The 72,089-nt window shown below is 41.7% G+C and overlaps 1 protein-coding gene and 1 pseudogene across 3 annotated transcripts in view; both read right to left on the bottom strand.

Annotated features, from left to right (window-relative positions):
• Positions 1-35,691: 35,691 nt before the first annotated feature.
• On the bottom strand, positions 35,692-60,630 carry paxip1 (PAX interacting (with transcription-activation domain) protein 1). 2 transcript variants are annotated; one of them, XM_084480632.1, is made up of 24 exons: positions 60,463-60,630; positions 59,613-59,747; positions 59,025-59,068; positions 58,848-58,911; positions 58,415-58,525; positions 58,098-58,173; positions 57,484-58,002; positions 55,789-55,904; positions 52,405-52,695; positions 51,795-52,305; positions 51,606-51,700; positions 50,770-50,865; positions 50,528-50,665; positions 50,059-50,180; positions 47,900-48,084; positions 47,563-47,606; positions 44,133-44,194; positions 43,927-44,029; positions 43,437-43,605; positions 42,838-42,938; positions 42,119-42,253; positions 38,217-38,292; positions 36,132-36,191; positions 35,692-36,027 (listed from the first exon to the last, which is right to left on the bottom strand). In XM_084480632.1, the coding sequence occupies exons 1-24, from the start codon at positions 60,541-60,543 to the stop codon at positions 36,011-36,013; spliced, it is 3,351 nt and encodes a 1,116-aa protein (XP_084336758.1). In that variant the 5' UTR covers positions 60,544-60,630; the 3' UTR covers positions 35,692-36,010. The 2 variants fall into 2 exon arrangements, with proteins under 2 accessions (XP_084336758.1, XP_084336757.1); XM_084480631.1 differs by having other exon boundaries at positions 51,795-52,695.
• A 10,843-nt stretch (positions 60,631-71,473) lies between these two features.
• The window catches only part of LOC311360708, a 1,170-nt pseudogene continuing 554 nt past the window's right edge, over positions 71,474-72,089 (bottom strand). The window contains exon 3 of the transcript in view: positions 71,474-71,821. The product of the transcript in view is annotated as an uncharacterized misc_RNA (transcript). The remainder of the gene's footprint in view (positions 71,822-72,089) is intronic.

Raw genomic sequence — 72,089 nt, 5'->3', positions numbered from 1 at the left:
GTGTGTGTGTGTGTGTGTCAGTGTGAGTGCTTGAATGCACACTGACTTCAAAGAATAGATGTGTGTCACTGCACTTTTTATTTGTCCAGGATGTCATAAAGTATGCGTGACATATTGGACCAAGAACATTTCAACCGCAAGTTGTTTTTGTTTTGAAGGCTTGACTGGCTCTGGCTAATTGTTGCCCTGCTAATCTGTGTAGCCATTGGTCCGTTCACCGTGGCTCAGCTCCCTACACACTCCGTCCGTCTGTCTCTTGAGTTTACATTCATCATCAAATAAGAATGTTTTTGTTTGCCTCGTGATTAGACTAGTTACCAAACAGAACACTCCCTCAAATAGGGGCTGTCTTTCTAATATTCTTTAAAAAGACATTGACTTTCTTATTTTCCTTCCAGGTTGTCTTTATATTGTCACACATTGTGATTCATCTGTATTGTGATTCATCTGTAAGTATTCCTCAGACACCTGTTGTTTAGGCCATTGCCAACAACAATGTTTCACACACATTTACACTTGAAGCTCCAGAAACAGGTTTTAAGCAGGAAAAACGTCCACATGATGAGCAGAAGTTTATAGTTTTTTAAACAAGGCTATCAGGAGTTGTGTGTTATCATATGACATGTATCACCATGCAGAACACATTTGAGAAAACATTATGATCCATATTCACAACAAACCCATGCATGTCAAGCAAGCACTCAGTCTTTATGAAATGATGATGAAATGATTTACTAAGATAGACTGAATATATGTGTTGTTAAGATAGGGACAAATCCACCTTTGAAACAATTGACAAATGTTGACCACATCCATTGCCGATAGTTATAGTATATTATTATATATATATATATATAATATATATATTATTATATAATATAATAGTATATTATTCCTCCAGGGTGTGGATGAATGGGCAGGACCTCTCACCGCTACCAGCCCAGCGCTAAGCCTGCCAATCAATTTGTTTAGCTCCCCGGGCTGGCTCAGTGATTGGTGGACCCTGCACTCAGTCCCCTCCAACAAAGCGGTCCATATGCCCTCCCTGCAGGACACTGGCCCTGATGTGGGGCCCGTCCATTTAGACACACAGTTGAAGGAATTTTGAGCTAATGTGATGAAAAGGCTGGTTAACCATCCTCCAACTCTCCCCTGCTCCATAACGCACAGGAACGCACGCATCTTTCATTTTCAATAAAACAGTATGTATATAGCGTGTGTATATTATATTATTATTATATTCATTACAATAACTATTGATTACAATACTAACATTTATTATTATAATTGACCTTAAAGTTGTTATGCTTATGCTTATGTGCTTTTATGTTGCATGTATTTCATACAAATGATCAACAGACATTTACATTTACAACAGTAACTGATAAATAAACTGATAGTTTATTGGCAGACTAATTCATTGATCTTTAAGTAAGTAAAAGTAAGTAAAGCAGCCCTTGGTTTTGAAGGATGTTGCGTCCCTCTGTGGAGCATGTGTTGCCCTTGGCTTTTTTCCCGATGACCAAGTATTTTGGGGTCAACCAACAAAACACTTTAAAAAATAGTTTTTAATCTCCTACCCCAAATAGACTCTGTTATGGGTAGCCTAATCTGCCAGTCTGATTGATCTGCATAATCCAAATATGGAATTAAATCCCCCTCCCCAATTGGTCCTCTGCCAGCCAGTCGTAGCAGTGAGACCGCAGCCCCGTCCCCCTGACCCCTCCCACCTCCCCGGAGTCTGCCCTCGGGGCCACACAATATGGCCCTGTTTTTAATTAGACCGCAGTCTCTGTCTGCGCGCGCAGACGCGCACACACACACACACACACACACACACACACACACACACACACACACACACTTGGGCAGAGGTTTTCTTTACCCTGTTTTTGAAGCAGCTTAATCCCTTCTCATAGACCTATTTATCTCCCAAGCCCCATGTAGCACACTCACGTTTACCGCCCACCAAAGAAGCGGAGAGAGGGAGGAGAGGGAAAGCTCTTCAATCTTGGCAGATAAATAGTTCAATCCATGGATAGTTGAGGAATGACTAGGGCCAAAGGAGATGAAACGTCAATTTATTATTGTATACGTATAATAATAATAACAACCATCAATATAGTAAAAATATTAAAATGATAAAATATATATATAATTATAATAATTCGTTATTATAACTAATTATTAACTATTATTATTATTATTAGTATGTTTCCAGCGTGAGAGGAATAATGTTCAAGGCTGTCCATATATGTTCCAGACCACAAGGCACAGGGCTGAGAGCACTGGGAACAATGGGCCATCTGTAGCGACAACGGTTATGACCATTATGGGGGTGGGGTTACAGAAGGAGCGAAAATCATTCGTGTCATCCGTTTCATAAAAAAAAACATAGGAGTATACATCTAATAAGATTAAATATTACACTCGAGCTCTGACGTTTCTGAAGTGAGTTTTACTCCAGTCGTTGTGAATGGTAAAGCATTAGCGGTAAGTGTGTGTGGTGTTATTGTCAGCTCTCTGTCTCCCTCTGCTGGCTGAAATTCACCCCTGCAACACGACGCACACGCACCAAAAATAAATTCACACCGATTTCTGCTGCGTATCAATTTTGGTTTTAGAAATAAAACCAAATGTAAATGAAGTAATCTATATCATTTTTATACATACATGTGTGGGATGAGTCTCTTTGGATGACGTTGCAGTGTGTCAGCTCTATACCATGAAGGTATATCACCATACTGTCAGAGCATTTAACCTTTAATGAACAAAACACAGTCCTGACCCATACAGTTCACTACGTTGTAGAGAACGAGGTCGAAAACAATCCTCCCTGTGATCAAATATTTCCCTAAAATGACCTTTCATTGAAACCAATATGACCTTTCAGCCTTATGTTTAGATGGGACAGAGTCCACTCACTGCTGAATATAAGCAGGAACAAGCAAAGGAAGAAGCAGGACAAACTATTGGCGTAATGCAACAACAAATTCCTGATTCCATATTTTGCATTAGAAAAGCTAATTCATGCGTCTTTATTCGCCTCGGTTTGATATCTGCTGTGACGAGCTGTGTGCACAGCCCCATCCACAGGTGGGAGTGGTGCTTTGACAAACAGAAGTCTGCACTGACCAAATCACTGAAGAAATGCACAAAGTTGCACAGGACGGTTCTCATGAAGCAATGCATAGGAGAGTAGAGTGTCTGGTTTGTGAGTGTTGATTGAAGACGATCAATAACTGGAATCCTTGAGACAAAAGAACAGCAGCTGGTTGCACCAGCTGAGCGTAAGTTCCATCTTAGCTTAGTTCCACCGTAAATTGGCCATACGGCGGAGTTTAGGAGCTACTAATTGTTACACTGTTGGACTACACCACATACGTCCAACGTAGGCTTGAGTTATATCCTAAAACTTACACCTCCTACTTAAAGAAAGTGTAAAGTCCGCCGTTTAAACAGTTGGCATGGATTTTCATTTCGATCGGTTACAAAACTTACTTCAAAACTTACTTTGTGATCAAGTGGCCTGGGTCTAAACATGACAGTTACATTCTTCGGCAATCCAGGCTTTGGGGGGAATTCGAGACAGGCACTTATCCAGGGAGACTCCCGGGGGACTCGGGCTATCCACTCAGGCCGTGGCTGATGACTCCGTACCTCAACCCAGCCAATAACCACGAAGAGCGCTACAACTCAGCGCACATAAAAACCAGGAATGCGGTGGAGAGGTGTATTGGAGTTCTTAAAGCGCTGGGCGTGTCTGCATAGAGGTAATGCCTCTCATGGTCACAGGCTAAACCATTTCTTTAATTTCCTAGACAGTCACCTGCTTTAAGTAAAAAAAAAAAGATGCCAAGATTAAACCAGCCTTAGAGTTAATGTTACATACAGCTACTACCTTTGGTCTTTAGTAGCGCACCAGCGCCACCTACTGATCAAAAATTATGAAGTTGGAAAATGTCTCTAGTGCAAAGTAGTTATTTACCAACTAGTTTCTAAAGGACATGCATGTATATTGTGATTTTGGTTATTGACAGGCATAATAATGGAACCAGATGGAGCTGCGGTTGTAGCTGGTGCCTGTGTGGTGCTGCATAACATGGCAATGGCATGGAATGTACCTCTGGTGGAAAACACTGATGCTGATGATGATGGTGGTGGTGACCTGCATGTTCCTCTGAGCTTTCGTGTAGTTCTGGGCATAACATAACAATTAGTGATATAACAAAAAGAAAGATTACAGCTCAGTAAGAGTTGTATAGCCATGTGCTTTCAACTCTTCTTTAGTTTAGTTTTAGAATTTCCAAATTGAACTTGAATTTTTCTACATCTATTTTTTCCTTTTCAGCTCTTGTCTTCAAAATCTCTTCCTTTACCTTTTCAATTTCAACTCTTAAGAGTTCATATCTTAGACTGTCACTGTCTTCTCTTCCCTCTCTGGGTCGCTTTAGGCGTTTAGATGGAGGTGGCAGAAGTTGGCTGCTTGTTATGGCAGACTCAGGTGTTCGTGACTGTACTGGCTGGTGAGATGGGCCCTGTGTGGTTGCGTCAAATTGTGTTGGTCCAAGTGAAGGGGGGCAGTCTTCCAGAGGTGGGGTTGATGTTTCCTCCACTGACACGCCACTCTCCACTCCTCCACCTCCTTCAACACCAATGAGACAGGGAGAATCTTCCCCTAGGACGTCCAGGACCAGTGAAGAATATGGCCCTATGTATGTTGCTTTGGCCCACCCCCAGTCGAAACAGACTTGGGAAAGTCGTCTGTTGCTTGCATTTTCAAGTCACTCCACTTCTTCCTGACATCTTTAATCATCAGTAATCATCTGTTATCTCCTCCCATGTTTGTTGTTTTCTTTTGTTGGTTGTAAAGGTGTTCAATTTGGACTCCAGCACAGATTTGTTTTCTTTATATTTTGTTATCAAAATGATGACCTCATCATGAGTGAAATTTTTCTTTCTGGGTCTGCAATCGGACATGGCCAGGCCTGAAATACATAACACCACCATGTTATATACACACCAGAGTAGGCTATATAGCATATGTTTTCTGCCCTAAAAGTGCAGAGTGGCAAAAGGCAAAGTGCAGCAACTAACTAGGCTACTATTATACAATATTAACTGGTGTCCTCAAATGATTAGGTAAAACCATGGCACATTTGTCATGTCTGCTTCTATTGAAATAAGCAAATACAAATTATTATGAATGATTACAACACTGACTGAACCACAAGCTGTCTTAATGTGGAATAGACCTAGGGTATGTGTAGAAGGGGGTGGGGGCTATTTCAGCTGAAGGCCTTGTCACTGGTGAAGAAACAGCGCTGAAAAGTCTAGGCTATCTTTCCTAAGGATGTATTACAATTTGTTGAATTTATTATCATTTATTTAAATTCTAAATGTTTTATCTGTTGCCTATCCTAAAGGTGATTATCGAGCCACACAAAATATGACACTGACAGCCTACAGTCACTCCCATCAACTTATAACAAATGAGGCTATCAGCTCCGCCTATTTTTGGTTTACGTTGACCTCTATGATTTGCAAGCAAACAATCCTTGAATTTCATTGTGCTATCAATAAAATCAACGTGATATTTTATTTTGATCATGTGATATTGTAAACAAGAGGATTTGACAGCTAGGCTGTCTGAAATCTCAGAGCGGTAACCTTGCAAGCGGCTGCTCTTTCCTGCATCCCTATGCTAGCGAACTTCAGTGGGTTACGTTAGCTGTATCTGAAGGAACTATGATACCTTTTCACTTTAAATGGAGTAACTTCAGTTGGCTGGTATGCGAAAAGATGAAGAAATGGGTTAGAGGTAGGCTAAATTCCTTTATTTGCTAGCTTGGACAGTTAGCCGACAACTCCATATTCAACCATCAAACTACACCGAGTATGTTGTTACTGCACTTTACCTTCACACACCTTAATATTGTTCATATTATTAATATAACAAACTTACCGGTAACGCTAGCCTACTTTGTTTGTATTCTTCCTTGGTAGCTAGCGCTTGCAAAGAGCTCTTGGTTTATTGTAGAAATTCTGTTAATTCCGTTATTTCACTAAAACATTGTTGCTAGACAACACAATTCAGGCTCCAAAGTAAATTGGAAACAATACGTATTACAGTCTACAAAAACAGCCACAACACAACACATGAATAACAGTGAGCTACTCTTTATTGTAAGACATCAAGTTGTTTTAGTTACAAGTTTAACGTTGGCCATTCATGTAAACTATGGCCAAGCAGTGACAGGGGCTAGTATTGAAGTTTAAAAGTCGAAATGAGCCATTTCTCCTTCCACTTCTAACGCTGGACGATTTTCTCAACTCACATGGGCTGCCGGTGCAAGACGAATTCAGCATTTCCTGTTTACGTTGTGTGCTACACTTGATTGGCTTGAAACTATGCAAACGTCATTAAATGCAACAACAGTTTAGTAAGGGATGGTTTACGCCTTACTAATAAAGTTATGTCTTAAGTTATGGTGGTGCAACTGAAATTGAGAACGGCGTTAGTTTGAAACTATCTACGGCGAACGTTAGGTAAAGACAGACTTTACACTCCAACTTAAGAATGACCTTACGTTCTGCTGGTGCAACCGGCTGCAGGAGTGAGAGGAATGACACAACTGAAAGAGCTTAAATAGACCTGAGCCCCGCTGAACCATTGCCTGAGGATCCCGCCCCTCTCTGCCCATAAGTCCTACCAATGGGAAGCACTATAATATATGAGCTTGTACAGTCAGTGTCCAGGACAACTCTCCTTTAGCGTATACGGTAAGTGATGCCAGCCAGTTGGATGTTTTTATACGTCCATGGTTGGTACACATGCAAAGATTTTACACAGAATTTTTTTTAGAGTTAATTATCCAGTGTAGAGTCAAAGTGTCAAAATTCAGAGTTGAAATGACACTGTAAATAGTTGGTTTAACCATTATGGAGTAAATTATGTAAGAGAGTCAGGCCGTTTCTCAATTTGCGTTCTCGTGTGTACTCGTGTACTTGCGTTCTCGTGAAACGTCATCAGTGGTAGCCCAAGTACTGTTCCAATTCCAAGTACGCGAGTACTGTCATAAAACCCGGAAGTGTTCTCGATGCGTTCTCGATGAGGCCGTTCTACCGAGGAAGCAATGGTGGACTTGGGACCGTTAAATATGCCAGGATGCATTTTGCATTCCCATGTTTTAAAATATTAGTATGTAAGCTATAATAATAGGCTATATATAGGAACATTTTACATATATAACAAAAATGTAGGCCTATTCAAAATATTGACGTACTATTTTAAAATGAAAGAGGCTGGGGTTTTGTTTTATATAATTTGTCTATATTGTATACGTCGCTGATAGAGGAAACCGCAACGGCAACGAAAATCCCGGTCGGATCCATCCGATCATGTGTGTGTGTGTGTGTGTGTTTTTCTATTCTAATCTGTGTAATTTCTCGCTCATTCGTTATTATTATTATTCGTTATAATAGCCTACGCTCCAACTACATAGGCAGTTAGGCACGCGCATCTGTACCCTACATATAAAAAGTCATGTGTATATAAATACACACGACAAGCATATCTTTTCATTTATATTCATTCAAAATATTAACATACTATTTTAAAATGAAAGAGGCTGGGGCTTAGTTTTATATAATTTGTTAATATTGTTCAGTAGTATATGCCTACATGAGGCCGTAAAGCACAGTTAACAGAGCTGAGGTGGTGACGTCATCGAGTCCGCTGCAGGTGCGTACTCACATCCTCGGAAGTCTGTACTTCGAAGTCCGGACTTTCCAAGTACGTACTTCCAAGTCCGCGAGTACGTAGTCCGCGTACTTGGCATTGAGAAACGGCTTCAGTGTCATTAGGCAGTGTTGGGACTCAACACTCAGTGTCATGAGACCACGCCTCTCCTAACATTTTCTCAGCAAGACGAGGACGCCATCTTTCTTTTTCTTGGAGGTTACCACGAGCTAAGTCAAGCTCCTCATTCTAACTTTAAAAATATGTCCAAATAATTATTTTCTCTCTCACAATATGGTGACTGAAGACTTCACATTTGTATTTAACTAGAAAGCATGTTAGCAATGATAGTGATTAGTTCCGTACAAAGTTAGATGGCTTGCTCGGTTATAGCTATACCAGCAAATATCTTCTCTGTATTGAAATAGTCAGTGGTCTTAAAGTAAAGTTTTTAAATGTGCTTGGAATTTGAAAACTGTGCTGGAAAATGCTGGATATTCTCTTTATTGACCAGTCTTGTAATAAAAAAAATTAAAAAATCTCCGCCGTCTCGTATGCACAAGTGTTGCTCCCCGTGTTTTCTTTGCTGGCATATGTGCTTCACCTGGCAAGCGCTTCAGGAATTATCCAGAACCACGTCGCTGCTCACATGGACCTATCGCTCCAGATACTACCATGCCAGGTTGCAGTTTCAATGCCAACTGCCATTCTGCTGTTGGTGTTATGGCGCATAACACGCAACACAATAAGGCAAGCTTGCATTTGGTGAAAAGAATAGACTGCGTCGGGTTCTCTGACGTCTCTGGTATTTCCACAACAAGACCCGTAGTGGGGGTTTCCTCTAAGAGTGATATACTTAATGTAGGCCTATTTTCCTTCATAATTACTGTCTGTTCGACTGCCGTAAATGAATTTAGAAGTCCCGTATGGAAGACAATGGCCGTTTCTCAATACCAAGTACGCGGACTACGTTCTCACGGACTTGGAAGTACGTACTTGGCAAGTCCGGACTTTCAAGTACGGACTTCCGAGAACGCGAGTACGCACCTGCAATTGGAACAGCAGCGGACTCGATGATGCATTCTGGGATATTTAACGGTCCCAAGTCCACACGAGTCACCTCCGATGCATCCTCGGTAGAACGGCCTCATCGAGAACGCATCGAGAACACTTCCGGGTTTTACGACAGTACTCGCGTTCTCGCGTACTTGGAATTGGAACAGTGCTTGGGCTACCACTGATGACGTTTATCGAGAACGCAAGTACACGAGAACACACGAGAACGCGAATTGAGAAACGGCCAATCTGTTTTCTGTTGTGTTGACGCCATTATGCAGTACCGTGTTACGCCTCTAGACACATCATAGAATAACTGTATTTATGAACAAAAGAAGTTCTCCCTTCTAACCTGAAGTAAATAGTGGGGATTAATAGTTAATAATAGTTATTAATTAATAATAATTAATAGTGGAAAACGCAATACTTAAAAAGGGACAGAACAGTGGGAAACTCAAAACATGTGTTTCCAGTGTATGAGTTCAGCTTTGTGAACATGCATATGCATAATAATTCAAACTTCAAATTGGTAAATAAAAAAAACAGAATATGGATGAGGCATTCTGATATGTTCTGTTTTTATTTAGCCTAAAATGTGCAGTGATCCAGAATGATCACATTGTTTGTTTTATATGCACTACATTTCTTAATATGAACTTAAATCTTCAATGCACTTTCTTTTGTCTTTCCAGTGTCACCAGAGGGATATCTTGGCAATTATCCTGCTGCAAATTGCCCTGATAGTAACTCTTTTGGTGTTGTGGCTTTGCTGGTGTCATTCCTAGCTTTGGTGAGATTTGCAATTAATCATTATTATTATTATTATTAGTTGTAGACATATCATCATAGTGCATGACCCTTAGTATTATGTTGTTGTTTTTTTCAGACAATGTTAATCAATGGTAATGTAAAAGTAAAGTTCGGAGAAAATCAGAAATATATCAAAGTTATCGAGAGTGATGGGACCTGTGACTATACCAGCAGTTCCACCAAGCAGGTGAAACATGCTTTGAAATAGAGTAATGAATATTGATTTTGCAACTTGACAACATGCACTAACTTGGCAACCTGTTACTCTTGCAGTGATGGATAAATTTGGCCTGCCTCCTGATGATGAAATAATTTACAAAGATTCCTCTGGAACAAAAGTGGACCCAGACATTTTTTCTGAACTGTTGAAAAGGGGGGAAGATTTGTTGAAGGCATATGTGAATGATGGTAAATTATTGTAATGATATTATTATTGAGTCATATTTGGTTGATTACAGAGCTCCAATAGTCATTGTTCTGCTTATAGGTGATTCTAACAAAACTCTTTTTTCTTGCCTTGTTTTAAAAGGTCTTGAGGATCTTGATGTGTCGGTGTCCTCTGAAGCATCATACCCCTCAGATGCCTCCACAGTGAATGACACTCCATGTCCAAGCAAGAAAATTAGAATGGAAGACCAAAGTCACAGAGAAGCAGCCAAAAAGGTAATTTGTTTTAGTAAATGTTAAATTACCAAAATCACATTGAGTGTTCATTGTTGAAGTTAGATTGAAACTGGTTATACAATTATTTTATGTGGTAATGTGTTTCGCATAGATGGTCAATGAAGTTCTTCAAAGAAAGCCAGGGGGAGAGAAGATTATTGAGTATCATAAAACGCAGACACTGTGCGATGTAACCAGAAGACAGCTTGTGAATATCTTGGTTGCCGACATGTTGGAGGTGCATGGGTATGTTTCAAGAGCTTTTGACGGTTAAAATGCCTGTATGATGTCCCAGTACCTAATTTCAACGTCTTATACACCCTTCCAAAGCTGTATGAGTAAAGTACACCCAAGGCATTGTGGCCTTATTCCCATATCTCAAGGACCCGAATTCATGTTTCATGACCATTTCAGTGCATTTTGTATCAAGGAGAGACCTAGTCCATTTGTTATTGTAAGCGTTGATAGTTTGTTTTACTATAAAGCTTTTGATAAGCAATATGCTTACAATTCTGATGGAAACATGTATTTGATCCCTCACTGTCACCTTTTCTAATTCTGTGCTATATTGGAACCTTCATTTTCCAATAAATAATATGATGGTTGACAGTTAAACTTGTATGTTGTGTCTTTTTAGAGCTAACTAACAATTATTTCCATTAAACATTGTTGTGTTAATTATTATTGAATAATTACAAGCTTTTGGTCTAAAGCATGACACTATTTAGAGTTAAATGAACACTAAATTAGATTTAAAGTTTAACTCTGCACAATAGTGCAATGAGTTAAACCAACACTTGCTGTTCTTTTCTAACTCTGAACAGATTCATTTTTAACACTATGTCAGAGTTACTATATTAACACTCGATTAATTTAACACTGACAAAATAAACCAGGACACCAGGATAGAGTTAAAATTGACTCGCACAGATTCAATTTAACACTATGGATTTTGCTGTGTATATACTTTATTGTAGGATCATATATTAATCTAATCAAGTTATTTTTTACATTTACAACATCCTACACATTTTGTTTTATGCAAACAATTTAAATAAAAAACAAAAACTACAGAAAAAAGAGAAAACAAAACAATAATAATAAATATATATATATATATATATATATATGTACAGCCACATGCATAGGTCTACATAACATACATATACATATACTCATCAAAAACACCTAAAGTATATATACGAGTTAAACTCTTCCAGCTCTTCACAAATATCTTCAAAATTATTTAATTACAATCTATGTATGTAAACCATTTATTCCACCGTTTCAAATGCTCGATTTCTAATTCTGTAAATTATTCTTTACATTTCTAAAATATTATTTACATTTGACTTACAGTTTTTAAAAGATGGTGGAGTAGGGTTTAACCAGTTCCTCGTTATCTGTTTCATCGCTGCGATCCTAAACAAGTATTTATCTCTTTCTGATATGAGTTCAGCCGGTGATACACCTAAAATGAAGCATTTTGGTTCAGGTGCCTGGTTAATTTGGAAAATTTTCATAATAGAATTTGTTATCAGTTGCCAGTGTCTTTAGTGATGGGCAAAAGTAGAAAACACGTGAATGGCCTGCATTATTTTCCCCACAGTTTCTCCAACAATCTGATGAATTTGATGTCTTAAATTTTGATTGTATTTTTAGTGTAATGAAGAATCTTGTGTATATTTTCCATGTGTACTCCCCCCAAAACCCAGAATTTGTTGTTTTATGTATTGTTTTATAAGTCTTCTTCTTTTAACTGTCCCCCTAATTCTAAGTTCCACTTCAATGCAACCGTGTCTTGTGTTTCATTGTTTTCTTGTAGTATTTTATATATTTTGGAAAGTTTATTCTTGATGTCAATATTATAGTTTTTAATCACAAATCGTATTAAGGGATGCTGCTCTTGAATGCCCTCTTTTTTTTGGAAGGTTTTTATATAGTTTCTAATTTGTAAATATTTATAGAAATTTGACTGGGCTAAATCATATTTGTTTAAAATGTCTTCAAAGGAATTTACTTGGACCAGGACCAGACTTTTAAGACACTGTCCATTTTGTTTCGTTTGAATTCTGGATCCTATGCAATTTCTCCAAGATAAAATAAATCCTTATTTATTTCATGTTTTTTTTTACAAATTTGTTTCCAATTACATAAAGTATTGTTAATCCATCTATTTTTTCCTTTCAGTTGTGTCATATCTTTCCTATCAACGAATGGTTAATGTCTTTATTGAAGATGGAGTTTGTTCCTTTTCTATCGTAAGCCACTTCGCTTTAATATTATTATTAGTCCATTTCATTATGTTATTTATTTGTGTGGCATGAAAGTAAGTCTGGAGGTCTGGAAGTGCTAGTCCACTATGTTCTTTAGATTTTATTAATGTTTTGAATTTAACCCTTTTCCTTTTGCTATTCCAGATAAACTTAGTTATTATGCCATTCCATCTTTTAAAACTTTGGGAAGGAATTGATGTTGGCAGGTTCTGGAAAAGGAAAATTAATTGTGGGAGTACCATCATTTTAATTGTATCTATTCGACTAAAAAGAGAGTCCGGTATAGTTTTCCACCTGTTCAGATCCTGTTCGATTTTGTTCTCTAGATTCTGATAATTAATTTTGTGAACTTTACTTAAATCTTTATGGATTATTATTTCTAAATATTTCAGTTTATCTTGGTTCCACTTAAATCTGAGGTTTCCTTTAGAATAATCTGTCAGTTGTTTACCTATGCATATATATATAATTTTGTATCCTGAATGGTCACTGTATTCTTTTATTGTTTCCATTAATTTTGGGAGTGAGTGTGAGAGTAAGATATAAATTAACGTCATCTGCATATAATGCTAATTTATGACATTCTTGCCCTATAGTTAGTCCCTTTATTTTGTCTTGTTGCTTGATTGCCTCATCAAGAGGTTCCATACACATAGCAAAGATCAGTGCTGACATTGGGTCCCCTTGTCTGGTTCCCTTATGAATATGAAAGCATCTTGATAGGGTACAATTGACTCTCACTTGAGCAACTGGGTTTTTGTACACTAATTCTAACCATGAAATAAAAGTGGCGTGAAATCCAAATGCTTTTGCTGTTGTGAAAATATATGGCCACAGTACCCTATCAAAAGCTTTTTCCGCATCCAGTGTTAATAAAAGTAAATCCTTTTTTCATAAATTCATTTTTTGGGAAAAGTAAATTATGTTAAGAGTATGTCTTACATTATCAGATAGATTACAGATCAAACCAGATTGGTCACTATCGATTAAGTCTAGCAGGATGTCCTTAAGTCTATTTGCTATGATAGAGGGTAATATTTTTTGGACTTGGACTTGGAGTTTAATAATGATATTGGTCTGTAAGAGGAGGATGTATCCATTTTTTCTTTTCCATATTTATAAATAACTGTGATTACAGATGAGATTCCATGTTGATGCCCACATACCTGATTCTAAGGCAAATTTCTAGGCTTTTAGTAATAGAGGTACCAATAATTCTCTTCTTTATAAAATTCATTGGTGTACCCATTGTCTCCTGGAGCCTTATCTGTTTTTAATTTGTTGTGATATTTCCTCTTCTGATATTCTTTTTATGAGATTAGTGTTTTGCAATGATGAATGAATGAATGAAAACTTTATTGAACAACAATTAACAAAAGTGTTCAAAAGGATAAAAAAACACAATAAAGCCCAAAGGCTTGTTTCCATTGTGGTCCTTTAGATGGAAGGGGAGAAACAACACATGGACTAAAGCATGGAGGACAAACACACAGCACAATGGACTAAAACATTGAGGAACAAAGGGGAATAAAATAAAACAAGGGATAAGTTCCCAAGACACACAAACAGACAGTACAACATTCCTACAAGGTACAAGGAATTCCTATTCCTCTTTTGATTTGGTTTATGAGTTGGATAACCCTTTTTTTATTGAAGATTTAAAATGAAAGTAGGAGGAGCTCAACAGTTTAATGTTTAAAGGTAAGCCATTCCACAAGACAGCTGCCGAGTATAGGAAAGAGTACTTTCCCATACAGCTCTTAAAACGGCAGGGCCTGAAATCAGTGGAACTCCCCCTGGTGGAATAATTGTGTGTGTCACTAATTTTTGAGAAGTAATTTCTTAGGTACTTGGGTGCCAGGTTATTTCTTATTTTGTAGACTAAACACAGTTTAAGTTGGGAAACTCTCTCCTCCACTCTGAGCCACCTAAGACTGGAGAAGTGGTCAGGAAGAAGATGTGTTCTGGGATGGAGTTTGAGGACCACTCTGATCAGTTTATTTTGACAGATCTGTAGCTTGTCTTTTAGGCTTTTAGTAGTGCCAGTGTACCAAGATGTACAGGCATAGTCAAGATGGCATTGAACTAGGGCATCGGCCAGGGTTTTCAAGGTGCTACTATCTAAGAGGCTGGATATTCTTGCCAGGAACTTAGTCCTTTGGCTCACCTTTGAGATGACTCTTTGGGCCATATATTCCCCTGATAGTTTGTTGTCTAATATACAGCCTAAGTAAGTGACAACTTCCTTGGCCGTAACCTCAACATCACCTACTACTACCCTAAAACCCAAAGACTTTTAGTTTGTCTCTGGACCCAAAAAGAATCGACTCTGTTTTGCCAAGGTGGAGAGACAGCTTGTTATCTGTCAGCCAAGAACTGAGGTTAAGAAGTTCTACACTGAGCAGCCTTTCTACCTCTGATTTCTCTTTATGAGAGACTAAAATGGCAGAGTCGTCTGCAAATAAAAACAGATTGCAGTCTATGGCTGACGGCATATCATTTACATATAGCAAAAAGAAGAGAGGACCTAAAATACTCCCCTGGGGAACTCCACATGTTAATTTAAGTGGTGAGGACCTTCCACATCCACCACCTGTTCTCTTCCAACCAGGTATGACCTCACCCACTGGAGAGATGTACCAGAAAAACCCAGGGCTTTAAGTTTGTTCAAGAGGATATCAGACTGAACTGTGTCAAATGCCATTTGAAGGTCTATTAACACCATGCCACAAAAGTTCCCTGTAAGGGGTATCGAGCGCAATGAGACCCAATGTCCTTGAGAAATGTCTTTATTTGACTCCAAGACGCTTAACAAAAACTCCAAACTAAATAACACGTTGGAGATTTAACCAAAACTTGCAACACACTCCAAAGTAATATAATGTTTGTTGAGACTTTTTGCGTCCTCTGGTCTGGATTACCTTCCTTTCTGGTTCCTCCCCCCTACTGAAACACAAAGCAGACACATAAATACACATTCCCTGATTGGACCTGATCGCGGGCACCTGTTCGCAATCAGGTCCAATCCCCCCAGCCGATCCGGTGTGTTCCCAACCGTCCTCTACCTCCCCCCGCAGGCCAGACGTCGCATGTCCCACTCCACATATCCCCCACCGCCCGACACAGGCCGGGGTTACATCCGGCCGCCAACTTACTCCCCCCCCCGGAACGGGAGAGGAAGTCCGCCATGGCCATCTGCGTCCCAGGCCTGTGCACGACCCGAAAGTTGAAGGGCTGCAACGCGAGATACCACCGGGTGATCCTCTCGTTGGCGTCCTTCATGCAGTGGAGCCACTGGAGGGGGGCGTGGTCGGAGTAGAGGGTGAACGCGCACCCCAGCAGGTAGTAGCGAAGGGCGCCGACCGCCCATCGGATTGCGAGACACTCCTTCTCCACGGTGCTGTACCGACCCTCCCGGTCCGATAGCTTCCTGTTCAGGTACAGCACCGGCCGGTCGACCCCCTCCACCTGCTGGGTCAGGACTGCGCCCAACCCCCTATCCGACGCGTCCGTCTGCAGGGAAAACGGGAGATCAAAATTAGGAGCACATAGGACCGATTTCCCGGGCTGCTGGAGATAGCGGAATCTGCCAGTAGACCTTCGTGCAGTCCAGAGTTGTATAAAAGGTGGCCATGCCAAGCCGGTCCACAAGCTCGTCGATCCGAGGCATTGGGTAGGCGTCAAACTTCGACACCGCATTCACCGCATTTCGACACCACCCTCCGGTAGTCTACACAGAACCGGACAGACCCGTCCGGCTTCCCCACCAGCACGACGGGACTGCACCAGTCACTGTGCGACTCCTCGACCACGCCCAACTCCAACATGGTTGCTAATTCGCGCCGCACCACATCTTGTTTGTGGACGGGCAGCCTGTAGGGGCGTGTCCGCACCGTTAACCTGGGCTGCGTCTTGATGTTGTGAGTAATTAGCGAGGTGCGACCGGGCAGGGGCGAAAAGACGTTGGGGAACCGGAGTTGCAGATCGGCCACGTCCCGTGCCTGACCCCCTGAAAGACCCTCGCCCTGACCGACCGGGGGGGTGGGGTCTGGGCTAGGGACGTCCGGCCCGAGCTCTTCTCTCTCCGGTACCATCGACGCAAATGTGACAGGGACCACATCGTTCCACCTCTTTAGGAGGTTGATGTGGTAGATCTGTTTGTTTTCGCCCCTGTCCGAACGCACTACCTCGTAATCCACGTCCCCGACCCGCGGTGTGACCACAAAGGGCCCTTGCCACTTCGCAAGTAATTTGGTGCTAGAGGTGGGCAACAGCACAAGGACCTTATCCCCAGGGGTGAGATCGCACAATCTAGTCCCTCTGTCGTACAGGCGTCTCTGACTCTCCTGGGCGCGGTGCAAGTGCTCACGTGACAATACCCCTAGTGAGTGAAGCTTTGCACGCAAGTCCATGACGTACTGGATTTCGTTTTTGCTGTCACTGGACCCCTCCTCCCAGTTTTCTTTAATGAGGTCCAAGACGGCCCTGGGCTTACGCCCGTAAAGCAACTCAAATGGGGAAAACCCTGTGGAAGCCTGGGGCACTTCCCGCACTGCAAACAACAGAGGGTCTAGCCATTGATGCCAATTCCAAGCATCCTCGTGTACAAATTTACGGATCATGGACTTTAACGTCCGGTTAAACCTCTCACACAAGCCGTCTGTGGCTGGGTGATAGACGCTTGTGCGGATGGCCTTGACCTTCAACAACCCGTAAAGTTCCCTAATCGTGCGTGACATGAAATTGGTGCCCTGGTCAGTGAGAATCTCCTTTGGGATTCCCAGCCGCGATATGACATGAAACAACGCCTGCGCAACACTCTTCGCGGAGATGATGCGCAACGGAATTGCTTCCGGATATTGGGTTGCGTAGTCCATCAGGACTAACACAAATCGATACCTGTGTGCGGAACGTTCTAATGGCCCGATAATGTCCATGCCGACCCGATCGAAAGGAGCTTCCACCAGGGGAAGGGGCCGTAAGGGAGCCCTGGGGACGGCCGGGGGATTCACCAATTGGCACTCGGGGCAGGATGCACACCACCTGCGCACCTCCGCCCGAATCCCCGGCCAATAGAACCGGGCCATTATCCGGTTAAGTGTTTTCTCGTACCCTAAATGGCCCGCCAATGGGTTATAATGCGCCGCCAACCATTTCCCGACGGCTCCTGGGTACCAGCAACTGCGTGATCACCTCTTCACTCTGGGTGTCACGACTCACCCGATAAAGCCTATCCCTAACCACTATAAAGTGTGGGTAAGTCAGTGCTGCGTCTGGCCGGACCTTACTTCCATCAATAGCTATCACCTGGTCGTAGGCTGAGCTCAGTGTGGCGTCACGAGACTGCTCGAGGGGGAAATCCTCCACCGGTGGGAAGGTCGGCGCTGGGACCTCGGGTTGGGGTTCCCCCGCCTCCCCCGATCCCTGAGCAGCGTCGGTCGCCCCCGCCTCGGCGCAGAACACCGCACACGACTTACATGTCCCTACCGGTCGTGACTGCACCCCCATAGTCCCCCTAACAGCCTGTGGAAACCCTCCCCAATCCAACCCAAGAATCAGGGGATTGCGTGAGGCTCGAGCTAACCGCCGCCTTAACACTATGCTTTTCCCCCCCCCCAATGAATTTCGATAGGGACCAAAGGATACTCGTGCACATCCCCGTGTATACACCTCACCAAAACGCTCGACGCCTCCACCAATGCCTCGGACCGCACCAGACGCTGGTGGATCATGGTCTGCATGCAGCCTGAGTCCAACAGCGCCTGGTGCGTGCCCCGCTGTATCCTCACCGGGATACGGTACGCCTCACCGGGACCGTGGGGAGGAGACGGGGCACCAGTGACGCGGACGACCTGACCCACCTCCATCATGGGGCATTCCGGCCGGAAGTGGCCAGGCCGCCCGCACCGCCAGCAGCCCTCCCCTGCCGTCTGAGCGCCCGTCTGTGGAGTGGGGGGGGGAAGTGACTCATGTGCCCCGCTCTGGACCGCCCCCCCCCCCCCCATCTCGCCCTTGGTGCCGGTGTTGGTCGGTCCCGCCTCGGGGCTGCCGACCCGTGGGCCTGCTACCGGCGGCCGCTGGCTCGCTACTGGTGGCGGCAGGTGGCTCTCCGCCAAGGCAACCGCAGCGGAGAGGCTCTCGGGCCTGTGGTACCGGACCCAGGCGGATGTCCTCGCCGGCAGCCCCTCTATGAACCGTTCGAGGACCACCTGATCCACCACCTCCTCCGCCGTGTTCTGGTCCGGGACCAGCCACCTCCTGGCCTGGTCCTGTAGTTGCTGCGCATAGACGAAGGGCCGGTCCCCCTCGCCGAAGGCCAGCACCCGGAACCGCCGCCGATGTTCCTCCGGGTGCAGGCCCAGCCGATCCCGGATGGCTCGGGTGATGGCCTCGTAGTCCCGCTGGGCCCCGACCGGCAGACTGTGGGCGGCCAGCTGCGCCTCACCCGTCAGGAGCGGCAGGAGATGGTGCACCCATTCCTGGCGAGGCCATCCCGAGACCTTGGCCACCCCCTGGAAGGTCCCCAGAAAGGCCTCGGCGTCGTCCGTCTCCCCCATCTTCGGGATGTGGATGTGGGGAGTGGCCGGCCGGGGTCCCTCGCCGCGTCCCCCGGAGGTGAGGAGCTCCCGGAGCAGGGCCCGATCCTCGGCCAGAGACTGGGCCAGCTCTGTGAGCACCTCGTTTTGGGCGAGGTGCAGCTGGCTCTGTTGTTCTGACATCTGGGCCAGGTGTCAGAGTACATTTCCCAACGGGGACTGGTCCATTCTGTTCTCGCTCGCCCCACATTGGGCTCCACTGTAAGGGGTATCGAGCGCAATGAGACCCAATGTCCTTGAGAAATGTCTTTATTTGACTCCAAGACGCTTAACAAAAACTCTAAACTAAATAACACGTCGGAGATTTAACCAAAACTTGCAACACACTCCAAAGTAATATAATGTTTGTTGAGACTTTTTGCGTCCTCTGGTCTGGATCACCTTCCTTTCTGGTTCCTCCCCCCTACTGAAACACAAAGCAGACACATAAATACACATTCCCTGATTGGACCTGATCGCGGGCACCTGTTCGCAATCAGGTCCAATCCCCCCAGCCGATCCGGTGTGTTCCCAACCGTCCTCTACCTCCCCCCGCAGGCCAGACATCGCACGTCCCACTACACATTTCCCTTATCCACCTCTTTTCTGATGAAGTCTGTAAGATAAAGCAGACAGGTATCAGTGGAATGGGCTTTTCTAAATCCTGATTGGAAGTCAAATAAGATGTTCTGCTCTGCTAAATAACTAGTCTATTTGCTCATAAATGATTCTTTCAATAATTTTTGAAATTGAACACAGGATAGATATGGGGCGGAAATTACCAGGATCAGATTTGAGCCCCTTTTTATATAAAGGTATAACTCTTGCCACCTTAAATGTATTGGGGAAATGGCTATTTTTAATGGATAAATTTATAAGATGGGTTATGACAGGAGTGATTTTTTCAGCAGCATCCCTGAGAAATTTAGCTGGGATGTTGTCGAAACTGGTGGCCTTGGAAGGATTCAGGCCTTTGAGTTTTGTTAGTACCAACTCCTCTGTTACTTGTTTGAAATAAAAAGTGTTTGGCTGGACTCCCTTTTCTTCATAAAACTTGTGCACCGTCTGTGGATCACTAAAAACACCAGAAGTAGAGGGAAGCTTCTGCACCAGGTTACTTGCAATTGTTGTGAAGAAGCTATTAAAGGTATTTGCCACCATTTTTTTATCACACGATATGGACCCATTAATATCTAGGCCTATTTTCCTTTGTTTCTGCTTGGGGTTCTCTTTCGTCCCTAAGGGCCTAAGAGTTGCCCACAATTTCTTGGGATCCTTTTTATGCTCCTCAATTTTAGACCTAAAAAAAATCATTTTTCGCCTCATCCACCATTCGCTGTACCTTATTTCTAAGCATTTTATATTCTTTAAAAAGAGCAGGCAGTTTGGTTCTTTTAAACTCACTTAAGATTTTGTCTCTAAAGTGAATGGTGTCCAAAATATAATTATTTATCCAAGGCTGGGATCTCTGTTTAATCCTGGTTTCTTTTAATGGAGCTATTTTGTCTAGTACTTCCAAGAAAGTAGTTTGAAAACGATCCCATGCTGTATCAACGTCACATAAGTTGGTAATTTCCACCCAGTTTACATTATCAAGTATGTCCTGAAAGTTGTTGATGATCATACCCTTTCAAACTTCTGCTCTTCAGGGATTTGTGACAATTGATCGGAGCCCTCCTAACTTTCCTGGTACAGTAGGTTAAAAAATGGTCACTAATTCCATACACAATTACACCACTTTGTATGATTTTACATGGGTCAGAAACCATGATATGGTCAATAGCAGTTTGGCTATGTTCAGTTATTCTCGTTGGAACACTAATTAATTGAGTTAGACCATGCATTTTTAAGAAGTCACAAAAGCCATTGTACAATGGACCTTCTGTGTTTAATACATCGATATTATTATCTGCCATTAAGATGACTTCCTGGTTAAAAAAAGTTATGCGTATGTGCAACCTGCACATACGCATTCCAAGGTTTGGATAAAATCATTCTGATGAGGAGGTCTATAAGATGAGACTTGTTTTCTGCACATGGTTGAGCTTGGAACAATCAACTGCACCACAGCTCCATGGAATAATTCATTTTCTTGTCCCTCACAGGAACTCATGGCATGTTTCATGTATCACTATTCAATATTGAGCATTGTGCATTTAACCAACTTCTAACTAAATTGTTTACTATAGCTTATTTGTTTGGTCAATTCATCCCCTCCAACATCACCAAATGTTATTGAAACCATGACCCTTTCTCCAACTGTTGACAATAAGTGGCAATATGTTCTTGTTTTACTAATCCAAATCAACTGAAGTCAACTCCAGGTTGTACTTGTGACAATTGTGGCAACATTTAACTATCATTTATAAGATATCCATAGCATCTATGTTGACATTTACCTAAGATAAGAAAGCATTTGTTCCTGGCCACCTCCGGTGCCTCTCTCAGTAAGGCAAGGCAAGGCAACTTTATTTATATAGCACTTTTCATACACAAGGCAGACTCAAAGTGCTTCACATATAAACATTGTCATACAATAAAAGAAAATAATAAATAAGTAAAAAGTAAAATAGTTAGAAAATAAAGGCAAAGTTTAAAAAAAAACATTTTAGAAAGGCAAAGTTAAAAAAAAAATGCATTTTAGAAAGTGAGAAAATAAAGGTAAATAAAAAATAGAAGCATTGTTGATTTAAGATTTAGCAGAAAGCTAAAGCAAACATAAAAGTCTTCAGTCTTGTTTTAAAAGCTGTCAGAGTTGGGGCAAGTCTTAAATCCTCAGGGAGTTTATTCCAGCTATTTGTTGCATAGTAACTAAATCCTGCTTCCCCATGTTTCGTGTTGACTCTGGGGATAATTAACAGATTGGTCTCAGAGGATCTTAGTGGCCTAGAAGGCTTATGTAGTGGAAGCAAATCAGTTAAATATTTTGGGCCTAAACCATGTAGGGATTTATAGGTTAGCAACATGATTTTAAAATAAATTCTCTGACATACAGGGAGCCAATGTAACGATTTAAGAATTGGTGTAATATGTTCAAATTTGTTGGTCTTTGTTAGAACTCTAGCAGCAGCATTCTGAACAAGCTGTGTTTTTGGGAGACCTGTAAGGAGACCATTGCAGTAATCAAGCTTGCTAGTGATAAAGGCATGTACAAGTTTTTGTAAGTCTTCGGTAGACATGAGCCCTCTAAGTCTTGCTACGTTTTTAAGGTGTTAATATGCAGATTTTGTAACTGATTTGATGTGACTGTCGAAATGTAAATCTGAATCCATGATAACCCCTAGATTTCTGGCTTTGATTGAGGTTTTCAGGGACAGAGACTTAAGGTGTTGGGTCACTTTAAGCCTTTCGGTTTTAGCACCAAATACAATTATCTCGGTTTTTTCCTCATTTAGTTGAAGGAAATATCAGCACATCCAGTCTTTGACTTGCTCAATGCACTGGCACAACAGATCTATGGGCTGATAGTCATTTGGTGATAGCGATACATAGATTTGCGTGTCATCAGCATAGCAGTGATGGTCAATATTGTTATTTTGCATGATTGGCCCTAGTGGGAGCATGTAGATGTTGAATAGAGAGGGTCCTAAGATCGAACCAGTATAGTACAGTACCACAGGGCCTCTGGGCTTGGGGCCCTATAGGAGCGGCCCCTGTACCACAGGGCCTCTGGGCTTGGGGCCCTATAGGAGCGGCCCCTCTACTGCCTAGGATCTTCCACCTGGCCTTATTGGCGTGTGTTGCCTGTATTTCTTGTAGGAGAGTGCCACTCTTTCATCTTCCACACATCATTTTTTGTAGAAAATATATAAAGGATACATAGGATGTGCAATCATTGTCTATATACGACACGTAATATATCTTGAAAACAGTTCTCCACCTAGCTTCTCCACCGTTTGTTATTACCTGTGTAACCGAACATTAAAGGTGTTGTCGGTTAGATTGGAGCGTTTGTAAAGAGAGAGATTAGAAAAGAGCGGAAGAGATTGGTAGCATTTTACACACCAACCAATCAGGGAAGAGATACCCTGATTGGTCAGTAATGAGCTGGGAGAGGTCTTGAATCGATATAGACTCAAACAGAGGTAGGCGCAGTCCACTCAGAAACAGATATTCTCACAGCACTATGCCAGAGCAATTACATCCAAAATAGCTCTTAACTCTTGCCTGTCCTACAGCACCTTTAAAGAAGGTTGATGAAATGATGAATTTCATTTTAATGTAGTGATTGGTTGGGTTCCTGAGCCTGAGGGTCTTGGCTGTCACTCTGCCGGAGTCCAGGCGGCAGAGGGCCTTTGGGACCTCCACAGAGATACAGAACAGCCCTGATGTCCTCTGTGTCCTCCCCACCCCCTGGGCTGCCTTCCTGCCTTGTGCAGCGGTGTTCCCATGGCACACTTTAAGGCAGTTTGCGAAGACACACTCTACGGGCTTCTGTAGAGAAACACCGGCCACCCTGTGCCGACGCCACACTTCCTGCGACAGGGAGGGGGGTAGAGGCGCTGGGGGGCCTCTGTGTTGAGGCTCAAGGTCAGCTCAACTGCAATCTGCAGAGCAAGAGCAGCTGAGGACCTCCACCAGCCAACTGGTGATGAAGATTGAGTGGTGGGGGCGCTCTGTGTTTTACGGAGTCACCAATAACCACCTTGGTCTGGTCCACCATCTCACCAGCCGGGCCGCCTCATCTCTTTATTCATCATCCCTGCTGATCAACGGCCCAGGGCTCTCCAGGTGGGGCCCTTTAACCACAGGGCAGCAGTCCGCTCTGGGATGGTTCTGTTATAGATGATATTATGTTTAATATATAATATATGTCCGCTGTACGCTGGAGGCAGCTGGTCTGGGCCGCAGCCCTCCTGGTCTAACCCCCTAACCATGATCTGGACTTTATGGATTCTTAGGTCTGTCCTTTGGATACTCTGCTACGTCAGTAGTAAATAGCGTTCTTTTAATGGCACAACTTGAAATTTCATATTTGAAGTGAATTCAAAACAAATACATTCGGATTACCTTGTTTTCAAAATTTAATATTTCAAAGTATTGATTTCAAAGGTTTCAACATTTCTCAAAATACAATGCAATCCAAAATGTTATGTAGTCATATGCTAATACTAAATGATCAAACATTATGGGACTTTTGGCAACATTATGTGTTTGAAAGAAATTTGAATTGCATGGACAATGGAATATTCTATTGGAGGTAGGATGTAGGATGAACGTTGTAATACCATGACAACAAACAAGTCTTTCTTTTACAGTACAGTTTTAATTTACTTAATGATTAAATGGTTGAAACATTTGCAAGAATGTACCCAGTATTTAAAAAAATGTAACATGACGCTAGAAGAAAACTGTGGCGGTTGTTTCCAGTATTGATGTAATTATTCAACTAATAAAAAAAACAATTCCATAGTTTCTAGGGTAAATCTAATAAAACTGAAAAATGGGTGGAGCCATCAACAATAACTATTTCTGAAAAATTTAACTGGAATTACTAGCTTACCAGTAAACTTGGGCTGGTACCAACAATAACCTTGAATAACTACAATTGTAACTTGAATTGATGGGTAATAGAAGAGGTGTTCTGAAGAATTAATCACCTCCTTTCCTAGGAAGTACGCAATTATATGTGAGTTATTACCTAACCTATAATAGTCGCAACTAAGCGGTATTTAGTTGAGTTGATGGGTAATAGTGGAGGTTTTTGTTACAGTTTCAGCTATATCTGTATTTACCTCTTATTAACCAATGTTAATTACCCAATAATATATCATAATTTACCAGATATAGAGATATGGTAAATACTTACCTGTAACAGTAATCAGGGGACTATAAAAGAAAGGGTTATCTAATTATCGTGCATCTGGCAACACTTTTCCCAATGGGTCTTCTTTCCCTGAGTGACAGGTATCATTTATATACTATTAATAGCTCTAGTCAGTTTGCTCATTCTAGACCAATCATGTGCAAAGAGCTGGAAAAACCAATGCGCGGTGTGTGTGTATATATATATATACATATTGTGTGTGTATATATATATACACACACACAGTATTTATATGGATCCAAGGAATACTCATGCAGTATAAGCATTACCAAACCATAGATTCTCAGGATTACCCTCTAAACCAGGTGCTTTTATACGACAAGACATGGATTTTCAATTATGGACAATAATGGCATGGTGGAGGGTCTGTGTTTTAGAGGCTTGTATACAACCCTTCTCGTGTTCAACACACACTTGAAGTTTGACACACAAGCAACAAATTCTCACTTACCCATCTTTTGGACCAATCTCTACTCTGGCTTTGCTAGACAAACTGTTTTCACAATTCGAAGTGGACTTTTTCTCCTCCTAGTATTGTATCTACAATAAGGTTAAGAGTAGTGTAGAGATGTCTGGCAACCTGCCATATGGATAGTCTGAGGGCCTAGATCACGACTCCACTCTCTTACGTCCTCATCAGAGGCACTAGCAAACAGAATCTAGAAGAACATAAGACAAAAGCCCAGCTGTGATGTATTGCTGCTGGATGTCTGGAGATAATTCACCAAATCTACACTCTAAAAATAGGCAACCCCTGAAACAACTAATGTTCAGTGAACTATGCAGTGCTTTACATAGTAGTCCTATGTCCTACACAGAGCTTTAGAAAAAAACGTAGGTAAGATGTAAATATGGGTACAAATTGACTGTGGTTTAAACCCATGCTATTGCATGTATTAATTGTTACTGGCAGTTCTGGGTTACCAGGTAAAGTAAAACAAACATTCTCCCACTGCTGTGCAATTACGTTACGATAAATATCCCACCAGAACATCTGGGATGAATATCAGACAATAATCATGCAACAGAACGGTTCTGACAAGCAGTTATCAGTAATTGGCCTTGGCTTTTCTGCCATTAGATGTGTTGCTGGAGCCATGGTCATGACAAAATGTAAAAAGCTTGTATGTGCATCGCTCCAAATTCTTACTTCCAGCCTTGACGGCGACCCCCAATGCAGCGTCACACTGTATAACACGGGCTGTCACTCAAATCATACCCGCAGTCCCTTCGGCGCACCGGCGGAGTGAGTCTGGAGGCTCTCCCTCCTCATCCACCCTCCTTCACGCTTCCTTTCAGCCATTAAATTTGCTTTTGTTCACCCAAACGAGAGGAGGCTCCTGGCAGGGTGAATGGGTGAGGGACGAGTGGTTAGTGTGTGTGTGTGTGTGTGTGTGTGTGTGTGGGCATGCACATGTGTCTATGTGTATGAGTAATTGTATGAGGTTCAGCGCTCCTTTTATATTTTTGTATTTATGTAGAAAGTGAGAAATAGATAAGAGTGCAAGTTTTGATTATGTTGTAAATGCAGTTGTGGATCACCAAGGTCATGTGGGTGTGTGTGTGTGTGTGTGTGTGTGTGTGTGTGTGTGTGTGTGTGTGTGTCTCTGTGTGTGTGTGTGTTACACCAAATAGTACCAACGTGTATAGAGCGTTTTGTTAACTCTCTCATGGGTTTTGTATATATGGTTTATTATTTTACTGTTCACCTTTTCTATAGTTGTAATATATTCCTCTTAAAGCGTCTCTCTAGGCGTTAATGTCTGATATCTGCTGGGGCGCCTAAAGGCCAGGCCGGCTCCGTGCTTCAGCCCTCCCTCATTCTTAAAATGCTTTCCATCCTTTGCTTTAAAGTGGGAACAAATCTGTGTCCTTAAGGACGTTCCTGCTCTGAAACACTGACAAATACCTGTCCATGACAAACAATTATTTATTAGGATGTAAAGAAACAGTGTCTATATCATGAGCCATTATATGGGTCTGACTACTTTATCATAGCATTATGTATTTGATTATGTTCTTTGGTGGACTCCTTCAACCTTGGAAACGTCAGCAAGTTGAAGTGGACATTGGGACTGGACACAACAATATGAACATAAAGTAAAGTTAAAAAAGTGCTAAAGTGTAGACACTGTTTATATATGAACTCTAAAACCGACTGATAGAATATTATAATCTGTCTTTATTTCTTATTGGTGAACCTGCAGCTACAGCTGCCAGGTGGATGCAGCCAGAGACACTGCGTTCAGGCGCTTGTATTCCTGCACCTCTTTAATTGCCTTGTTGCTGAAGTCGCGTTGTGAAGCATATAATGTGTTTAGACAAGGGCTTTTTACTGGAAAGACCACAGTAGGTGAGTAAGTAATGTGTAAGGGATAATCACCTTAAGGCAGGGCAATAAACAGTTTGATATGCCCGTGGACGGCTTACTGTTTACTGCCCTGCCTTGAGGTGATTATCCCGTTTATTCTACTTCTTGCTTGCCAACATAATAAAACAATTCAAATACTTTAATAATTATGATTTTTCTTATTCATATTGCATGCTTATTAAATGTATACTCTATACTCTTGTATAGTATACTATACAAGTCAGCGGGCAACCTGCCGGGTTAATGCCCTCCTCCCAGCCAATCAGAATCAAGCATTCTTAAACAAAGTAGAATAAGTATTTATAATGCACCTTTCACATACACAAGTCACAGCAAAAGTGTCTTGTCTGTTGTTTTCATTGAGACTGGTTGCAGTCCTCCTCCACCTCCTCCACCCCTTCCACCCCCTCCACCTTCTCCTCCACCTCCACCTCCACCTCCGGGACTCAGCTCCAGCTGTCTAGGAGACAGATGAGGTCCTCAGGGGCCATCAGGTCTAGACAGCATCAGGGGGGAATCATATCCCGGCATACTTCATGGATCCATCGTCCCCTTGAACATCATCTCATGGTGTCTAATCGCCAAATGTGTCGTCGATGTGGTTTGTGGTTCATTTTAAATACTAGTCTCATCTGGATGAAACACGATAAGACACAGACACACATACAAATGCTAAAACCGGATAAAACCAATGCTACCAAAAAAGCCTGTGAAAATTTGAATAATTAGAATGTTTGAAAAGGTGTACATATCTAGTGGCAAGTCTACATGGTGTCTACGCTGGTCCTGATCAGTCTTAGCTTTGGTTGTAGGATCGGTTCTTTGTGGATCCACACAGAAGTAGGATCAGTGATTCCTCTTCTGACAGCTTTATCATAATGCGTCTTTGACTTGATGCGCCGGCCCAAGTCGTTCATCCCCTCTGCAATTCGACTACTAAATGCTCCGTAGTTGCGTATGTGTATTTGTTGTTTGTATATTACTGTGTCTGTATACAAGCTGCTCAAACTAATTGCCCCTAGTGGGATTAATAAAGTTGTATTGTATTGTATTGTATTGCAGGTAGAATATCACGATTGTAAAGGTGGCCGGGGGCCTCTGGCGATTCGGGATCCTTCAAAGCCTCAATCTCTGATTGGTTGAAATCACTCCCGAGAGGTCAAAGGCCAATAGGCCCAATTTCCCCCATTTTTTTATCAAGTCATGATGACACCATTTGTGATACTACCTGATTATTAACGTGCATGCATGTGTGTCAGCATGAACGTATATTTGTATGTTCATGCTGATAACAGAATTAAAACAGAAAATGTGGATGGACTGTTTTTATTTATCTAAGATGGATTTATACGGGAGCCACAGAAAGACATACAGTGTATAATAATACACATTAATACACATAATGTGTAACCCTTCCATGAGGTAAATGGTAGGCATACTTGATAAACATCGTGCATTTATTAGCAAACAGTATTACATTTAGTAAAAGGGCCTGGATAGTGAATGAAGACTTTTAAGAGACAAAAATATTTTGATTAGTTTGGAAGATTTGCCAGATATACTTTTCAAAAGGGGACAGTCATGACACAAGAATGGTGAATTTTGTGGAGGCAAGAAAATTATTACATTTTGTTGCAATTGCTATGAATACCACTCATAGATGAAAATGTAGACTATAACTTAATGTTATGATTCCAATATCTGCTCTTTATTCTGTCCAGTTGTTTCTTGGAATCTTAGGATAACAATATTGAGTGTACAATTTAATTGCTGTCTGTCTCACCTTTAATGATTACAGCTTAATGACAACATTTAAATGTAAATCATTCGTTCAACTTAATCAGTTAAATACTGGTGTCTCCATTCAAATGCTATGATTATCAGTTAACTAATATTCTTAAATGATATAAAGCAAAATGATATGTATGCTGCTGTTCTAAATTCTTTGTCATCCTTGTTCCATCACATTTAATTAGCACTAATGATTATCTTTGCCTAATTAGTCTGTAATTCCTGTGCATGCTAACTAACAGGGGAAAGTTAGTGCAACAGCATTGGGGATACCACAAACGACGGGTGGGTGTGCTCGGGAGTAATTAGAGATATTTCATCAAAGCATTTACTGATTAATTACATTTTAAATGTCCCAATACTTTTTCCCTTTCCCCCACAACTCAGCATTTACAAACCAACAAGGAACTCAAATGCTTTTTAATCAAAGATCTTGCTGCTAATTTGCATTTCTAATTAGAAGTAATTATGATTAACAGTGTGTGTGTGTGTGTGTGTGTGTGTGTGTGTGTGCTCACAGGAAGTCCTCAAACAGTTAGCCACTTAATGATTTAAACAAACTCAAGCTATAAAAGATTAATCATCATAATACAAAATATCAAATGATTCCAAATTAAATTAAAATTGATTCAACAGTTCAGATTCAGATAACTGTTGTATTGAGATAAGTCCATCAATAACATTATAAAATTACAATTAAATGATTATAACTGAGTAATACAAAGAATATTTGATGTTCTGTCATTTATGCTTTGAAATATCTGCATACATTGCCACTTATAATAAATATGACACAATTATGTTCTCACCACCTTTACAGGTTTATGGAAGTCCCACACTTTTGAACGTCTCACAGTTGATGATTTGGACTCCATGACAGCTTTTGTTCTGGTTGCTAAAGGACAGATAATCAAGACTGTATTCATCACCATTGTATTAGTTTGAGCATAATACCCTGTTAAGCTGTAAAAAATAAATCTAGTCCATGACCTTGGTTTAAGTCTTATGCGAATAATTCAATTTTCCCCGTTTTGAGGGCAGTGCCGCGGGCGGTTTGGAACAGCACCCTCCCACCACTGATAGCAAGGGACGGCCCCAGGCAATACGTCTGACAGCTAGCAATTAGAACTTCACAGTAACTACCCCAGCCCCCTCGTTACAATAATTAATTAGCCTAAATCTAATCTATCAGGAATTGTGATATTCAATCTTGGAAGGTTTTGTTAAAGAAAGGTAAGATATTTTCCATCCATTTCTGCCTTTTTTGTGCGTGACATAGTATGTGAGTGTGTGATCAGACCGACATAAATCAATTTTGTCGTTCAGAACATCGATTGTGTTATCATCTTCATGTAAAGCAATAAATTACACTTCTAAAATATAAGAATGTAAAACAGATTACCCCTGTTCATGTAAAGGAGTAACAATGCATTATTAAACAGGGCAGATCTATGGTCTCCAGGTCTATCTGTGACATGGCCAGCCTCCTCAGTTACTGTTATTATATTGCATAAACTTGTGTTTATACTACTACTCAGGGACGGCTGCCCCCCCCCATCTTTTACAATAAACATGAGAAATTATTAAATTAATGAAAATATTAAATATTACAATATAATAAGAACTAAACTTAGAATTGGTTGGTTTTTTCAAAAACGCAGGATACATATCTAAATGGGCAGATTTTTCTAAGCCCACACTCAGCCCAAGCATATCAATATCAGCGTCCAATCGTTGTTGTCCCACCGTGAGTGACAGGTGTTGTGACATACCCCCTCGATTTAGCGACCGTTTGGGCTAAATGAATATAGCCCAGACCCTAGACCTCTGAAGAATTAGTCAAACCCAAACATTAGTCGAACCCGGTCCAAACTAGATGAAAAAAAGTGTGTAGTTCAAAACGTGACAATCAAGAAACATGAATGCAGTGCAAGTCACATTGGAAACTGTGTAAAGCTGTCGATGTTGGGCAAAGTTAATATTTCCTTTCAACTGGATGACGGCCACCGCATTAGTGGTGGCTCGTTCGTGAACGAATCAGTTCGAACAAACGACTCTTTAAAACGAACGAACCGACCTGATTCACCACTCTCGTTCGTCGTCGTTCGTCTCGTTCGTTCGCCAAGACTCGACTCCCAGCTCCACCCACTAGTCGCTGACTCGCGAGTCGCCGTTCGTTCACTGACTGTTTAGCGGTGAAGACTCGAGGACTGAGAAGTCACGAGAGTCAGCCGGGCAACAACATCCCGATTTCGAACATGAAGCGCTCCTCAGCTAAAAGGAACTTAGTTAATGTTGTGTTGATTGATGACCGTTTGCACCATTGCACGATTGTGATTCGTTTGAGAACGTGCATTCACGATTCGTTCGAACGAGAACGAGGGAGGAGCCGAGTCTGACCGACTCAGTGACTGAGAACCATGATTCACCGCTACCGGAAATGCGAACGAACGAACGACTCTTCTTGGCGAACTGACCGACGCGAACTGATTCATTCAAACGAATCATGAAATCCACCACTACACCGCATCTCCATACAGAGACACAATGAGCAGGTAAAGAAAAACAGACATTCGCTGTCAAGGACTGTGGACTGTACTGTGGGGCACACAAGTCCTGAGGGGCTCTGATGAATCTGCAACTTCCCTCCAGCGGGGTTACTGGACCTCGTTGCCCAGTGGTGTGTTCCAATGTCCATACTTCCATGAGTACACTTAAACATAGAACACTATCCGCACTGACTAAGTGCACAAGATGTCAGTGTCGTTCCAAATCGAATTCTCTGTGGTGCAATAACTGGAAATTGCGATCACAACTGCCGCCGTGGCTCCTCCCCCGAAATAAAGATCCCGCTTTGAACGGTGAACTCTTTACGCATAGTAGCTATAAAAGCTACAAAATAACTCCATTAATGCAGGCTATGTGGAAAATGTGCCGACGTTGGCTCAGCCTGGCGCCGCCTCTTCCACTACGTAGCTAAGATGGCTGCCGTTCAGTACGAAAAGTGCATCGACTGACACTCAGCGGTTTGACCGTTTTGAGAACACCATCCGGGTCCTTTCGGTACACTTCTTTTCACCCTGATCTGAATTGGAACGCCCTACGTACTCAAACTAAGTATAGTGAGTGCGGATAGTATGGATATTGGAACAAAGCACAGTTCTCTTTTTTAGATAGCCAGTTAGCCGATCACCTGTCAAACACACAGGTTGCCAAGTACATGTCTAAGACTAGCCAAAACGAGTTGCTTGATTGTAGGTTAGCTGTGTATGAACTGTGGAGAGGTTTCTCTGTTTCTCCCCATTGGAGGACAGAACTGCGGCGGGACTCGAAGCACTCCTGAAGGAGAAACTCCAGCCATATAAACTGGAAAACAAACTGATCGCCCAGAGGTACGACGGGGCAGCTGTAATGGGTGCAACAGGCTTGCAGGCTAGATTAAAAGAAACGTACCCGAACGCGCATTTTGTGCACATCAACTAAACCTGGTCATGCAACAGGCCTGCTCCTCCCTCTGCCTTTGGAACGTTTTTCTCCAAGTCCCCCAAAATAATTGCAGTTCTAGTTGAAATGTGCGGAAGGAGGATCCCAGCGGCAGCACAAACCAAGTGGAACTTTAAAAGCCGCACTGTCCACACTGTGTTCGAACATCAGGAGACTTTGAAACAGTGTTTTGACAAAATCAAGAATGAACAAGAATGGGACAGCGTGTCAATCCAACAAGCCCACGGCTTGACCACAATGCTGGGGGATGCAACTTTTATTTTCTTTTTATCTTTTTTCCACTCGGCCCTCATGCATGTTGAAATTCTGTACAACATTCTTCAAAAGTGAACCACGGATCCTCTCAAAACTAGACAGGCCTTGGAGAATTTCTCCTCCTCCATAGCTGACCTGAAGGACAAGCTGACCACAGATTTCACCCAGCCACAGCTGATGCTGATGATCATAATAATTAAGAATATATAGTTTGTTTCCGTCAACCTCCATCGTTCGATTCAACAATACATTTTGGCACTTTGACTACCGGATCAGACCGCAGCGAAAGCCTTGGACTTTCCTATCACCAACATGCCTCAACAGACAGTGGCTTTATTTGAAACGAGGCTAGCAGCATTAGAAAAATGCAAAGGACTCCTCCAGGATACAGTGCCGATGGGTGAGTTTGCTGAGCTAGCTCAGACAAATACACAAGATGATCAAAGATACACTGTATCCTTCCTGAAGCTGGACAAGAGAGAGACAGTTCCAGCTGCCTCTCACTGGCACAGAGTCGGCGCTAAGCCCAAACAACATTCCAAAGAACAAGTTCACTCAACGCCAAATGCTTAGCTTCCCAAAGCTAAAGTAGCATGTATCAGCCGGATAAGCCAATCGCAATCAAAAGTTAACCCTGCCACTGAAGAACCGGTTCCTGCCACTTCAAGAGTCCACGAATGCTCCTGCCACCCGTGCACCCCTGAGATGCGTCCGGATGGACGCTGGGGACAGAGACGGAACAAGAACCAGTCTCCACGGAGTCGAGCTGTGCATGCGTCTGCCACCGCCACCTCAAGCCAACAAGGGCCCATCCCACAGATGCAGAATGAACCAGACACTCTGATTGTAGGAGACTCAACCATAAAGGATATAACTGGTAAGAAGATCAAAACATGCTACCTCCCAAAATCTCACAGGTTATTGTGCATGCAGGACTTAATAATATTCAAAGAGAACAGTCAGAACTTCTGAAGAGGGATTTCACTGAACTATTGGACACACTGGACACATGACACATTAAGTCATCCATCAGTGGACCCATACCAGCAGTTGACGGGGGAATAAACAGATTCAGTCGTCTACTTGCACTGAATACATGAATACTGAATACATGGCTCTCCAGAGTCTGCGATGAAAGAGGAAGGGGCTTTATTGACAATTTCAACTTGTTCTGGGGGCGCAAATATCTTTTCAGAGCAGATGGCCTACACCCAAATAGGTTAGGCTCAAAAGTCACTCAATAGTTGAATTGGACCAGGGGACAGGTTCTGAGGTCATTTACAATGCACTACTCAGTAGTCTCAAGGGAACTGGAATGGATTCAGAATTTCTTCAGAAGAACTTGCTACAGTGTAGCTACAGATGGGGAGACAGGCGGGACTCATAGAAGAATTGAAGAAGGATTTCCCCCGACTACAGGCTGTGCATTGCCTTGCACATCGTTTGGCGTTAGCTGTCAATGATCATTGGAAGTTGTGGCAGGATGTAATCATTTAGATTTTTTTTATTTCTAAGCTATATGCTCTTTACCACCAGTCCACGAAAAACGCAAGGGAGCTAGAGCAAGCTGCCGCAGGATCGAACATGAGGATTCTTAAAATCTGCAAAGTTTTTACTATAAGATGGGTGAGTAGCAGTTTTCAGACTATTAAATGATGAATGATTTCCCTGTGTTGGCACGTCATTTTTAAACAGCCAGTGAAGATGGAGCCTATTCATTCTCCCTCTGTTTAAAGTGTGTAGCCTGGGCTGGGCTGGAGCCACAAACAATATTTTCAACAAAAAATAAAAAGATCAGTTTGTATGCATACAATAGGCCTATGAGTGTCTGTGTGTGCGCATGCACAAGTGTTACATGTAGCCATAATGCGCGCACCTATTTAATTATAGCCTATATTTACTTGCATCTAGTTGGTTTTTTTAGAGACCCCCACAGAGATGGAATCATAACTCTTTATTCAAGGCAAGGCAAGATAATTGTATTTGGTGCTAAAACGGAAAGGCTTAAAGTAACCCAACACCTTCACTCTCCGTCCCTGAAAATCTCAATCAAAGCCAGAAATCTAGGGGTTATCATGGATTCAGATTTACATTTAGACGTCACATTAAATCAGTTACAAAATCTGCATATTATCACCTTAAAAACGTAGCAAGACTTTCGAGGGATACATTTTCCATGATTCACACCTTCAGCTGGAATTCAACCGGCATGAGATTTTAAAACATGCGTTTTGGACAGAAAGTTAGAGGAAAGAGGGCCATGTTTCAACCCACAGCCACTTTGTGTTTCTTCGTCGTTCGGGTCGTGTATTAGCGTTACAATTAGATCGTAGATAGATTGTGCGGCCCACCATGGCGTCATACTGAGGCTTAAGACAATGAACCAGTGTTCATGTGGAGCGCCACACATCCACACACGGTAGTGTGGAGGTGTCCGGGAATCCTTACCCTGTCGGTAACCATCATCAAAATGTACTTGTACAATTATGCCAGCATGATTTTTTTTTTCTCTTTATCAGGGAAAAAAACCTATTAATTGTTTATAGTTCAGAATGAACGTGGTTTGATTTCATTAATAAATTGTTTACGTAACATGTGTATAATTTTTTTTTTTTTTTTTTCCGTTAAATTATTCAGTTTAAACACAATTTCATGCCACCTAATTTACCTACACTGTTCAACTTGTAATGTTGGCTCAACGGAAGAAAATATACCTATGTTTTTATCCAAAATGTGACATTTATTCAGTTATACTTTACAGGTCAGAAAAGCAGATTTATACACAAACAATTTGGGAGGGAAATACTAAAGTGTACGCAAAGTCTTTTCATAACAGTATTTTTATTTTCAAAAGCAGCATGTGTTTACTAAAACTTCAAATTATTTTGTATTTCAAATTGTTTAAAATGTACATAATTTAGACAATAATTTCACAAAAATAACATCCATTCAATCCTCACACTCAAAATCTACAAAAATGACTTAGCCATTGACATTCATCAGTACAAAAATGGAATCTAAATCTGGAATTGTTGACATATTGTACATCACAAATTAAAGATCTACATCAGAGGAAAGAAGATCAGGAGAGCAATATGTCTTCACCCATTTTCTCCTTCTGCTTGCATCCGTCTTCTGCCATCAAGTGAACTTATATGTGAGATTGTCAAGGAAAGAATTGTCATCTGACTACTCATAATATTTACACTTGAATTGAGGATCAGACAGACAGACAGACACACACACTTTTTGAAAGGATATGAGACATAGTCCAACTTCTGGGTGAGAACTCCGGTCAAGATGAACTCTGCATTGTGTACATCTGGATGTGAGGGGAAGATGGAAAATCCTTCAGATTGTGTGCATTTGTTTTTCAATTGGGTTTTCTACTAGGCTATAACGAATATCAATTTTATTTTAATTGTGTAGATATTCAGATGGATAAGATATGAACACATTTGCATTAAGCTTTGTATCGTTAGAAACCCGGTCATATTTTCAAATGGTCGTGCATCATTTCCTCATTTTCCCCAGAGATGGGAGATATCCGTTTCTACCTCTAACACTTCCTGCTTTAAATTACGCAAAATTATGATTTTTGCGTAATTTAAAGCAGGAAATATAATAGTTATATATTTATATATAGTTATATATAAATATATAACTACAAGCACTAGTTCCTCATTTTCAAACCCGCCTATAGGGGGTTGGACCCACTGACGCTACAGACCTATTACAGATCAGTGCCAGTGGGTGGGACTTAGGGGTGTATGGTATAAACGGTATAGAGTGTACACCGATGTGAATTTGCACTACGGTATGGATTTTGACGTTACCGTCTCTGGTCCTTCCACATCAATCTGAAGTCACGGTTCAATCTGGACTTCAGAGAGTGAAAGCCAAAGTTCCTTTCTCCCCAATTCCTTCTCCCCCATGGCTGAGATAACCCCCACTACGAGTCTTTACTTGTTGTGGAAGGACAAGAGACGTCCGAGAACCCAGACACAGTTTTTAATTCATAATAGCGTACACAGCTTTTGGCCATGATATTATATATTAGTATATGCTACACGTGAACCTGAACCTGACGTGAACACGTGATGGCACAATTTCATTGGTTCGCTATCTCGGGATATTGGGCAATATCCCATAATTGAGATCTCAAACTCGGGATATTGTTTATCACGTGATAAACGTTGTCTCGTCACGCTAAAAAAAACAAATAAATCCCGGCAAAAAGTGTTATCTTGTTTATTTTTGGAGTGTTCACGTGTAGTATATACTAAAACATTTATGCACCTCAGGCTCCGTGAATAGCCTCCTTGACCTTCGGTCTCGGGGGTTATTCCTCACTATTTACGGAGCCGTCGGCGAATAATTGTTAATTATATTATATAGATACCTATAGATTATATAATATATAATATTAGATTATTTAGATATAGAGCTCCGGGAGTCCGCAAACGGCAACGATCACTTTGTCCTCCTGCTGCGTCAGGTCTGTTCCCGATGCCTCGTACACCAGCCTTACGAGTTGCACGTGACGTCATTTCCTGTCTTGTCTCTTAGCATTCCCGTTTGTCTTTGTGATCGTGCCATGTCATTGGCTAGTGGCTACATTAGCCTCTTTAGGAAATCAGCTCGAAAACAAACAACACAACTTTACATTGAATTGCACGCACAGCAAGACCGTGCAATGCATAAATTGGTGACCAGAATAACGTAGCAATGTAATCAAGTGTATAAGAGCATTTAAAATCGCTTTGCTACTTTATTTCAATTTATGCATTGCTGTGCGTGCAATGCAATGTAAAGTTGTTTGTTTTTTGAGTTGGTTTGCTAAAGAGGCTAATGTAGCTAACAATAACAATGACTAGCCAATGAGAAACGGGAACACTAAGTACTGCAAGCCAGGAAATAACGTCACGTTCTCACTAGAGCAGGTCGGACCAAAAGGGGGCGTGCCTCTGTGAAATGCTGCAAGAAAGCTGGGAGATTTCCCCACTTGCAACTCGGAAGGCTGGTGTCCGAGGCATCTGGAACACTCCATAAATCTGGACTGCAGGGAGTGAATGCTGATTGGCTGTTATGTTACGTCACTCAGGGAGTGAACGCTGATTGGCTGTTATGTTACGTCACTCAGGGAGTGAACGCTGATTGGCATTGTGGGAGCCAAAAAGTCACTGTCTGCCTTTCCTCGGTCAAGAAGGCACCAAATTAGAAATGTATGTTACTATTCGACTACATATATGACCCACTTTCAATACAGATTCATATTTCCACTAGTGAAATGCTCCTTTAAGGTCTGATATATTTTCTTGAGTGTGGAGTGATTTCTGACTCTTACCAATGTTCTTCAGGAAGAAGTCTCTACAAAGATGAAGGTCATTTTCACAGGAAATAAGAAGAATCTCTGGAAGGTTCTGTAGAAAAAATATAGAAGTAATACTCAATGAGGATGTTTGTTTCTAGCAAACATCACAGGTCGTCTCAGCTGGGAATAACCAGCTTTTGGCCAGGTAAAAAATAAAAAAAATTAAAAATATTCAAACATTATGTTGCAAAATATCTTAAAATGTATCCCAGTTCTTTAAACAACTTCAATGCATACATATGTGGAGATAATACACTATAAACACTAGGGGTGGGAACCTCATGATTAGATTCCGATTCAGAGGTCAACGAATGATTATCGATGCATCTCGATTCAACCTTTTTTTTAATGTACATTTCCATGCGGGATTTCAAAAAAATATATATATACATCTGACTTTGCTACTCAGAGTTTGCTAATCACTTCCTACTTGTGTGATGATCATTAAAGACAATCAACAGATGAATTACCTTATCTAATATTTTATATTAGATAAACTCGGTTTCTGTAGTGCTCTGCAGCAGGCGAACAAATTAATAAAAATAATAATTTTTTAAAATGTTTTTGATTATTAATTTTTCTGCATCGAGACGGAATCGTTCTAGAGAGAATCGTGATGCGTCGAAGAATCGATTATTTTTCCCACCCCTAATAAACACTAGTAAATAAAAACAATTCAAGTAAAACTATGTCATGTATCCTCAAAGTTTAGTCTGATATAAATGTAGTTATTCATCTTATAGTACACCTGCACCTTCGCGACACCCGCTGTAAAAAACGAGGGCCTTGCATCTATAACGTGGATCATGTTTACAGTGTATGAAGTTGTGAAGTTGCTTTTAATCTTGATATCATTCATGAATTTCCCCTGCATGGGAACATGGGAGCACCAGCCCTTGAATCATCATCTGCCATCCATACAATAAACTGCCATCAGCCCTGTAGAGCCACACAGGAGGCGTTCAACATCAGCCCTGTAGAGCCAGAGGAGGTGTTCAACATCAGCCCTGTAGAGCCAGAGGAGGCGTTCAACATCAGCCCTGTAGAGCCACACAGGAGGCGTTCAACATCAGCCCTGTAGAGCCAGAGGAGGTGTTCAACATCAGCCCTGTAGAGCCAGAGGAGGCGTTCAACATCAGCCCTGTAGAGCCACACAGGAGGCGTTCAACATCAGCCCGGTAGAGCCAGAGGAGGTGTTCAACATCAGCCCTGTAGAGCCAGAGGAGGCGTTCAACATCAGCCCTGTAGAGCCACACAGGAGGCGTTCAACATCAGCCCTGTAGAGCCAGAGGAGGTGTTCAACATCAGCCCTGTAGAGCCAGAGGAGGCGTTCAACATCAGCCCTGTAGAGCCACACAGGAGGTGTTCAACATCAGCCCGGTAGAGCCACACAGGAGGTGGGCAGTATGTAGCTACAGCCGGCTGATGTGATTGGCCTCTATGGCGTGACGTTGGGCTGCGGTTCTCCAAAAGTTGATTCAACTTTTGTCCGTAGGCAAGCTGTGTCTTCTCTTCCACAAACCCTGTTTCTTAAAATTCATGAATGATCAAGATTACAAGCAACTTTACGCCTATATATACACTGAACATTGGCCGTCTAGCTAGGTTTCTGAATCTGTCTGCGCTCGATTCAGCCCCTATGGCTATACAATCTCCCATCTCTCCTTCACCACCAACATCCTTAATTTTGCTCTCTTCCCCTTCATCAAGAGGGTCATCCTCTGACTCTGAATCAAACAATACTTAAGTATAAAACTTGTGCAGGGTGCCCCGGTGGTGCACTGGGCTAAGGCGCATACCATATAGGCACAGTCCTAATCGCAGAGACCCAGGATCGAACCCGGCCTGGGTCATTTACTGCATGTCCTCCCCTCTGTCTCCCACCCTTTCCTCTCTATAATAAAGCTGAAAAAAATGCAAAAAACATCTTAGAAAAAAAAACTAACTTGTGCAGTAGGCATCTTTCTCGCCATTCCTCAATCAGTTTGTTGATTGAAAGCATAATGTTGTGTAGCCTCGCAAAGCTTTGACCTTCTCTACGGCCACATCTGTAGCGCATCAGGAGCAACACGTCAATTCACTGTCATTTATTATACGTTTTTCCTCTTATTAATGTTTTTGTGATCATTCTAAGGTTCTAAGATTATAATCTAATCAGTTCAGGCAGCAGAGGTGGTGGCCTTAACGAGGGCCTGGTGACCCTCATTGTGTATACCAGGGGTCAGCCCCACTTTTTTGCCATTAAGTGCCAGTTTGAAATGTTTATTTGTTAATTAGTGTGCCATATCAACATTAACGTACATTGTAACCGGTCTACCATCTATGTTGATCAAATTACTGTTATAAAAACTCGGCAAAACCCATCTTTGGCTGTATTCCCCACGTTGAATTGAGTGTGTAATGCAGATTATATCCACTGGGTGGCAATGTGGTTTTTTGTAACTAATTAGGCTAAACCTATGGCATTTGGAGCAAATGTCAGAAATGGCGACTAAAGTGTGTCCATGTCCTGTGCATCCAATCCAGTCTATTAGAGTTAAATCCAATTCATTTCCATCAAAGCTTTTGGGCTTGGTCGGGAAAGAGAACTTGCAAACTCTGACTCAAGCTTGCTTATGTATTTGCATATTTCAGTGGTCCTGATGCTGTGGTGCAAGGTCAGCTCCCTTACTTGTCTGAAGCAGTGGAAAGTGGAGGCAGCCACATTGCTTAAAAAAGATTGCTAGCCATCCAACTAAAGCCGTCCATTTGTCTAACATGTCCAAAACAGTTTCCCCTGGACCTTGCAGTTGGAGACAGCTTGTTGAGGTGCGCATAATATCCGTGAGAAACAGAAAGTTTCACAACTTTCGGCCAACAAACCGCTCCAAAACCTTTCCGCAGCTTAGACACCTAACCGCTGAGTGGAGAGGGATATCTCTGTATGTGCAGTCCATTTCCTCCTTCCTCATTTCCTCCTTCCTCGCACGATTCCAAGCTAATATTAACAATTCATAAGTGAAATGGAGTCTCTACGTGAAAAATTGTGGAAGGAGTAGGGTCCCAAAATGTGTAGAGAATAATGAAGAAAGAAAAAGAAAGAAGAAAGCCTAAGAAGAACAATAGTTGAGCGCTGCATGCAGCACTCACCTAATAAAGACTGACATTCTAATGGGATTATAGAGGAAGATTGACAGCTATGGGAAACACTGAGATTTAAAGCAGAACAATGAAATATTCTGCTTAACATTAAAGCAGTTTGTCATAACGAGGTTGGACTTGGACCAAGACTGGATCCGAAAGCCACTGACTTCCTCTGCACCACTTGTGAAATTGAAGTTTAGCTTTCAAGGCGTTATTCAAATAAGACGTGTTTCAACCAATCAAACCGTTTCAGAAAATGAATCAGGCAAAAAGGACAACGTCAACGTGGCTCCAGCCCTAATCTGAAACGCTATTATGGAGCCTGTAGGAGCACGGTGCAGCAGTGCCAGAATGCCGGTACTTTTACATCTGGTGGCGTTAAGCCTGCATCATTTCATATGTGCTATTTAAGGAGACTGAACTGTCAGAATTTCAACCGAAACCAATATGTCTATGATAGCCCCATATCATATAATAATAATCAACCAATAATTCATTACGGTACAACATCTGCATGGTTGTTGTACATGACCTATACTTTTATGCTGCACTCGACAGCAGTCAAAACCATTCCTGTGACGTCACACATTGAGATGATGGAGACAAAAACAATCAACTTTTAAAGTATAGTGTATTTTATTTTGGTCAGAGTTTTTCTTGAAGAAATATGAATTAAAGTGTTACTTCCTCTGATACGTCATTGGGTCATCTAAATGAACAAATGTACAATGTGTTGTTTTTTCTGTACCAACCTTGTTCTGCTTGTGTTCCATGATCTTGCGGTAGGAAGGCTGCTTGGGCAGAAGCTTTCCCCCAGCGCTCTCCAGGATGGCCTTCATGGTGCCGAGGCTGGGGCAGATCCCTGGGGTGATGTAGAAGTACTTCCCCTACGACCACAGGGAACAAACCAACTCAATCAAATGTAGAATCACAAATCATGTACCCATTCAAATGAAAATGGAAAGCGACATTTGCACAAGCCACTAATATGATCTATATATAATTTATAATATATTAACATAATATCATTTTTAATTTCAAGGAATCATTAATGTTCAAGGAATAATTAACCCTAATTTCCATCAATTATGGGGGAGAAAAATTATAAGCATATGTCAAAAAACAACTTTTATTGGCTGGGCAGCCTCTGAGTACTAGCCCAGCTAAAACAGCAGCGCTAGCAGTGTCACATTTTCAGAAGACGGAGATAGTGCATCGAACATAGTATCCAAATGACACAGACAAACCAATGTAGGCTATTCGAATAGTCATGACAAACTCATCTTTTTAAATTAAGCTCTTAGTAGACAGTGACATGATCACCCCTAGTGACAGTGTACTGCGTGACACACAAATCACCACGGGGCACAGCCTATTAAAAGAGATGACAGCAGCTAGCACTTGGAATGCTAAGCTAGCACTTGGCATTGTTTTGATTTGAACCCCTTTTAATGAGTAAAAGAAAACCAACCTTAAAGAGTGGTGTAGTGTGGGCTCTCTTCAGGGAATCAGCCAAACTGAAGTCAAACAGCACTTCGGCCTCTGCATCCCTTAGTATGTAGCTCTGCTCGTCTGGAGTACGAAAAACGATTTAGACACCAATAATCAGGACATAAAGCGTACATAAAGGCATCAGCATACCATGAATGTGTAGTTATTGTTTATGGGGTATATAACAGTGAGGTTACTGAGTGATATGCACATTTTTTATTTCACATAATTCAAGTTACACATCCAATGTTGATTTTAAGAAATGAACAAGCAAATTTTTTACATGAAATTACATTGGCGATGAACTTTTCAATTCCTAAAATTCTATCTTATCCCAAAGTTGATTTGACCTGTACCAGCATTTTCAAACCATTAAGGCTCCTGCCACTAATTTTAAATCCCCTCCCGACTCCAGGGTGGGCGTCGCTACAGACAGACCATCAGACACCTTCAGCCCTGATCACAGAGTCGGCAGTGAGCAGGGGTTTGTAGCCTGTTGGGCATGGGCCTTTAGGAGCTGTATGTCGGTGGTCTAAAGTGGTCCTGACACATGACATGTATACAAAAAGCCACACTTACCGACAAACTTCTGACTCCTCCAGCTCTCTTCCAGCCATTCTGGTGTAACAATATGCTTGACAACAGACATGGATGCTAGGAACTTGACGGTGCGCGTCACCCGGCCAGCGACCAGGTGGGTGGGTTTATGGACGCTGTCGGAGAGCTCACCCCCCAAGGCATGTACTCTCTGCAAGAGAACGTAGAGGTGAGCACCAACAGTGGCATTTCAAAAGCACATGAAGGATTAAGTTAATATAAGATTCAGCAATATGATAGAACTGGCAACATTTTAAGACTATGCTGAAATACAAAAGGACCATTCCAAGTTTCTCATATTTAGGGTGTACCCCCTAGAGTTTATCCAGACCCCTTAAATATACTCTGGGCTTTCAAGAGTTAACAGGTACCCATGTTTACCAGATATGGTAAAGATACATCCATGTGCTTTCTTAACATACATAACATACAGAAAAATCAGGTTAAAAGGGAAACTGAAACGTTACTGTACCTTAATGTACTGTTGCACCTGAATGGGCTCAAAACCTGTGAAAGTGACATGAGGTGTAGACTCTGGAGTGAGCTTCTGATTGGGTGATTGGATCTCCTCAAGCCTTAAAACAGATAAAAAAAGAAGTCTTCAATATCGTTCTGAGTTGTATGTTTAAGGCAATAGTGACTATGAATAGAAACCAAGATAAAAAGAGGCTTTCCAACCGTGCTTTTTTGCTTGGTGGCTGGGAGTCAGTCAACCTCTGCTTTTGTATCAGCTTGAGGCTCTGAAAAGCAAGCGGATATGCACAGCAGTTTGAGAACTCTCATTGGTTAAATAAGTAGCATGGTTGTGAAATTGATGAAAACCGCTCATCTAGTGACTATGTTGTGGACATACAACCACAGCAAGTTTGTTTACATGCACAATGAAAGATGATCAGTTTTAGGGAACATCACGCAACTGAAACTGCAAAAAAGCATAACTGAAAAGGTAGAACATACGTTGGTCTTAATCTGACCAAATACAGTGCAGGACCAGAACCGGCCTGTGGATCATCTCATCCGGACCGCAACATTGTATATTTGGAGACTCAATATTATTATTTTTTTAGTCTACAGCAGTTTCCCATACATTGATTTCATCTCTCTCTCATCAACACACCGTCTGTGAATAGCCCAGCCTCTCCATGCTCACTCAATCCTGATTGTCGGCAAATTGTATCCATCAACAGTGGCTGGGTGGGCTGAGTGAAGTGATCGTCGACTGAGGACGATCTCATGGAAACATAACTTCTAGACATTGCTCGTATATTGCTACAACATTAACTGATATTTTTTTATTCTTCCAAACGTAATTTAGGAGGAATCGTTTTTATTCATATTTTTATTGTCTTAGGACAAACATTTCTTTAGTTATCCTATCCCCTGCCTAAAGTGTCTTCATCTGTGCCCACAGTTTAGTCAAGGGATTCCAAAACTAGTAGTCTCAGACTCTCAGGAATATTGTTACGCGTATTATTTCAAAGCATTGATTTGAAACACACAGCGAGTTTGACATTGACGAGCTCTGCTGAATGCAGTGATGACATCCTAGATTGAGGTAAAAACAACATGTTTAATGTTTATATTTGTGTTTGTTTGTCAAGATGCTGTCATGGTTAAAGGAGGGGATGTTTGGAGTCACAAGGGACTGAGGGTTGTTCCTGCTTTACTGGTTATTTCATTCCTTCATTTGATTTTATGGGGTAGCCACCGACTATGGGCAAATGGTAGCCTTTTATTCACGTAAATAAAAGTTTAAGTATTATTACATTATTCTGTGTGTGGGTGAGGGCCTAGTTTCAAAACAGAGAATTCTAATAATCCAACCCAATAAACTCTCATAAACCCACATCCCCTTATAAATAACGTTAATGCAAAGACAACACATGATTAATATCTTCAATGTATCCTCAATGTTACATTGAGGTATCTGTCTTCGAGGTACTCATATTTTAATTGGGGGTATGTTTAACCAATCAATGAGTCATGATATAGGGCCTACATAGCCTGAGAACATAATGAATCATGTGCTCATGCTGAAAAGGTAGCACATACGTTGGTCTTAATCTGACCAAATACAGTGCAGGACCAGAACCGGCCTGTGGATCATCTCATCCGGACCGCAACATTGTATATTTGGCGACTCAATATTATTATTTTTTTAGTCTACAGCAGTTTCCCATACATTGATTTCATCTCTCTCTCATCAACACACCGTCTGTGAATAGCCCAGCCAGTCGACTGAGGACAATCTCATGGAAACATAACTTTTAGACATTGCTCGTATATTGCTACAACATTAACTGATATTTTTTTATTCTTCCAAACGTAATTTAGGAGGAATCGTTTTTATTCATATTTTTATTGTCTTAGGACAAACATTTCTTTAGTTATCCTATCCCCTGCCTAAAGTGTCTTCATCTGTGCCCACAGTTTAGTCAAGGGATTCCAAAACTAGTAGTCTCAGACTCTCAGGAATATTGTTACGCGTATTATTTCAAAGCATTGATTTGAAACACACAGCGAGTTTGACATTGACGAGCTCTGCTGAATGCAGTGATGACATCCTAGATTGAGGTAAAAACAACATGTTTAATGTTTATATTTGTGTTTGTTTGTCAAGATGCTGTCATGGTTAAAGGAGGGGATGTTTGGAGTCGCAAGGGACTGAGGGTTGTTCCTGCTTTACTGGTTATTTCATTCCTTCATTAGATTTTATGGGGTAGCCACCGACGATGGGCAAATGGTAGCCTTTTATTCACGTAAATAAAAGTTTAAGTATTATTACATTATTCTGTGTGTGGGTGAGGGCCTAGTTTCAAAACAGAGAATTCTAATAATCCAACCCAATAAACTCTCATAAACCCACATCCCCTTATAAATAACGTTAATGCAAAGACAACACATGATTAATATCTTCAATGTATCCTCAATGTTACATTGAGGTATCTGTCTTCGAGGTACTCATATTTTAATTGGGGGTATGTTTAACCAATCAATGAGTCATGATATAGGGCCTACATAGCCTGAGAACATAATGAATCATGTGCTCATGCTGATTTGCTCTGGCATACATGTCCGGCGCCTCTTCTGCTCAGACATATTTCTAGCAGACCTGGCCTGGCTCGTACCAATTACACTCGTTTATGGTGCAGGTTTAATGTGACGACTGAACAGAGGAGTGCAACACGGGAGTGCCATCTTTAAACAAAGATGTCTGTAACTGATGTGAGAGGTTTGCTGCTCTGATTGGTGGTAGGTCTTTCCAATTGCGTCCAGAGGCATTTTCGCCTGCACCCGTTGAGATCGAAAATGGTTTCAGACTAATGCGCATTTGCGAAATGGTCTGGTGAGGTCAGGCTAGTGCCGACAATGAGATACCCAAAACACTTTAGTTATTATCCAAAAGAGCTCTGTCCGTGGATCAACATCATTGTATTCTACCTGATGGGAATCATCCATTGCCTTTTGAGGCCATTGGCCTGAGTACTGGCCATTTTAAAAAGCTCCTTTAAGTCTGGGCAGTCCCACCCTGCTTTAAGAAAGATATAGATAAGCCACTTATAAAGACGCCTGGACTGGATCCCACTACCCAAACAAATTGAACGATTCTAAAAAGTAAAAATGTAAAGTGCTAATCCTTACCTTTAAAGCCCTGCGTGGTACTGCTCCTACATCCCTGACCCGCTCTCCCCCACCACACTAGCAGGCCCCATAGGTCCTGTTGCCGTAAGGCTTTTAGGCCACCTGTTTTCTACGTTGCCGCATCCAACTTTTGGAACAATCGGCCTGCTGATATGAAATCAGTCAGATGGTGTTAACAAAAATATATTTAGATTTACTCACTTGCCTCCGGCACTAAATGTAATGTTTTTTGTATTTAGGTATGCAATTTATTTCCTGATTTTTGCATTTTGTGTTTGCACTTTATTTCCTGTTTTTATTGTTTCCTGAATTTGACTGCATGATTATTGTCTGTGTGTGAACAACATATTCTGTAGTGCACTTTGGCACCGGTTTAGTTTTTTAAGGTTCATAAATAAATTAAAAAACGTCTACATGGTGCCTGTAGGCTGAAGTATTGCACAGAATAAAGCCAGGCCTCACTTACCGCCAGTGCTTCTGCAGAGACTTTGACTGGACTCCGCCAGGCACCTGCATTAAGAAAAAACAAATGATAACATCAACCACATAGAAAAGTTCCATCACAGTAGACAAGCAGTCCATGGATAGTATGCTACAAATGTAAATTCTGCAAAGCAGCAGAATTTTTTCAAGCCAGCTAATTTGATAATGAGGAAAACACTTCAGACCAGGGGTCATAGTTCATAGTTGGAAAAGGTAATCTGAGGTTGCTTTTCTTTCACTTTTGATAATTGTTTTTAATATTGTGTTACAGCAGCAAAGAGCAAAGACGATAGTGCAAATATATATGAATGCATACATACCCAGTAAATTATGCACAAGCAGTTGGTTAGGCACCAGTGGTTCAGCGTGGTTATAGTTAGAGTAGCGACTGTGCTGGATCTGCCTGAGAGCATCAAAGTTCCCCAGCAGGATGTCACAAAGCCACTGGGCGTTGACACAGGGTATCTTCCACTCCTTGGCCTTCTCATACTTCAGACCACTGGGGCTGGAGAGACGGAGATGTACATAGGGACATGAGCATATTAGAGAAAATAACCATAATGTACACTGTCCATTCACCTCTTCTCCCCGAGAGTGCCCGTATCTCGGCCCTGCCCCCTTCCAAGTGAAAGACATCGTAAGGCCTTAAAACATGTGAGAAAGCAGTCATTTGGCACAATCCTAGAAGATATTAGTCTATAATAGATTATATATATTATTAAAATTATATGTGTATACAAATATTAGTCTAGCATAACCATTGAAACCTAAATGAAACAAACAAACGTATAAGTAGGGTTCGTACCGTTAGGCACCCAAACCCAGTATTTAACACACCGCGGGGCTGAATTATTCATATACTTGTACTGTAGTATCGATAGGCTTCAACGTACCCGGTACTGCTATCAGTATATGACAGGTTTGGGAAAGATGTTTTCTTTTATTTCAGGCTAGATAAATATTGCTAGTTATATAACTCGCATTCAGATGCATTTTCGCTAGTTTCTCCAAACAACGTAGGCTCAAGAGGCGTTGTGCAGCCAATACTCCTTTCTAAACGCCACCCTGTTACATTTCATAATATGGCTATTGCGACACAGACATATAGTAGTTTGCTATTTAAATTAGTTTGTTGGTTTATTGACATGCTTGAACCAGTGAACGTGGTCATTCATCTTATATGATGTCAACATAGTAATCTATGCCGTTTTAACACTATTACTGACATAAGTTCACTATTTAGAGAAAAAAGGGGTAAAATCCTATGTTTTTGCCATTCTCCCCAAAACTCTTAACGTTCCACTTTGCAGCGAGTGGGCGTTATTCTTTTTGTGCCGTCTGAGAACCTTTTCTGAGGTGCTCAGACGTCACGACCAAGGTGCACCTGTGGCCTGGTTTTGTGTGGACGTGTGGAGCTCTCTGGGCAGTGGTTGACTGCAGTGTCCACGAGAAAGTTTAGCTTTTCTGCCACATACAGAACAACTCTAAGGTGTGTGTGGATGCAGAGCATTAATTGTGGTGAACAATTAACATTCTGGATGAACGATGACCAGAAAAGGAAAAAAGGCCGACATGCTGAGGAAGAACCGTTAAAATAATGCTTGTGGCCTTTTTGCAGCCCAGCTGCATACACTCCTGTTGCTCAATGCCACTATCTTATTTTGCTGTTAATTGTTTTTGTTTGATCTTCATTTCCATTTTAACAATAAAATAGAGTCCATAATAGTTATTTATTCAAAACATTGTAAGCTGTTGCTGCTGAAGAAAGATGTCTTGTTCTTAAATTTGTCTTTCTGTCAATTGGGGTTTCCACCTGGCTCCATTCAGCCTAACATAGTAACAGTCAATAAAATAAGAAATCAAATTGATAGATCGATAGCAGTCATCACTACAAGCCAATGTTTACTTGGACTGCGCTACGTGAATTTTGGTTGCTTTTGATAACATAACGGTGTGCAGTGCTATCGCAACAGTTTTGTTTTTGGATTCCAAATTACGCCAAAATATCGGCGAAAGTTAAGTCTACTTTTTATTATTGAACGGGGAAACAACCTCAAAAACGAACATCTCCAAAACTAGGATGTATTAAACAACGTTCCAAATGCACACCAAGACAAACCAATTTATCATATCACTTCATCTGCAAACTGCCATTCATTACACAATTTTAAACGATTAAAAAGGGAAACTCCATTATAATTGAATCCTCTCTAAATACATGATATTTTTATGAAAATAAAAAGCTAATCTTAACTAGGCTTTATGGGGTTGAGAGTTGTATCCATCTTTCTTTTTCAGTGGCGCAATGATTATAATTAGAAAATGCTGCATATTGGCGTTGTAACTGACGTAATAGTTTTGAATTTTTTTTTTTTACAATCATTTTTACGTGGTTGATGTAAAAGGACATTAATATGGTACTCTATGCAGACAGACGGACAGACACTTTATGTGTGACCAACTGCCCTGTTCAACTTACTCTTTGCAGACGAGGACCGTGTTGCTGCGGCAAAGGTAACCAGTGTATCGGGCTCCAGCCAGGTACGCCATTAGCTTTAGGTCATCTCTGTCTGTATCCACGAAGCCCGTCAACGATATAATCTAACAGGGCAGTAGAGTAGTTAGTTCTCAGAAAGCAGATACAGAACTAATAGTTTAGAAAATGTATAAATGTCATTATCTCAAGTTGATTTACTTATTATTCAACAATTTTAACTTTTTTATACCTTATATACTTTCTTTTTCAATTTAAGGTTTCCCATTTTGCCATAATTGAAAGATTACATTTATTAATATAAAAACAATGCATCTCATCGAAAAGATTTCATCTGATAGTACCAATACCACATTTATTTAGTATTCGGCCTGGGATTCTGAAAACATCACAATAACCATGCAAACAAAAATCAGTGGCCCCATCTCAAGAGAGAGCCTCCCCTGGGACTTACATGTTGAGAGCAGGGTTTGGCTCCTGGAGGAAAGGCAAAGGGCAGGTGCAATGTTCGGTGAGGGGGAACCATCCTCTTCTTCTTCAGAATGGTGTTGAGCCAGTGGGCGGTCACACAGCGCTTCCCCTCTCTCAGTGCCTGGCGTTGATGAGTGGGATTAACAGTCAACCACTCAACACATACAAGTATGAGTATCTATAGAAAATTCACCATTTTAGAAGTTCAACTATCCAAGCACTTACCTGGACATACATGCTGCTCACTTGGCTTTCACAGAGCAGATGTGTGCTACGACTATTGAGAGAGGAGTCAACGGTGCCCCCACAAGCCTGGATAACCTAGAGAAAATGTTTTTGGATTATTATTTTTAAGGGCCAATGCAATCCAATCCTTCATGTCGTTCTGTCTGTTTGTGAACCCCTACTGCTACACGTGTTGTATACCTCTGCAGAAAATACAAAATAGAAAATACTGCAAAGTCTAGAACATTCAGAACAATCACAAAATTACCAGACAACCACTGCAAAGATCTTATATAGCCTTAAGCCCCTTTCACACATGCTTGTCCTTCACTCTAAAGTTCCGGACGATTTCCTGCTTTGGGTCATTTGTGAATTGGAACAGGGATCGACATATCACCTGCTGTAACATTTCCGGATGACTGCTGGTACCTCTGTGTTATGAAATAAAGCAGTTGAGTAAGCAACTGTTTATCCTAACTTGGCAAACCTTTTTCAATCATGGGAACTGGACACATTCTGAAATAAGGGAGCTCCTTTCAATACGCAGCTGACATCTATAAGTGCTGCATTACCACCATCTGCTGGACTGTCCCTTGGCTCATCTATTCCGGCATGGTTATGTCACGTGTGAAAGGGTGCAAGACTAAAATGTTCTTAAGCAAATATGCATGTGTGAATACTGGAAATCACTAGCGGCCCCGGAAAGGTGATCCCAGTATTAACCTGGGAACAATATGTGAAAGGGGCGATGGTACATTGGCAGAATACTAGATATTTCTACACTTTAGATCACATTTGAATTTTTTTTTTTTTTTTTTTTTTTTTTACACACATACCCTCTTCCATGTTGCAAGAAGCTGTTTGTCAGCCATCTGTTCAGGATAGTCTGCAATGGCAAACACACAACCTAGAAGGAAGCCATCCTCTGGAACTGAAAGTTAAGAGTGCAGGAATAGTAAGGCACTGGCTACAACACAGACTCATTCTTACAGTTTAAACTAGAGTTGTATTACAGTTGTACTCACTCTCTTGGCCTGGTTCATGGCCAAACAACTGGGATATCTGTGGTGGCTGCTGCTGCTGAGGCTGCACCGATGTTTGGAGTGGCTGTTGTTGTGAATGTTGCTGCTGCTGCTGGTGGTGCTGTTGGTTCTGGTGCTGCAAAGCTTGTTGATTCTGCAGATGTTGTTGTTGAATTTGCTGTATGTGATGCTGCTGCTGCTGCTGCTGCATTTGCTGTTGCTGTAGGAAGTGCTGCTGCTGCTGCTGCAGTTGTTGCTGGTGTAACTGTTTCTGCTGTTGGTTCTGCTGCTGCTGTTGCTGCTGCTGTAGCATCTGCATACGTTGCTGCTGCTGAAACTGCTGGAGTTGTTGCTGCAACGCTTGTTGCTGTTGCAGTTGCTGAAGTCCAGGCCGCATCAACTGCTGAGGACGCAGGTGCTGCTGGGAGAAGGCATGCTGCTGCTGCTGTTGCTGTTGTTGTTGCTGCTGTTGCTGCTGCTGCTGCTGCTGCTGTTGTTGCTGTTGTTGCTGCTGCTGTTGAGTAAATAACTGTTGTTGATGGATCTGCTGTGACTGTTGCAGAAACTGTTGTTGTTGTTGTTGGGGCAATTGTGAAAATCCTTGCTGCACAACCTGTGGAAGTTGAGGCTGGTGCTGTTGATGATGCGGAAGCTGCATCATCTGGTGCTGCTTCAGGTGTAACATAGGATTCTGCTGTTGCTGTGGCAACTGTTGATGGTGTTGTTGCTGCGCAACATGATGTGATTGCTGCTGCTGTAACAACTGTTGCTGCAGCTCAGCTGTGAGAGGCGCACCAGGCACCTTTGATTGGTGGAAAATAAGAGAATTGTTGCTGTTGGGGGTGGAACCCTGGCTCCGATTGGTTTGCTGGTCTGATGGCTTTGCCTGACTACCAGTCAGATTCTGAATGAAAAGCAAAATAGAAAGCAGAAAATGCAGTATAGCCAATATATTCAGCTTTTCAGAAAAAAACATTAATAGTAGGAACCGGAAGTTATGAAGACCTGCTTCTAGTTAGTTCAAATGCTACTTTAGCTTGAGTTAAAATCCAGCTGGTATCTGTCAAAATTTAGTTCAAAGGTAGTGCTGCATTACCAGCATCTCATCAGCATCTCATCCACTTTATAATTCCCATGAAGTTGTTTGGATACAAATAACAATATGGCAACATCAAGAACATGTACAGTTATTTGTTTGGAAGCCATTTACTAAATATAATTCAGCACCAATTAATAATAAATGTAACAAACAACAACAATGCTGAGTAGGTTTGAAGAGGCCTTGTAACATATTATGGCTGTGAGTGTGATGTCCAGTCTTCACGTGGCCCAATAAAACATTGGCGATGCAAAATGCATCATTCATTGAACAAAAAATTTATGATAAATATGAAAATAACCACAGAAATAATTTCGATGAGGAACCGGCGGGAGTCTGCATAGATCAGTAAAGCTTATCCTTCAACTCTCTTCCCATTAGACCGATATTTAGAATTATATTATAATATATAACTTATTTTTCACGAGGAGAACATACAAATAAAAATAAACCTTGATGTGTAATCGACGCAAAGAGCTAGCTTATCTGGTTTTGGATGCAATTGATTTGTGTGATTGTATTGGGGCTGGGCGATTAATCAAATTTTGATCGCAAATTTGAGTTTGGCGTGAAACAATCACCAAACTAATATAATATCGAGTTGAAACAATTTTTTTTTTTTTCCCGTTCTTTATAGAAATTGCAGAACAGCTGGATACATATCTGGACATTATTTTCTATTTGACCATTTTGTGTGCATTTTTTTTAAGTGGAAATTTTAAGTTCTCATTTACAAAGTGTTTTTTTAGAGGGAAATTATGAATATATGCTATATATGTATATATATGTTTTCAAACTCAAATTTTTTTTTTTTAATTATCGAGATTTCAATATTGACCAAAATAATTGTGATTATGATTTTTTTCCATAATCGAGCAGCCCTAGATTGTATGCAACACAAGGACATAAATTAACACAACTCTAAGTCAAGAACCGTCTAATGTCCATTGCAGATTATTATTGTTAAACAGATATCTGATATTCACGAAATGTAATCAATCAATTCCAGCAGTTAACAATGCTAGAACCAGTTGGACCAACTGTTGGACCGAAAGTTGGCCTTTTGCTTTTGACTATGGATTAGAACGTGAATATTTCTTTAATATCCATCCATCCATGTTAAACAATGGTTATCATGTAATATTACTGTTGGATGTAGCCTCTGGATCTTTCGCTCCTGTCACAAGTTTTATGAAATTATTTAATCACCAATCACTGAATAATCGATTGAACTGGTGAATCTGAGTCAACCTGTAAATTCTGAGTTGGTATAGACATACATTATTGTGTATGTACAAACGAGACTTGGCATGAAATCAAATAATGTCTATTATCATGTATTCATTAGGCCATGACCACCATACTCGCCATATTGTAGGACCCCGTAATCTTTGCTTGCTACTATTTTTATCATATATCAAAAAATAAATCCTCAAAATCGCACATCTCAAAAAACAACATGCTCAAACAAAAGTTGTATAATTGGCAGACTTGTAGAAAATGAGCAAGGGATGCAAAGGATAGGCCAGAATAACCCAAAAATTTACCAAACCTCAACCCTCAAACTGGTTTGGTATCGGGGGTGGTAAAAGCTGCAAACTTGGTACACACAAGTTGCTCCTACTTTTAGAGACTTTTGTTAAAATGAATTAATTTGCAATATTAATATTTAATATGGAAAGTCCTCCTAACCTGAACAGCTGATAAATTACTAATTAAATAGGCATATGTCGAACGGAAGTCTCCAAAGTTGTGTCCCGCTATGACCACAGGTGGTGCTATAACGCTATACATCGCAGACCGCGCACGTCAAGGTAGAATTTGCTGTACCCTTAAAGTTTTGGAAAACCTTGAATTTCTTTTTGGTAGAAATCGACCCATAAATCCAAATTACCCACAATTTGGTCAAAATTATTTTGGTGTTGAATGTTAAATAGCTGAGTTATGGCCGGTTTATTCAAAATTACGTTGTGCAAATGAGCCTCCATTATTCAACCAATCCCAAGTCTGCTTCAGAGAAGCCCAGAGGCCTAAAATTTGGTGTGCCCATCAAGGAACTCCCCATTAGGTCATATTTTTCGATAGCTAACAATATATATTTTTTTATAACAGCAGTCGAAGCGGAAAATACACTGACTTCAACCATTCCCAAGGCAAACACCTCGGGGTTGTCAAAGTAGGTACACGTATAGAAACCGCGCTTAAGCAGGTCTCGAAAAAGTAAAAGGACCTCTTTGGCCACAGAAGGCGCCATAACTCTGTGAGCATGCTCACGGAATCTTGCTCCGAGACGAGTTGGCATGCTACCAAGCATGCCGTGATTTTGATACGCATATTTTTCGATCAGCTTTTAAGGCATATCAATGGCATTTTACCATATATACCAAGCTCACCATACCTCTACGTATGGAAGACTTCTTTCTCAGAATATTGTCTAATCGGCAGCATACATGTCCTGACCTCGACTAAACATACAGTGGGATACGGCATGAAATCTAATGTCGTTTACTATGATTTATTCATCAAGCCATGGCTACCATGCTCAGCATATTGTCGGACCCAATCATAGTTACTTGCAACTATATTCATTATTAGGTATTTACAGTGTATCTGTGGATACCTATTGTTATTTTAGAGTTCGGGTATTATTATTCCGTATTGATAACAGCTATATATGATATATTTGTAGTTTTTTGTTTTTGCCGTTTCAGTACAATACACAACGATGTCATCAGGCATCGGCAATGTTTGATTGGGTGATAAGACGTTGTACAGCCCAAGTGAGACCAAAATGACTTGCAAAATGACATACAAACAATGCTCAGACGTTCAAAAGGTAAAGGCTTCAACCAAATGCTGACAACAGAACAGCAGTAGAGGTAGCGAATGATTCCTTACATGGGGGGCTGTAGTTGGGCGGTTGGCTTGCTGCATATCAGAGTTGTTGGTGATATTCCGGAGGGTTCTTGCTGCCGGACTCCATTCTGGAACTGCCTCCGAACCTGAAATGACCCCTAAAAGCCGTGAAGATGTAGAAAAAAAGTTTATAAATTATATAAATTAAGTTTAATTTATATTTTGCCGATATACAGTTAAATGCAAGATCATGAAAGCACCATTTCCTATAGCAACCCAAGCAGATCTTAAATTCAGAGTAACCGCAGCCGCAACCGATACTCTCTGGGTTAGCATTAGAAGCATAAGGGCAACAAACTAAAATTGATTTTGTGAAATGTATGAAAATTTTCACGCACATTTCTAAAAAGTTTACGCTGACAAGAATCACAAACCAGGTAAAGTGTATGTTGAGGTCACATTTTGTCCATTTACTTCAGCAAGTTATACACAAATTTAGTTCACTACCTTAGAAACATGTCACATTCTACCTAATCCATGACCGCAAAAGTTCTCCTCAAAAATATATTTATATATTTCTGAATCTGTGGTGGCAGTGTCAAAGTTACCGTGGGTCTAGCGGTCTTAAATGGTGGAACCAGAATCATCTCTTTTTTCCCTGCTTTAACGCCATTGCGTCGGCTTTTCAGTTTTCAGTTAAAATCTCTAGAGCCAATGCAGATGTCTCCTCCCTCTTAAGGCCAGCAGCCAGTCCAATGGAGGACCTGCCTTAGCTGAATCTCTGAAGCTAAGCAGGTGTGGGCTTGGTTCGTACTTGGATGGGAGACCAACTGAGACCACCGAGTTGTTGCTGGAAGTGGTGTCGGTTGGTGGCCAGTAAGTGGCACTCCTCCCTCTGGCCAAAAAAAAAAATCAACCCCAATGCCCCAGTGCAGTGATGGGGACACTGTGCTGTGGAAGGTGCTGTCCGTCGGAGGAGATGTAAAACCGAGGTCCTGACTCACTGAGGTCATAAAAGATCCCAGGGCACTTATGGCAAAGAGTAGGGGATACCCGGTGTCCTGGCTAAAACTGCCCAACCAGACTCAATCAATCTGGACCCTAATCATCCCCCTGTATAATTGGCTGATTCATTAATTCCCTCTCTCCACCTCAAGCTGGTGTGTGGTGAGCGTTCTGGTGCCAATTGGCTGCCGTGCATCACCCAGTGGGTGCTACCCCACCTTCACTGTAAAGTGTCTTTGAGTGACCAAAACAAGCGATACATAACTCCTATCAAATATTATTAATTATTAAGATCTCGATGGGTCAATCAAGTCATGTTCTTGACTTGTGCTGATTTACATCTTCATGCTGTAGAGCTGTCACTCTTCCTCTATAAACCCATTCCTTATTATTTTTAATAATCAAATTCTTTATAATATCTACTATGTACCTAAACACTGCATACACAGGCTTATGCATTGCCAAATCCACTATCAGCATGTTGTTAAACATTCTGTCCACTAGAGGGTATTCTACCAATAAACGTTTTCCTTGCAAAGTAAATAATATTAGGCTCAAAATTATATTACATTAACGGCACATCTTGGTGGCGCTAATATCATTTCTGATTCGTGCAGTTACATTCAAACCTATAATTGTGATGAAATAATTTAAATTTATTGTTAATCACTAACACACACCGCAAAGAAATAAGCATCCCTGATGAATGCCATCCCCGGGCCACATACAGACCTGGCTGTGTGGATTGACTGAGTGGAGCAGCGGCGGAAGCTCCATCCGCGGCGGTGGCGTTCTCAGGCACAGAAGGAGCCGTGGTGCCCAGGCCGACGAGCCCTGGGCCCGACGGGGGGGCCCCGTCTTTGTTCCCGGCTGGCGCTCCACGTCTTCTGGCCGCGTTGGTGGCCGCGATCGCCGCAGGAGTGACCACTTGTGTCCAGTTGAGGTTGCGCCCCTCTTTCTCGGCGGGGGAGTCGTCGTCCGAGTCGTCGAACATGCGCTCGCTTCCGCGCTCCGGCTTACGCGAGGAAGTGAAGGTGATGGAGGACAGCTTTTTGGGGCCCGGTCGTCGGCGGGGGCTGTCCGGAGAGTCAGCACAGGACGAGGCAGTGCTGGAGGGGCGTGAGGGCCGCGGGCTGTTGCTCCCATCAGAACGGGACCGCTGGTCGTAGGACTCGTCACTCTCCCCTTCATCCTCCAGCTCCATGTAGGTGAGGCGGGGGTGGTAGAATAATTCATCCTTTCTGGTGTTGCCTTTAGAAATTGAGCACAGAGCCATGTTTATCTTCTTGGTGTAACCAAAGTTAACAAAAACAGTTACATTAATGTTAGTCCTCACTGGAAATTACCTTTAACAGAATCGATGATCCAGTCTGGGGTAACAATCTTAATGTACGGATGCTTCAGAGCACACTCAAACTTGGGCTGGAAGTAAGAACAGACGTTAAAAAACATTGTTACTGTCAGACAGAACTGATTCCAAATTAAACCAATGCCGGGAAACCACTCAATTCTGTGGTGGCTAAGGAGTGTGTATAAAATGTAGTTTTAATAGTCTAATGATCCGTCTCCTTACATAAATAGTTGTAATAATAATAAGAATTCACAACTTTAATAATAATAATAATAACAACTTTCCAATGAATCTTATTAAATGGCAACTCACCCCTTTCGGTTCTTTGACCACCAGGTGTGTGATGTTCTTATTGAGGTTCAGCTGGCAGTCTCCTCCGTAGAAGGTAATATAAGCCCAAAGAGCGTTGAGGTCATCAGGCAGCTAGTCCATGAACAACACATTTTCATAATTCAATCAACTGTTCACATTTGCAAAAGTTTTCTCTTGTCCGACTGGAGTTTCATATAGATTCAGTTATACAGTAATCTATATGAAAATAAAATTAAATCGCATTTAAGGTACAACTGGATGTTTGTTTATGAATCTCTGCCTTTGGACACGCTACAAACACAGTAGAGAAAATGGTTCTCAAATAAAGTAAGATTATACCTAAAAAAATGTCAGGTCAGTGAGATTTATCAAAGATGTTGACAATGATTGTCTCATGATATTTCCACCAATGTACTATATGATCAACTCTTACTTTTGGAAGACAAGCTGTTACTCCAAAAAATATCTGGCCTGACTCTGGGGAAAATCCAGTAACTCTGGAGAAACTTCTGTTAAGGGAGAAACCACAATAGCAAATGTACAAGTACATATGTATTATGCATTTTCATGCAATTGCAACCAATTCAAACAATGGGCTATTAAAGGATACGGCAGCAGATCTCCACAGCGAACCGATAGGATGACCCAGGAGGGCTAGAAAGAATAAGAGAAAACTGTTAACTCAGCATGTACGCACAGAAAACTCAGTCTAAAACAACTAAACAGGATATAGAGATGTTAAACATTCATGTCGGGACTGAAAAAAGTTATTATTTGCAAACCACTAACAACAGTACATTATAATGTTATTACCTTTTACTGACTACCATGTCCATGATTGTGTAGAATAACTTATTTCAAGAATGAGACATCTATTTAAAACAAAATAGCCTAACTGCTACCATACCCTTTGCAAACATTTTGAAACCAAATTATGTGTCTGTGTATTTTTGGGCTTGTGAGAAATAACAAGAGCTGTGATAACAGAACTACTAAGTGTTTATTGTTGACATTAATATAGAGATCCTCATCCTCATCCTCATCCGCTTATCCGGTCGGGTCGCGGGGGCAGCAGCTCAAGCAGAGATGTCAATCTAATGCTCTAATGCTCTAATATAGAGATGTCAATGCATATATGAAGGCTGCCAACGCTCTTTAGAACAAGATTACACTACAGGACAGTCCATCTTTAACTCACCTTTACCACAGGCAGATCAAAGACTTCTCTTGACTCGCCCACCTCTGGGTTGTCCCCGTCCTCTGCAATAATATGCGTGGCCAAGGCATTGTAAGACACCTCCTTGCCTTTCCCAGCTTTAAGCAGCTTAACTACCTATAATGGCCAAAGCAGATTGAACAAAAATGCATAACCAAAACATGGATCTTAGCAAATACTGAGGAGGTTAAATGACTGTTAAGACAGAGACATGCATCGTAGTAGATCGAACGTGATACAGCGCTGACAGCTCCGTCTGAACCACAGAGCTTGCGTTCTAAATACATGGGTACAACACAAGTGTACAAGACAACAACTAGGAATCATCCACAAGTCTAGTCTGTGTGCGTTTCGACTGCTCTGCTTGGACACTTGGGACAGTGGATAAAAATGAATATCAAAGCAAAAGTTGACACATTAATGGAGTTCCCGCAGAACAATGGTCATCTGATTGCACCTCAATCACTAATTGTTACAAGGGGAGCTTATCAAAATACCAACACACTTATATTAGAACTACGTATTTCAAAATAACAGGACATGAACTAGTTAGCTGAGGGAGACGCTATCAAAGTGTCACACTACGAGCCAACCTTATCCATGCTAAATGAATCATCACCAGTGATTAAGGTTATTCTCAAACAATGCGGCCAAAACGGTCACATATATGTTGTCCAGTTCTAAAATATAACCAATGTAGGCAGTGACAGCAGCTTGCTTATCCCCAGTAGCCGATAGCATGTTAGCGGCTAGCCTCTCCAATAGATGTCGGTGAAACTAGCTGGTTAGCATGCTAGGTAAGAAGCTATGAGCTAAGGGTCCAAAGCCTTACCTTCTCGTCAATGTCCCCGACCACGTAGAATTTGACATCTTTAAAAAGTTCCTCAGGGACCTTCGACTCTTCGTCAGACATGACTGTCCATGAATAGGTGACCGGGGTGCGTTGGACGGAGAGGAGATCCACCGATAGATCCCGAGGCTAGCCGCTCCTCCGCCGCTCGTACAGTAGAGCCGCTCTAGCGCCAAATCCAGAGTGGACGACACCATGCCGAGGCGGACAGGGGTGCTGCCTCTTCTCGAAACATGCGATACCTTACTCTGTCGAAATAACACCGCTATCTGTTGTGTTTCGCTATTACGTCTACATGGAATCGTCTCTGTCACGGTATAGCATTTTTCCAATATATATATATATAATTTATTATTATTAAGAATGACCAAATACACCCCTATAACGTGTAGCGTTATGGGTTGCGAGATATAGTACAGTCCGGGGTGGAGATAATAATCCGCCAGATTACAGATGACATTTGGGGTCGTGCGAATATGTCTGACTGGATCTGTAAAAACATTTTTTAATTTAAAACACAAATTGACCAACCAATGGCATAGCTCCGAATTTGAAAGACTTTGTGCGGCCCATGATGTGAAGTCTGAACTATCGTTAGAGGACGGAGTGGTGAAAACAATGGTGGACGTGCAGTTTGAGTTGTTTTAGTCTGCTGCTCTGTATGCCTATATCGTTGTCATGAAACTAAAACTAAAGTGGATATAAGCAATACAACAATACATGAATTAAAATAAACATAATGTGTTTTGTTGAGAATATGCCGTGGATTGGAAACAGGTGTTCTCATCCGATATGTAGTATTATTTACCCGGCCAGAAAAATGACACTTGTTTAGTTTGTTTCCAAAAGGGTAGGCTTACTTTACAAGCAAACCTACTAATTATTACGAATCACCACGAGAATGTTTTTCTCATGAAGCACTCAGAAGAAAGCTATACCAGTGAATTGTTATGTAGCTTCCCTCTTTCGTTAAACAAATAGACCTAGTGAAACTAAATGCTTTTCTAGTGCCTCTGTGATGAAAAATATAAACATTAGAAAATACTTAAGAATTAACCCTTTCAAACCACTGTGAACTTGGCATTGGCCTACACTTGAACCTGCTATGGGTAATAGGAACACCAGAATGATAAATATAGTGATATGCACAGCAGGATGATTGGTTGTGTAAGCAAGGGGGGTAGGACGATTAAGGGCCCAGCACGGACGGGGGCGCCTCAGAGATCACAATTATTATCCTTATTTGTATTATTATTATCGTTAGTAAGTTAATATCATATAATAATATAATATAATTGAAACGTTACGAATGAAACCAACGTGTTTGTTTCTCCATTTTTGGCTAAATAAAGAGTAAAGACTTTACATTTCACCCCTATTGAATGGTTCAGTCCTGCGGTGATCCAGTTTTCAGAGCGCGCGCTGCAGTCTCTCCACTCGGTGCGCCCACAGCAGACCAGGCGGTGGAGTGTGGACAGATCGGACAGGTCGTCCAAGTAAAAAACAAACTGAGAGGGAGGAAAGGGGCCGTCAAAGAGGGGTACATATTTATTCACGGACCTTCCTTTGGTGCTCATTAACAAGTAGCTACATAGTGTAGTGAATCTTATATAAATTAAATAGTTAATCAAACATGGAATTCATATATATCTATATATGAATCAATATATGAAGGAGACGGGTTGATGGACCGATAAATCTTTTAACTGAAGCTTACAGCAGCAAAGCATACAATCGTTTCCTTATAGCCTACTTATCTAAAGTCTACAGCCACCCAGATCTCTAAATACTGACACCTAGTGGTGAAAGGTGATAGCAGGGTATGAAGACGGTCTGGGTCTTTTTCTGTGACATTGAGGTGTTTAGAGTCAGCGGGCATTAATGGCGTTTGACAAACAATTTCAAATACAACTGAATTTCAATGATTTCTTGATCAATGAGAGATGTCGCTCATGTAGGCTACCTCTGACATTCATGCATCAATGGTCAATGACAGTAGGCCATGTGTTGGCTAATTAACACTAGACTACACTAGAGCTACCAGGCTAATACACTCAGGGTCATTAAATGGGTTTTATGGCTGGTGGTCAGTTTAGGTTGGAGGTCCAATATTATATTCTTTCATTAGGGCCCAAAATCTGTGTAAAAGGGATGGGTTTATTATCTTAGTGCTCACAATCAATCAATCAAATCAAGTATCAACACCATTATTATCATGCACACTACAGATCGTACAGATAAGTATTATTTGTTTTTTACATCAACTGGTTGCTATGACACCTTCCAATCCGGATTTCGACCCCTTCACTTATTAAAGTTGTAAACGACATCCATCTTAACACAGACTCTGGCAAAATCTCAATACTAATGCTACTAGACCTCAGTGCTGCATTTGACACTGTAGACCATACAATACTTTTGGACAGATTAGAAAACTGGGTGGGGCTTTCAGGCACGGTCTTAAATTGGTTTAGGTCCTACCTACAAAATAGGAACTACTTTGTTTCCATTGGCGACTTTGTTTCAGAATCAACAAACGTGACATGTGGAGTCCCACAAGGTTCGATCTTTTAGGCAACTACAGCTTGTTCAGAATGCTGCTGCTAGAGTTCTAACAAAGACCAAAAAATGTGAACATATTACACCAATTCTTAAATCATTACATTGGCTCCCTGTATGTCAGAGAATTGATTTTAAAATCATGTTGCTAACCTATAAATCCCTACATGGTTTAGGCCCAAAATATTTAACTGATTTGCTTCCACTACATAAGCCTTCTAGGCCACTAAGATCCTCTGAGACCAATCTGTTAATTATCCCCAGAGTCAACACGAAACATGGGGAAGCAGGATTTAGTTACTATGCAACAAATAGCTGGAATAAACTCCGAGGATTTAAGACTTGCCCCAACTCTGACAGCTTTTAAAACAAGACTGAAGACTTTTATGTTTGCTTTAGCTTTCTGCTAAATCTTAAATCTACAATGCTTCTATTTTTTTAATTTTATTAGTAACTTTGCCTTTATTTTCTCACTTTCTAAAATGCATTTTTTTTTAATTCTGCCTTTCTAAAATGTTTTTTTTAAACTGTGCCTTTATTTTCTATCTATTTTACTTTTTATTTATCTATTATTTTTCTTTTATTGTATGACAATGTTTATATGTGAAGCACTTTGAGTCTGCCTTGTGTATGAAAAGTGCTATATAAATAGTTGCCTTGCCTTACTGTGTCTGGGAGCAGTGTCTTTATGGCCCCTATTCATGACAGTTCAACACTTTCCATGATTTCTTAGTCTCCCTGTGAAGCTTTTATGAGTTCAGAATAGTGACTACTTTTGCTTTTTCTGATTGTGTGTGTAAGTTTATTCTTGTAGATGTTATATTTTATTTTATTCTCTATAAAATAATAATAATAATAATTTTATTCTCTACTTTTTCACATATATTTGGTATAGTTTATTTTTCTGTTTAATGGAGTTCTTTTTAATGTTTTAACCCTCTCAGCATTCCTCCAGGGTGCTTTGCGTGTGCCTGGTTGGTAGACCTGGTTTCAGCCACAGCCCACCCCAGCACCTCAGCCACAGCCCACCCCAGCACCTCAGCCACAGCCCACCCCAGCACCTCTGCCACAGCCCACCCCAGCACCAGTGCCAGGACAAGCTTCTCATCCTCACTTTTCAGTGCTCCTGTCCCGTATGCCTTTAAGGAACTACCACAAGGTGAGTGAACAAACAAGTCCAGCACTTGTACTACACACTTGAACTAGAGTATATTTTTTTTACAGTGAAATGAAGGGTCTCCAATTCTATTTAGCGAAATAGAATTCTTAGACATTTGCATGCCTTTCAAGTAGGCTACTTCTCCAATTCATTGGCATGGCATTTCTGTTGTAGTGGTGATAAATGAATTTTATTATGTAGGATAAGCATGTCGCAGGAGGGTTATTCCAAATGATACATCAGACAGATGTGTCACCTATAAATTAATGGTGTCAATTGATTTTGGTGTGGGAATGAAGCCACTGGCAACTTCTCAGAAGTTAATCAGATTTGTGTTACTGTTAATAACTGTGTTTTTTTCCCCAAGACATCTCCAGCACCTCCATCAAGCCCCATCAAGTCTTCACAACAGACCAAACCCTCTATTTGATAGACTTGATCCGTGGTCACCTCAGCAATGGCCAAGCTGAGCTCCCCCAAACTCGGGCTGAGCTGACAGACAGTAAAACAAACTAGAGGGCAACGGAAGGCCTTCTGGCAGGACATTTCCCAGAAACTTTCTGAGCAGTTCAGTCTTACATTTGAACACGAAAAAGTGTTGTGTAAGTGGGCCACATTAATGGATGCCTACAAAAGAGTGCTTGATAACAACTCCTCAACTGGGCAGGGGACAATCAAGTTCCAATTTTATAGTCAATTAAGTGAGCTTCTCGGTAAGAACCATGATGTTGACTTCCCTGTAATTGGAACAGCAAAGGGGGTGACACTTATCAGGCCAGAGGCTCAGTCCAGAGAACCTCATCATCGCCCCGCGACACGTTTCAATGCAAAGTGAACGTAGAGATGCGTATCGGGCGAAACTTTTTGTCGCCGGGACCCGCGACAAGATTTGATTGACGGGGCGACAGTTTTCCCCAAGACGGGCGGGCACGTTCACGTGGATTTTGTCGAGCGAATGAGCGACAGATTTCGCAGAAGTTGAAATATTTCAACTTCTTCGCGGCACTCGCGTTGAAACAGCCAATCAGCGTTCACTTCCTGATCCAGATCAAACTGCAAAAATGGAGGAGAAGCTGATTCTTGCCGTATCGGCTCATGAAGTTATTTTCGCAGTGAGCAACGCAGGTTATAAAGACCGAAATAAGAAGGCTAGTGCGTGGTGTAAGGTCAGCCAAGACGTCGGGCTGGGTGGTAAGTTTTTAAAAATTACTTTACTTTAAAAGTTACTTTATTCCAGCTATCAATTGTATTTTACTATGAACCAAGCTAGTTAGTTAGCAGTTAGCACTCAACAGTTCAGTTCAGATTTCACAACGTAGGTTTGTTTCTTGTCAGAGGACGAGTGCAGAAAGAAATGGAAGGGGCTCAGGGACACCTACCTGAGGGAGAGGAGGAAGGAGGCAGGAGGAAAGAGGAGTGGGTCAGCAGCAGGGGCTTTTAAAAAGTGGAAGTTCTCTGCGATCCTGTCTTTCCTCGACCCGTTTGTTACTCCAAGGGAGACGAGTAGCAACATGGGGGTTGAGGAAGACAGGATCGCAGAGGACCAGGGTTCAGAGGCAGCAGTATAGGATTACGTTGTTGTGCACTCACATGCCTGTGTGTGCCGAGCACGTGTACAGGCCTCAGCGTGTCCTCCGCCATTAACATGTCGAGTTATTACGTTATTATGCCCTGCTTGTGCCGAGCACGTGTACAGGCCTCAGTGTGTCCTCCGCGATGGATAGAATCTCTGTTTATTATTATTATTGCATTATTAATTATTGAACAATAACGGTGTGTCAGCTTCCTAATTACTGATCTTTAATTCATTATCACAAATATACAAGTTAATCCATTTACGTGATTATGTGTTAGTGCCCTCTCAGGCCTGTGTGTGATCTGATCTTTAATTCATTATAACAAATATACATTGGTTATCTAGTTTAGTTAATCAATTACGACTAAACCCAAGACCATCGCGGAGTCCCCCATCTGTGGCAAAGTGCTCATTCTTATAGCTAAGCATCTCAGGGAGATCCACGCCCTGAAGAACGTCTGGGAGAGGGGCATCATCAATCAACTGGCCACCGGCCGGACTGTGGTCCCCCCGGACCCTGCCCCTTTCCCCGATGTTCTCCCCATCTCCGTCACGTGGAGAAACACCTGAAGACCCACACAGAGACCTACACTAGAGCAAGGGTGGATCGGGAGATCAAGGCCCTCAAGCGCGCTGCAGCACTTAACCAGCTGGCGGCCTTGAGGGCCACGTCTCCCGATCCACCCTTGGTCAGCCGCCTGGACCAGCGGGAGGACCAGGCCCAGCAGCCTGACGGAGGCGGGAGTCAGCATGTGCACGAAGCGCACGTGTGTCAATGCCCGCCTCCGGGTCAGGCTGCTGGAGAGGGAGCTGCTGGACGTCCGTACCGTGAGTGAAAGAAAAATACATATCAATTATGCATTCTTTCCATGATAAATTTATTTCAATAACTCAATCGTTAGTGTCATTAATTTGCTGTCCTGTTTTCTCTTGCTGTTTGTTTTGTCCCTCTGCAGAGGCTGGTCCAGTTGCAGGCCCGGCCTCGCCGACCTCCACGTGAGTGAATGAAAAATGCATAGCATATATGCATTCTTTCCATGATCAATTTATTTCAATCAATTACATTACAGTGTCATTAATTTGCTGTCCTGTTTTCTCTTTCTTCTTATTAGGGACCGAGCAGAACCTGCAAGGTCCCTGTTGTTTTTGGTCCGACCCCGGCCCCCAGCCCACAGTTCAATCACAATTCACCGCCCCTGGCCGGGGTGGTGAATTGTGATTCGTGATTCATGTTATATTTGTTAGTTATTATGTGTTATGAGTTATTATGTTTATGTGTTATGAGTTATTATGTTTATGTGTTATTATGTGTTATGAGTTATTATTTTTATTATTATTTTTGTTCAAAAAATAAAAAACCTACGGGAATTGGTCGTTGTTTGTCAATTTTTTCTACCTCCACATGGGCGTAAGGTCGCGCGCTTTCACGGTCTGTACTCTGAAAATCAAGATCAAGCGAGCTTTTGCCCTTCTGCTCCACGGGAGGTTTCTGTCCTCCCTGAGCTCGCCTTAGGACACCTGCGTTACCGTTTGACAGGTGTACCGCCCCAGTCAAACTCCCCACCTGTCACTGTCCCCGGGACGGGTTGCCCCCGGCCAAGCCGGGGGTTTGACACCAGAAACGAGAACCCGCTCGGGGCTCGCCTCCCCGCCTCACCGGGTAAGTGGAAAAACGATAAGAGTAGTGGTATTTCAACGCCGGCCGAGACCTCCCACTTATTCTACACCTCTCAAAAAACAACCCAATTTGTTTTGGGCCTATTGTATGAGCTGGTTGAAGTGGTTGGAATGTGTTTGGGCGGTTGGCTTCAGTCCTGGTTCAACATTGAGGTATCCCCTGACTGGCCTGGTTGTCCCGGAGCAATGGGCGCTGTTGACGTGTTATCCCAGGTCCATTAAAGCAACGGACCTGCAACTCAACACCAAGGCAAGGCAAGGCAACTTTATTTATATAGCACTTTTCATACACAAGGCAGACTCAAAGTGCTTCACATATAAACATTGTCATACAATAAAATAAAATAATAGATAAGTAAAAAGTAAAATAGATAGAAAATAAAGGCAAAGTTAAAAAAAAAAAAAAAAAATTTTTAGAAAGGCAGAGTTAATAAAAATGCATTTTAGAGGAGAATACGACCCCACTTCAACCACTCAGCACCACCATCACCATGCCTCCACTTACCGGATCATCCAACTGTGTCGGCTGTCATCGCCTGTCCCAAAGAATAGCTGAACTGGAGGGCAGGATCACCATATTACACCAAATTAAAGACGACAAGCTGCTCCTCGACTCTCTGTGTCCCGATGCCGTTTTCCCAGCCCTGGAAATGGACTCGTCCGATCACGAGGTCGTCGTGGGACCTGCCGCACTGTTATGAATTTTCGTCCAGGAAAGGCCGCCGAGACAGGATCGCTTTTAACTCACTTTATTTGGTTAAGGTTATTGGTCTATTGTCTATCGTCTATGAAACAAAAGGAGAGGGATCGTATATAACACGCGTGGAGCGTCTCTAAGCTTTACATCTAATCGATACGCCGCCCAAGAGATTCTGACCTAAAATGGCGGAGTCCGAGTTAAATAAGAAGGTAGAGGTGGGCGTGTTCTGTGGCTTTAAAAGCCCGCCCCCTTTCATCTAAGTATGATGATGTATGATGCCTGGTTGTGCAGTCTTAAGGCTCATGTTATGTTTACTCAGTATTGTGGCTATGGGAGAATATTATGGCTGAAATATGTTACAGCACCTTCTCAAGCAACGGCTGACCTGGACGCCACTGTCCCCGAACCATTAGACCACTGGGCCCTCATGGGAGCTAAGCCCAAAGCCCGACCCCAGTCTTGCTCCACTCCAGGCCCCTGGTCAGTTGTGCCCAGCATAAAAGGGAAAAAAAATCATACTTCTGTGCCAACAAATCCAGTCTTGTTCCCCCGATCACCACCAGCAACAGTTATGCTATGCTGAGCGAGCAGGATTTCCCCATGCTCCCTGGTCATAACATTCCCCCCGTCCCTGAAGAAATGGCCACTCCATTCGCTCCGGTCATCGATCGCAGCTCTGAGGAACTTTCTCCATCCCCGCATCTCAGCCCCGTGCCAGCTCCTGTGCCTGCACGGGCCACCAGCGGGTCGGAGGTTATTACGAAAATATTGCAAAACAACACAATCTTCTTGAATGGGTTTTTTCTTCTCCATATGCATTTTCGTCCCCCTGCCTGGGACATCCATTAGGGTGTTCATTGTATGCTCCCTCCGCCAGCCCAATGCACATGCGTTATGGAGTGCACAGCATGAGACGATCTTCACAAGGACATCCAGGCGGCTGTTCTGAAGATCCCTAAGCCTCCTCCATTTACAAAAAACCACCACCACTCTGCCTCCACTGACTCTGGCATTCAGCTGCTGCTCAGCAACACTCAATGCTCCATTGTCCCTCTTAGGGGTGACAATGAACGGGTAGTGTCTACAAATATAGGCACTATCTACAAGGAGCCAAAATTCTCCCATCGACTCCAATCTTCAAAAAAAGGGGAAACCCTCAACATGCGAGAGTCGTGGACCCTCCCTGGGGGCCCAGTGAGGATGTCAATGAATCGTTTCCAGTCATCAACAATACCCTGCAATAATAGAGTACGTAATAGGATTTCCTATTGAGATAGTTCCCCCCTCTCACTGGTGGCCACTGAATTCTTATGTGGCAACCATCTACGGCACCTGATGTTGTGAATGCCACACATACGATGGAACACCACTGCATTTCCTTGCTTCTCACAATCGGATGGCCAGATTATGAATGTGGAAGCGAGCTCACAGGTGGTGTCCAACATCTCCACAATGGCATTATGGGAAGCCCCTTGGATATCAAACTTGTCCGACAGCTCCCTGAAACTGTTTTGATTGGACAAGTACCACAAGAACATAATCACCTTCTTGATATCAACCTTTTGTGGCTTAATCATAAGATAAGAGGCAGCAGAGAGAAAGGTCATGTTTCCCGAAGCTCCGCTAGGCAGTGGCAAAAACGACTTAATTCTTTGTTCAGGTCTACTTTATTTTATTTTATTACCAATACCAAAGTCAACAAATTCACTCGACGCCAAATGCTAAGCTTCCCAAAGCTAAAGTAGCATGTATCTGCCAGATTATTATAATAATGCTACACTTTATTTGTATAGTGCTTTTTAAGAACAGTCACAAAGTGCTTAACTGAAGAATCAATAAAAAAAATCGAAAATACAAAGGAAACAACAACACATCACATCATTTCACATCAAATAAATAAAATAGACAAAATACAGCAATGACATGAATTAAAATCAAGAGTGCTAGGGATTAAAAGTGGCTCTATAGAGGTGGGTTTTTAAAAGGGACAACACTTGTCCCTTTTAAATGCCTTACCTCTTCGGGTAAGGCATTCCAAAGTGTTGGGGCTCTGAAAGCAAAGGCACGTTCACCTCTTGTTTTGTAGTTGCAGGTAGGAACTATCAGTAGTCCTTTGTCTGAGGATCTGAGTGGTAGAGATGCGTGGATGGGCTATTATTTCATCCGCAACCGCATCGCAAAACGCAACATCCGTCCGCCATCCATCCGCACCAACGTTTTTGACGAATATTCAAAACCGCACCGCCCGCCGCCCGCCGGTTGTTTTTAGGTCTATAGGCGCTGCTGACGCGAGGCTAGAAAGTTCTTGCCTGTTCCTGAAAGGCGACTGATCCAATGCAGTTAAGATATTTAAAGTCCCTAGTAGGATAGCCTATTGGCTATGTTGCATCTCCAGAATATCATCAGTGAACTCTGTCTCCGATCGATGCACAGGGACAAAAATAAATAAATAGCCTAAATAAAAGCAAACCTGACCTTACATGACTAGGCTGTACAATTTTATCATTGTAATGAAAAACGCAATTTGGTACACCATTTCAACATGGTACTATACTTTTTAGGCTAATGCCTATTGCACTTTATTTTTTGCAAAAAGAAAGAAAGCCTATAAAGAAACGCAGACTCAAGTCTATTAATTCCGAAATTCGCTGCAAGTCCACAGCACAACATGCATGTTCACATTTTTAATTGTACATAACCCCAAAACTTGCCTGCTTGCCTTGCAAATCAGTTTCCGACTATTTATCTTACCTTCTTTCTTAGCTGGATGTTATCTCGCTCTGCCATTGCCCAATGTCACCTCTGAGTCAAATCACTCCATAATCTCTTTTAAATACCTTATTCCACAAGTGGTAGGCTACAATGACTGGTTGTTTTAAAATATAACTAATATCGGAACAAAATGACCCAGGCAGTCTCATCTACGAGTTATCTGATGAATCCAAGGAATTCAGGTTAATTTTTAAACTTCCTGAATTCCAAGTTACCTGAATTCCAAGGAATTCAGGTAACTTAAGGTAATTTTTTCAGGTAATTTTCGTTGTTTATTGGTTTATTCTATTCTAGACAGAGAATAGAAAAGAATAAACCAATAAACAATGAAAATTCTAGACAGAGAATAGAATCAACCATTTTTTTAATTATATTCTAGACAGAGAATAGAATAAACCAATAAACAACGAAAATTACCTGAATTCTGTGGTGCAAAACGCCAGCTATGTACGTAGCAGCCTAACCATCAAAATGATTCAGCTGACCGAACTCAAATGCTAGACATGGGTTTGTTTGGTGTAAAATATACCTCTGCTGAATATGCCTAACCTTAGGTCTGTTTAGAATTTGTCTCAGCACTATGCAGGAATAAAATTGCATCTACAGTGTCAGGATTCAGGCGAGTGCCTGGCTTCTATAATGCACCCTGCTGCACTGAAGGAGCGCTCGCTCGCAGCACTTGTTGCTGGAACACATAGAATTCGCTTTGAAAGGTGTTGTAGTCGTGGGAATGACAGGCCTTGTTTCTCCCAAAAGGAAAGTGGATTTTCCTCTGCTGATCCGTCTGTATGGAAGTTTGTAGAGGAGTACTCCTGTACCTCATCCACAATTAGGCCCGTTGTATCCTCCTCCCATTCCGTAAAGTCAATCCTTGGCTTTTTCGATATTGCACCATCACCTACAAAAGACAAATGGAATATAATATTGATCCATGTCGGTACATAGCCTAATATTTTATACTTATAATGAAAAACACACAATCAAGAGCCGAATTAGACTTAATAGCCTAAGCAAAGTATCAACTCACTACCTTGCTGTGTTGCTGGCATGGGCTCGGTGACTGGGTGGATTTCTTCTCCATCATGACTGAGACAGACGCCTTCCTCTAGTAAAAGTTCGCAAACTTGCTTAAGCACTTCTCGTCTGTCCTCTTCTGCCAGCATTTT

Source organism: Micromesistius poutassou (genome assembly GCF_964030765.1).
Source record: "Micromesistius poutassou genome assembly, chromosome: 16".
Classification (NCBI taxonomy): domain Eukaryota; kingdom Metazoa; phylum Chordata; class Actinopteri; order Gadiformes; family Gadidae; genus Micromesistius; species Micromesistius poutassou.
The sequence above is the reverse complement of the archived record's forward strand: the minus strand, read 5'-3'. Positions and strand labels throughout refer to the sequence as shown.

Bases quoted from the DNA above. Each gene is read 5' to 3' on its own strand.
- paxip1 (XM_084480631.1), bottom strand. From the start codon at position 60,543: ATGTCTGACGAAGAGTCGAAGGTCCCTGAGGAACTTTTTAAAGATGTC. The intron at 59,069-59,612 runs GTGAGTTAAAGA...TATTCTTTCTAG, and splicing joins TTGATCTGCCTGTGGTAAAG to CCCTCCTGGGTCATCCTATC. The intron at 51,701-51,794 runs GTGAGTACAACT...CTTAACTTTCAG, and splicing joins CCATGAACCAGGCCAAGAGA to TTCCAGAGGATGGCTTCCTT.